Here is a 72,089-nt window from a genome sequence, read left to right as displayed (position 1 = left end):
CCTGATGTGCACAACTTTATATATACATTAGACTCACTCAGCTAAAGCATAAGAAATCTACTTTATATCTTTAACTTTAAAATTCATTCATAAAACACTGCACCATAAATGTTCATGAAATTACATACCTAATGAAAATAAGACTCATGCTATTTGAACATTCTAATTCCTCATATTTCCATTTATCGTTAATGGAACTTTCTTAAAATTAATGAGTTGTTCCTTTCTAAAGTGCAAGGTCTAGATTCATGCATTCGAGAATAAACACAATGTTCTCTCCTTAATTCTTAAAGTTAGTGCAATTTAAGAAGACTGTAGAATAAGTATGTACAGACATTATAAAAGTAGTGAATTCAATAGAAAAAGACCAAAACAAATTATAATAATTATTGCAATTAAACTCACAATTAACTTTAAACCTTAGATTCAAATAATGGTGAGGCACACCACGAGTTACCTAGCACAACATTAATATTCAATGGACAAAAACATTAATTTGCAAGTGGTACACGCAATGTAGTAATCAAATATTGATAATTAGTCATGTCAAACAATAAGTCTTTCTTTGGACTGACTTATTATTCACATGGAAAACCATATGGTTATCACATATTTATTTCCACAAGTATATTTGTAATTTTGGTCAAATAGTAATTTTTCTTTGGGCCGATCACTGTTTACATAAAACTGCAAACATACAATTGACTTGATATTTCATATCAATTGATAATGAAACTCTTGTCATAATAGTCAAACATTGATAACAACGCATGTCAAATAATAAATCATTCTTTGGACTGATTTATCATTCACATATGCAACTTTATAATTATCACATGTTTACCATCACATGTATGTATATAATCCGGCCAAATAATAATCTTCGTTTGGGCCGATTAATATAACGCATGAATAAATACACACTAATATTTGACAATTATTATGAAGGATCTACATAAGAGATATTACTTTGGTAACTTCTTTAATTAGTGCACTTAAATTGTCAAACAATTTTATAATACAAAAGTTACCCACAACATTTGAATTTGATTGAACACTTAATCAAAATGTCTTATTTATATTCAACATATAAATACGTAATTTGGAGATTATATTAACATGTTACGGAAGTAGTCTAATGGTAAGACTCTTTTCCGCCATAAAACATCGCCAGGTTCGAAATGATTGCAAAAGTAAATCCATTTAGGTTTTAACCACAACCTATGTGTTTCATAATTTTAACATGTATATCATCTACCATTGCAAACAATAACTGACAGCTAAAGATGTTGACAACTAAAAATATATTTAATGGTTTTGGTACGTTATATTCCAGAAGAATGGACCCAATGGATATAACATACGGGACCAGTGTTTTGAAACAGTGACACCCAACCAATTATACACTTGCAAACTAACGTTAATTGAATATCTTAAAAAAAATTAAATTCCAAAAAACAACCAGAAAGTGTTGAACTTGAGATGTGGTGGGTTAAATACAAATATCCAAACAGTGCACTAATAATCATTTGTTGCCACCTTTTGGCAACCAAACTTTATTGAACTCATTTCATAACATTTTCATTTCTAAAACATTGCAACGAATGGGTTTAGAACCCACTACCTTATTGTCTGAAACAGTCTGATTTAGGCATTTGAAAAGTCTTTCAATCATATAACATACTTTCATATTATGCTTGGGAAACACAACTTTTGCAAATATATAACAAAACTTCAACCATATGAAGTGCTATAACACTTCAACAAAACTTTAAAGCATTCACAAACAAGCTAGAAAAACACATATGAAATGGTATAAGACTTCAACCAATGGACAAAGGAGATACCACTATACTGCGAATTTTAAAGTAAGTATATGAAAAATGGCCATGGGTACTCAAAACTTAAGGCTTAATGAGCATTCCAAATTTGAACAACATGAAGAAATGTTTAACCACACCATATTGCAATGAATAAAGAGTGACAATTCATACCAAATTCACAAAATAAATATATGATAACTGAAAAGCTTATTTTCTAATGATATAACATGAAAGTGGCTCTGACACTAAATGTAGTAAAAATCTTTACTATAGACTTTATATATTGGCGGGAGATAGACTTTATATACTTAAAGATACATAATATATACTAAAGATGATGAACTCTATCATCGTATATTGACAATATCTTTCATGTCAAATCATCGAGAATAAATATACATAATTAGAGTGGAAGCATATCTTTTGTCCATGTCTTTTGTCCCTGTATACAAATGTCATCCCTTACCAATGTATTCATAGAGAATATGGTGAATAAATTTTATGTCATTCTCGTTATGTATTCATCAAGTCCATGTCTTTTGTCCCTGTATACAAATGTCATCCCTTACCATTGTATACAAATGCATGTTCATAGTAGAACATGTAGTTTCTTTGGCCTTCCAATTGTAAATCACCCTTAGCCTTAGTTTCTCCTCTAATGGGATGAAGATAATGATTTTGTATCTTGCATTGTGGTTCATCTTGTGTTATGATGTTGTGGTCACAAGTGGAGACCATAACTCATATTTATAAGACAAACATTTCCTTTCATTAAGGGTGATGCCTTTTCAGTTTTCATATTTTTTATTTCTTATTTTTTTCATCATAAAAATAGAAATAAGACTTTAGCTATCTACACAATAATTTTCATTGACAATTATGTCGCCATTAAGGGTGATGCCTTTTCAATTTTCTTATTTTTAATTTCTTATTTTTTTCCATCATAAAAATAAAAATAAGACTTTAGGTATCTACACAATAATTTTCATGACAATTATGTCTATAGTCATATACCTTACTTGAAGAAAATCACTTTAATTTGGTTATTTAAAATAATGACTCTAAACATATGTAAACATTACATATGTGACCCAAATTCCTTTGGGCGACTGCATTAAACAACAAAATAATTGAATACAATCTTGTCCATTGGTTTACTCAAAGTTAAAAAAAAAAATTCATATTTTGTTCCCATTTTTAAAGAAGATAATGTAATTGAATTGTGTTATTGGTAACATAGCGTTTTAACATTTGGTGTACTTTGTCTTCTGCACTATACATTAACTGCTTGGTTCTCATACCTTAGTTGTTTTGGTATCAATATTTTTCTTTTGGATTTTTGCCAAAGTTTTGCTTTGTTCTTGTTTTGTGTTTTTAATATTGACTTACTTTATCAAGCATTCTTTCTTGTAGCGCTTCCCCCTTCTAATCTTTTCCATTTCTCTCACCAAAGCAACCCTAAAGTCCCCATAATTCATCAAAACCGAATTACAATTTAAAAAGTTCAGACTTCAAGCGAAAACAATCCTTAAATCAAAGATAGTCCATTGAGGTTGTCATCAAGCGGTGATTTGCAATGGTGGCGCGGGTCAAAAATGAAGACTGGTGGAGGGTTTGAGTTTTTTATCTTTCTAGTGAATTGAGAGGTTTAGGGCTTCTGTTTTAAGAAAGAATAAGAGGGAAAAGATTGAATGTTGGATGCTGATGGTAGAGAAGCTGTTATCCGAAACGGTGGCGTAACGGGTGGCCGGACGATGGTGATGGAGGTTGACGACTACACTGTCGCTGCTTACTAGCTTAACGTTTTTCTCTATATATTTTTTGATCTGTTTCATCTTTAATACAGCCCTTCACTGTCTGGCACTTTGGGCGTTTGATTTTTATGGCCGTTCGGAACTCAACATATGAATAGAAGTGCTCTAACTTAAGAAAACACACACTAGTTAACATGCATTTCCTTAACCTTTTCATTCTTATCTCATTCTACGTTGAAACATTTTCAACCTACTTCTCTCTATTTCTTCTCATGATACTAGAGTGGGAGTAATCATATAGAGCTATATTAGTTATATCAGTAGTGTAATTCTAGAACAGAGTCTGATATAATGAACTTTGTTATTTCATCATGTGGCTGATAGTTCGTTTTCATAATTTTGTAAAGAAAACAGTAGTTAGTGACTCAAACCAATACTTTATCTATTTCATAAATCGTTTGAATTAGTTTTCAAGAACAACATATCCTAACTAGTTAATTTTCCTATGGGTGATGGGTGAGTCTGGCATTGCCCCTTAGTTTTATCACTTTTATGATAACTACAAATATATTGTAAAATTGGAGTGTGGAAACAAGAAATAGATTACATGTCTTAAGTGATATCTCATTCTCTATCTTGAATCAATTAGATTACTTTTTGTTTTTGAATATTTTATTTTATTCATATGAAAATACATGATTGATTGGTCTCTTGAAAACATATATACCAAAAGTTAAAAAAGGGCCCCCAATGAATTTGGTGGTTTTTGTTATTTGATTGCCAATAAGCACCTAATCATCCACCATCCAATCACTTCTCACATTCACATACACAAGCTTACAGCTTACAGCTTACAAGAATGGTAACATTTTTAAACCCATAAGATCAAAAATACAAATATACAATACCCCAAACCATTAATCACCACAATTTCGTCACCCCTTAACAACCACAAAGATTAAATTAAATTCAATAGAAAAAAAATAGTGACAAACCCAACCCCTAACTTCAAAAGGAAGAACACAACCAAGGGCATCATAGTCATTTCACGAAGGGAAAGAGGGATACCGTGCACAACGCCTAGACAAGGAAACCCTGCAATCATCTTTGGGACAAATAGTTGGGACGTAAGTGATTTCATCACAGCCGTCCGTTATATCCCTCTTGAAATCAATCAACGTCACAAACATCGCTATGAATAAAACCAAATGATTCAAAGCGTACCTTTGTCCCACACATTGGTGGGCCCCAGCTCCAAACGCTAGAAAGTTCCTTTTAAATATTTGATCCTCTTGTCTCTCCTCCGAAAACCGGTTCGGGTCGAACCGGTCCGGTTCAGTGAACCCTTGAAACGACGATTCCAAAACCGATGGAAACACAATAGCTCCCTTCGGAACTTTATATGACTCCGTCAACGGAAACTCCTCAGCTGCGATATGTGGGACCAGAGTCGCCGGAGGACGGTACCTAACAACTTCACGCGCCACCGTATGAGTATACTTCATCTCTCTCAATTGCTCCGCCGTAATCAGCTCGTCCGATTCCGGCAACCATATCCCGGCGACTTCCTCCCTCACCTTCGCGAGCACCTCCGGGTGAGAATCGAGCAGCGTTACCGCCCAAAGCAGCGATGAAGTTGAGGCATCCTGCGCCGCGAAGAGAAAATCGAACAAGTAACCGCCGATTTCAGCGTTAGATGAAAACGGCGGCGGAGATTCTCCTCCGGCGTAATTCGCTTCCGCCATCTCACGTAGCGTGTCCTGCATCCAGAAATCAATCAAACACGAAGGCTCTTCCCCTTTCTCCATCCTCAACTTGCTCATCTCCGTGCATGTAGCTAGGGTTCCGGAGAGACGATCCACCGCAAGCCTCGCGTTTCGAAACGCAGTTCCCGGAAAATCAAACGGTAGTTTCATTAAGCCCACGTTGAAAAGAAAATAATCACGTTCAAAACCTTCACGGGCTTTTAAGCCCAAGTACGGCCCCACGAAAACCGTCTGAGACGTATCTAAATTCATATCACGGGCCAATATTCTAATCGGAATCGGGCTTTTCTTCTGTTCTGACAATTTAACCCATGTTTTTAAATGATTGAGGATAATAATCTGCTGCAACGCGGTGTAAGTAGAGAGGGCTTTAGGGGTGAAATTAGGAGCAATCCGACGGCGGAGATTTTTATGATCTTGGCCCATCATGTAAATAAGGTTATGTTCACCGAAAAGTTTTTTTCCAAAGGGATGGCCCACAAGGTGAAACCCGTTGGGCCTGACATTAGAGAAAACTTTATGTGATAGTTCTGTGTCTCGGATGAAAACAATGAAGTTGCCAATGATGTAGTTTACTGAGAATCCTAGGTTGGTAGATTTAGCTATAGTAGATTGAAGGTCCCAGAATTTTGTTGGGTTTGTGACCAATGGGATTGCGTTGCCTAAGAAAGGAAACACTAAGGTTGGGCCTGGGATGAAGCGTTTTTTGATTAAGTATGAGATTTGTTCTAAGAGGATAAGGAAGAGGATGAAGGAGAACAAGTATGGGGTGAAGGAGAAGAGAGAGGAAATGAAAGTAGACATTTTTATTTGTTTTGGTAAGGTGAAGGATGTTTGGTTTGGAATGGAAAAATGGGTATGTGTGAATTTATCTAATGAATGGAAAGATTTTGTTATAATGTTTGAAACTTTAAAGACAACAGAGAAAAGGGTGTCTGAAAATCAGGTGGGAAACACAAAAATCAATAAAGGGGTCAAAAATGGTGAGTCTTCAAGATTTCAAGTCAAATTTGAGTTTTCATGGGGAATGGAAAGGGTAGTGTATATATTAGTGTGAACCGTGCAGTTTGAAGTAGATTGGTGGCAGAACAAGAAGCAAAAGTGGGTAAAGTATCACTTTAGTTTCTGACATTGTAGGGCCTTTAGTTTAGTTTTAAGAAAATTTCATCTCAGTTTCTTAATTTGATAGAGGTCATTTAAGTTTATTTTTAAGATTGATGGACATTCTAACTTGTTCACGGACTTCATATGTTTATAACAAAGACAACATTATTTTAATAAAATCGTGAGTTAAAAAATAAGGAGAATAAACCCCTATTATTATAACAAACAATGAACACGAAAGAGGTTGAGAATGGTTTTGTTAATTTTGGGCTTAGAATTTGTGATTTTTGCTTTACTTTAACCTAATGAATAATGAAGAGATGAATCAGATGATCAACTTGATTGGCAAGCTTTATGGATTGTTCTTTTCAAATTATTCTTGATTTTAAATGATTTGTCTTATAGTCCACGATATTTATTACTAGCTAAGTTATAATGTTCATCAACATGAACGATGAACATGAATGGCATTTCTCAAATTAAGGGACTAATCACTAAAGTATAGTTTGATTGAATAGAGGGAATAAAGTGAATTACTCCTACATAGTCACGTAATATATTAGAGCAATATCTCTCTATTTTTTTTCCAACTCGAATAAAATAAAACATAGAATGAGTTTCTCCATTTCTTCATTAAATTTTTTGGAGTGAACTCTTTAGTTTATTTCCTGAATTGTTCTGGTTTACTTAGATTTAACATGGTTGGACTAAAATTTTCACAATTTAATCTATGTTCAAGTTTAACCATGCACGGTCCAATCCGGTTCTATCTTCATATCATTCATTTTGAGTTATCCAAAAAATTAAATTTATATTGATGTATTCATACATTCGTGTGCATAAATAAATATGTGTTAACAATTTAAGATGTCTCTTTAAACACAAACATTGCAATCCATAATTTTTGTAATGTTTTATTAAAATACATTTTAAAAAATAATATTTTCATATTACTGAGCGGTAATGTTTTATTATACTAACTAGTGCTGATTCACCATGATAAAGCAATTACATAAGATGGGATTTTATTTACATCAAGTAAAATTATTTTCACTTTTACTTTGTTAATATTTTTTATAAAATGTAAACTATGTTGATCCACATATTGATTAATAAATATATATATCATCTATATTATTTTTCTCAAATTTATGATTTTTGAACATCAATATATATATAATCTAATAATTCCATTTTTAATATATTTGGAAATCATTATTTTTAATTTGAGCATTAGACTTTATAGTTGAACCTGATCACTTTTCAAGGCTTCTTTAGCCAGACACTTGTTCATGAGAGAAACAGATGTTATGCAGACAAATAGATGAACTCTTTTGCTGTTCCTCCACATTTTCTTCAATAAGACATATGTTCTTCAAATATTCGAATGCCCTTAAGACATATATATAAGTTAATGCAGATTATATTGATGAGGTTGCTTCTGAGTATCATTAATTTATGTTTCTTGTTAATTCATCTTTCTTATATTCTTTTGAGATATATTCATCATCATTTGCAGTAGATTCTCATTAGTCATAATCTATTGTAGAGAGAGATAGGTTTACTAAGTCCTTTGGAATCATGAGGATAAATGCTTTGGATATGTCAGATAAATTTTATCAGACCTAGGTGCTGATGCCAAATACTAAGATATATCCTTTCACCTATATTATTCTTCAATATGTAGATTGGATAGATTTATTTCTTGCTTTAACTAAATTTGACCTTTAATTTCTTAAACTCTTATATTCTTTTGATCATTCATCATTATTCATCAATATATATATATTGTTGTTATTTTCTTATTTTAAGTCTATATTTGCTATATATATTTAAAGAGTAAATATTTATTTCAGTCTTTCATGTTTTTTGCTTTACCAATTAATTTAACCTATATTTAAATTTGTTGGTACTATTTTAGATTTTTTAATTTTTGAGGGATCAAACCAATAATATTGAAATACATGAGGGACTTAAATGAATATTTACTCATATTTAAATTTTGAAGATAAGATTATTTCTTTTAGCTTATTTAAATATTAGATAGAGGTGAGGATGTTTAGGTTCTTGTCAATCTTCAAACCATCGAATATAAATATGCTTCTCATTTTTGTGATGCATGTTCTTCATACGAATAGATTCAGGCTTAACCATTTGTGATGCATGTTCTGCATAAATATTGAGTTTTTAATTAAAAATATTTAGATAAATTAATGTACGGAATCCAGCTTTTAGTGAAAAATAAGTTCAATATGATATTTAAGTGATGAATCTCTATAACTTATAAATAATCTTTGTTTTGAACATTACTTATATATTAAGTTCTATTATGATATTTTAATCATCATTGACACTTAACTAAAACTAATACAAATATATAATTTTTTGCACAAACAAATTATAAATATTATACTCTACCTATTAGCTGTCACATAGTGTGGAAATGGAAAATAAGCTAAGTTTTAAATAGCTAAACATGAGGTTGGGATACTAGTATATCATCTTATGAAATCAATCTATATATTATGATTGTAACATATGTTATTTAGAAGCCAATTATTAATAAACACTATCATTTTATCATAGATTTGATTATTATGGATGTCTTAAATTTTGAAAATTCCAATCCCACCATCTTTTTTTTTGCTTTCTAATATTGTTTCAATTCTTTCCTTATGAAATTACCAAAATTCCAAAGTTGATAGGATTGATAATTCTGTTTGTGTAGGATTTGTCCTCTTTCTAGAACACATATCTTTCCATTTCCATTGTGGGTTCTATACTTTTGGAAAAGTGATATTAAAAACTCATTGGTTCTTTCACATGCACATATACCAAAAGTCATGTATTATAATATATATAATTAGCATAATGTTCTTCTAAGATTCTTCAGGTAATTTTTCTTTTTTAGTAATAAGATGGGACGAAACATGTGCAAATAGGCTGGAAAGATAAGAGAATAAAAGAAAGTTTATCTTTTTCCCTAATTTAAAAAGTTAAATAAGGAAAAGGAATGAAAAAAAAGAATCAACAAGTTAAGAATAAATGAATGGCTTCAACATTCAAGGCAATAACACCCTCTTTTTATTATTTAAATTATGAAATTATAAATTATTTCGTGCTTGTAACTTGCCATTTGTTTTATTATATGTAACTCTATTCTCTTATTTCATTTGTGTTTTTTGCGTAGTTCGCAACAATTCTGAATAACTCGAGATAATTTTTACAGGTTGAATCATGACCAGGTCGTTTTCTTTAAGATGTTTCATGGTACTGCTAAAATTGTGCAAGAAGACTATCAATCACGTCGTCCGTAGGATAAAACAGTTCAATTCTCTATTATACAATTTCTTACTGCATCGTAAGAATCATTCTCGAATACACCTACAATATTGACTACCAATGACAGTTCTCGAATTCTCACAATATGGCTTCTCGTGTAAATTCTTTACACACAATACTGACTATCAGTGTCAGTTCTCGAAATCTCACTTTGGTTGTATGTGCTAATTCTTAAGTGCCATAGAAAGAAAGGGGGAGAAGGTTGCGAGAAATGCGTCGGCGGAGTATTAGGGGAAGAAAGAAAAGTTGAGAGGAAACGCCTTCAACTTGATGTGTGAGTTCTAATAAGGCGAAGAGACCTCTATTTATAGCGTGAGGCCTCCAACAGATCCCCCATCCCACAGCCCAAAACAGTGGCCAAAACTCAAACAGTCACAAGATCTGACGGCTAGAATCGTTGATCACACAGATCACAATCTCAAACCGAGATCCACTCATCCACGCTTCTCACTTTCCAACTGTGTTGACTACGTCAAACACGTGTGACATACGTGTATTGACTTGATAAACACACGGTCCACGCACACATAACCCAAAAATAATTAAAATTAAATAAATGTTTATTTAAATAGAATGTTGGGCCCGAACCCGACCCGACCAGACAGTGGCAGGGGTGGTGGTGGTGTGCGTGTTATGTTTGGAGGGGTTTTGTTTGTGTGAGTCCTCACCCACTCATAAAACTCATTGTACCCATTGGGGCATATCTCAATGATGAAACTTAAGGCTTACAAAATCTTCAAACTTTCATCCTCCAAAGATAAAATATGTGAAAATTAAATATAAAAAAACAACTAAAATATTCATATTAATTTTAATGTATACAATTAATTTTTCATCATAAATTTGATCTCAATTTCAATAAGTGAAGAATTTGTTTGAAGAGAAATTATAAGATAGGTGGTAGAATGAAAAGTAGAGAGAGCAATTTCATCTCAATTTTACACTTGTAATGAATTTTTTTAGAAAGAGTGATACATTGAAACCTGAAGAAAATTTAAAAGAGAAATCGAGAATGATTATTAATTATATGAGAAAAAGTGGTTAAGAGGATAGATTTATAAAAATATATATATATTATCTTATTTTTATAAAAGATAAAAAACTAAAATATCTAGTTTTGAAATAGAGTGATTATGTTGTTATACCAATTTTGGCCATATAATGAATAATAATATGTTACATTTTTCCTCTTAATTATGCTCCTTCTTTCATTTTCATTTTCTTTCCATCTCTTTTTTCCCTCATCATATCATCACATATACTCAATAAATGATGTGGCGTATACACTTTTTTATAATTTAATAACATAATATAGAGAAAAAAATAACAAGTTTGAGCCAGATCAAATAGATTCCCATATCAACAAAAATAAAATAAAAATATTCCCACAATCTCAATCGTCTGGTCACAACATGCTCATGCATCAACAATCCAAAGTGCATTATTAATTTATTATAAAATAATAAAATATTGTAATATTTAGTTTTGATCATGCAATTCATTCATTTGTATTACTTTTAATAAAAGTTAATATTGATTGATTAAAAATGAATGATTGATAATACAATAAAAATATAAAAACTCTTAAATTGTCGATATATCATGATTTTCACATAATAAAATACAAAATGGCCGACATATAATGAATGTATTTATAAAAAAGGAAAGCAAGTTATTAAAGAATAAAAAGGTGGTCCACGCCAGCGAGAGGCTGCTAGGCTTTCATTCTATTTAATTTTTCCTTAATTGATCCAAACTCCAACAACAATTACTTGTCAATGCACATTAATTATAATAATTTCCAATAATAAGAACAATTATTGGTGGTTATTGGGGCATATCTCAATGATGAAACTTAAGGCTTACAAAATCTTCAAACTTTCATCCTCCAAAGATAAAATATGTGAAAATTAAATATAAAAAAACAACTAAAATATTCATATTAATTTTAATGTATACAATTAATTTTTCATCATAAATTTGATCTCAATTTCAATAAGTGAAGAATTTGTTTGAAGAGAAATTATAAGATAGGTGGTAGAATGAAAAGTAGAGAGAGCAATTTCATCTCAATTTTACACTTGTAATGAATTTTTTTAGAAAGAGTGATACATTGAAACCTGAAGAAAATTTAAAAGAGAAATCGAGAATGATTATTAATTATATGAGAAAAAGTGGTTAAGAGGATAGATTTATAAAAATATATATATATTATCTTATTTTTATAAAAGATAAAAAACTAAAATATCTAGTTTTGAAATAGAGTGATTATGTTGTTATACCAATTTTGGCCATATAATGAATAATAATATGTTACATTTTTCCTCTTAATTATGCTCCTTCTTTCATTTTCATTTTCTTTCCATCTCTTTTTTCCCTCATCATATCATCACATATACTCAATAAATGATGTGGCGTATACACTTTTTTATAATTTAATAACATAATATAGAGAAAAAAATAACAAGTTTGAGCCAGATCAAATAGATTCCCATATCAACAAAAATAAAATAAAAATATTCCCACAATCTCAATCGTCTGGTCACAACATGCTCATGCATCAACAATCCAAAGTGCATTATTAATTTATTATAAAATAATAAAATATTGTAATATTTAGTTTTGATCATGCAATTCATTCATTTGTATTACTTTTAATAAAAGTTAATATTGATTGATTAAAAATGAATGATTGATAATACAATAAAAATATAAAAACTCTTAAATTGTCGATATATCATGATTTTCACATAATAAAATACAAAATGGCCGACATATAATGAATGTATTTATAAAAAAGGAAAGCAAGTTATTAAAGAATAAAAAGGTGGTCCACGCCAGCGAGAGGCTGCTAGGCTTTCATTCTATTTAATTTTTCCTTAATTGATCCAAACTCCAACAACAATTACTTGTCAATGCACATTAATTATAATAATTTCCAATAATAAGAACAATTATTGGTGGTTTGACTTTTATACTTTATTTAAGAGTAAAAGAAACGAAATGTTATATTGCAAGAGGAATAAAACACATTGGTGATTTGTGTTGTATGTACAAGTAAAGTGCAGTTGCATATTCAATTAATAATGCTAAAGGAAGTTACTTTAAATGTTTTAGTGCTATATCAATAAGATGTACTATAGTTGACATGCAAACAAGTTTTTATTTATTTCTAATGTTTATAAAAAAATTCTTAATACAAACAAAACTCATATCATAATTTGCGTGTCTAGATAATATTAGTTGTCCAGTAGATTAACATAATATTAAAAAATGTATGCATTGACACTATAAAAGTTTTATATGCTATTATTGAATTATTCACCATTCATGTTTAATTATATTTATTATTCAAAAAATTAATACAAATTAATGGTGGATGATAAAACAACTATATGTAATTTTTTATACTGATATTCCACCAAATTTGTTAGCGATTGTGATCCTCAAAATTGAACTTAATAAGTTATTTAATAAATATGTCAGATAACCATATGAGTAAATAGACTTATTCAACAAAAACTATAAAAAATTGGTACATTTTGTAGCATCAAATTTTGATTATTTAAATTTCACATATGGTGAATATGTGACTTCATTTTTTGGGAGATAACTATTTTATTAAATTAATTGATGAAAACATTGAATTAAGTGGAGGAAAAATTGTCTTCAGGAAATGGAATGAATCTCAAAGTCACCAAACTTTGAAGTTAGAGAATCAAAATTCATAAAAATTATCTCTTCCTAAGGATGTGGGTCCTAATTTGTAAGCAATCCTAAGCACTAATAGAGCTATGGTGTTTGTCTTATACTCGATGAGTTATAAGACGAGAAGTAGAGCTATTAAAATGGATCCAACATATTGAGTTCACCCAAAATAATTAGTAGGGTGACTCATAAATAAAACTTAAACTCAAATATTTTTGTCCTAACCTAACCCAAAAATTTATAAACCCGATAAGAGCAAGCTCATTATAGGTTGGGGCAACCCGTTTGCTTGACATGTTTAAGAATTACAATGTTGATGACTACTTATTTTTGTTAAGAATAAGATTGAAACTTTTTTATCATTTAGATTGCACTTTAGTTCTCCTATGTATGTATGTGTGCACTTCTAATTTCTATAAATCAATGTAACATGAAAAGTGATGAATATATAGTTTGGTATTTCTAAAAATAGAAACTTAGACCCCATGAGCCTTTGGGCTAGTTAAAGCCCAACCCAAACGGGTGGAACTAACCTTAACTATCAACTTTATATGTGATAAATATACAGTGTGGTATTTTATAAAGGACTAAACTTAGGTACAGTACTTTAGGTACTAATAGTACTGATATCCAATCATAGTAGGATATTTGTACAAAAAAATCCATCACAACATTAACTCAATTAACACTGATAAGTAATATTTAACCTTTATATCTCTCAATCTCCATTCCTTGTTGTTTCACATTCCTCTTTCTTTATTTGATAAACTTGACATATTCTAATGTTGTGCCAAATTGTTGCAGGATCATGGCTCTATCAGTCCAAACATTGCTTCAGAATGATCCTATGACATTTCATCAGGATGACCCCATGGTCTCACATTCTAGTCTAGTAGCATTGGGCAAATCGCATCAAGTTGGCTCAATCAAGATGGAAGGCATGGTGCATCAGAAGCCTAAGTCAGATTGTTTGATTATTGCACATCAGAATTCTTGGTCAGGGTGCTCAGATGTGGCACATCATACTTGGCTTGCGCATCAAAATTCTCGATCAGGGTGCTTGGACTTGGCATATCAGACTTGGCCAAGGAACTTGGCGCATCAGACTTGGCCAAGGAGCTTGGACTAAATGCATTAGGTCAAGGCCTCATCACGGTCACAAGGCACCAATTCTCTCGATCATTTTGGCCTATGTGACCAAGTCATTTGTTGGATCAAACAAATGGGCTTTGATCAGATTTGTGAGCATATGGTTGGTCAATGAATAAGTCAACCATTGTGGTGCAAACAAATTCATTCTATATAATTGTAACATTTTTAATATGGGAAATTATATTATTCTTAATTAGTTAATTAGTTTGTTAGTTTGGTTAAACACTTAGAATGTTATATATTTAATCATTCAAATATCATCTAATGAGAATTATCTTTTTTCGAGTTTCTCTTCCATCCCTACTTTTGGTTTACAATTCCTTTGTTTATGTGGGTATGAAATTTGTTTTTCTAAGATTATTCATTTCACATTGTTATTATATCTAGCTTAATAGTAACAAACTTTCATAGCAACGTGTTCCCCTTTCTTTGGGTTGAAACTTTTTACTTTTTTTCTCTTTCTGAGTTGTAGAACATGTGTTTCATGTGAACTTTATCACTGAATTTTAGGATTTGATTTCCATAAAAGGTCCAATTTCTATTCGTAGGATTGTGAGAATTTGTGTAGATTTTCACAAAATAAGTAGATAAGCTTAAACAATCAAGATTACAAAATAGGGGCTCTTTTGTAGGTTTTTTTAACTTATCAAGAAAAAAAACGTTTCTTGGGCATTTCCGGTTTGTGTTGTTGAGTTGTGATAATAATACAAGGAAATTTTAAGGACAAATATTGTCAACTTAAATCACTACAAACAAGATAAATCTTGTACATCTACAAATCCAATCACAAATTAGATTTTACAAAACGTAATCCAAACATCAATGTCATTTATGTGAGAGAGAAAAAGAAAGAAACAGTTATGTCATGAGCTCCTTGGCGGGTTTAAAAAAAAACCACTCGCACGGGTGAGGAAGAGGAATGTGAAGCAACGAGGAAGAGAGATTCAAGCGACTTAACAATGTTAATTGAGTTAATGGTGAGTTGCAACATTTTTTACAGGTGTCCTAATATGATTGAGGACCATTGTGACAGGTACATAAGGTACTTTATCTAAGTTTAGTCTTTTTATAAATCCCAAATTGACACCTCTACTCAAGATTAAACTCACCCAAACTTTGTACAAAGATAAAGTTATGCACTGAACATTTTAGTAAATCAACATTTATTATCACTTCTATCTAATTATTAAAATATAACCAATATTTCATTTTGAGAAAGTTTCCTTTATAACTTGTACATAATCCCTCTCGTCATGTAGAAGAACAATGGGGAAAATATCAGCTTGTTAACATCTATCACTATAACCCTTTTATTAGACTCTTCCTACGTCTGAAAATTGGCACAGTGCAAATCCATTTTAAGATTGTAGCCAATACTTCATTTTGAGAAAGTTTAGAGGAATTGCAATTTGCAACTCATTCATTGTTATTACTAGTGCAGTTTTCTGGACTGGGGTAACAAGAAAATGTACGCTTGAACTAGCATTTTACCAAAATAGAGCTTGAAAATTGCAGGTTACAACTCTACGGATTAAAAGCTTACAACTTTAGTCAAATCAAATTTCATTCATTTTAGAAGGATAGATGGAAAATAATGGTTATTGGGTAAATTGTTGTACATCCCAAAAAAGAATGATGTGGAGTTGTTTGCCTTTGCAAAATGAGGAACATAAGATGTTTGGGAAATCAATTGATGAGTTGAGATTAGAGAATGAAAGATATTCGGGGCAAGGTTTGAAGCAGGAAGGGATCAAGACTCAGGACATGTTAGCAATTCCAAGTTATAAATTATGGAACCCAGGGTTTAATAATCAAAGTATATTCAATTAGACCTAATAAACCAACACTAATAAAACTAATTGGATTGCTTTGGTTTGGTCTTTTAATGTTAATTAATGTGGGCAAAGCCGAATGAAGATGTATTGCTTGTTTCACTTTCATGTTTCAGGTGTATAAACGATAAAGCATGTACTCAAGATTCTAGAGCATACTTCAGAAGTGTTTGTAAACTTGGCAAGATATAGAGCTATGAATCAGCATGCAAAACTTTCGAAGGTCTTGACTACAATATCTAAATGAACCCAAGTCATTCTTTGACAATTCCTTAAAGAAATCCAATAAATTTTCGATATAGAAATCCAAATTAACTTAAATTTCAAGATGCCACAGTTCTGTATGGCACAAAAGTGAAACATAGTAGAGCTCCAGCAATACATTGCAGAAGTTTAAAGCCTTCTACCCCTTCTACCACTCTTTCTACGAGTGCTATCTGAAGGAATGGGAGTCACATCCTCTGAAAAATCAAGATATAGGCTAATTAACACCACACCAATGAAATCAGATATAAAACAAAAAATGAGAAATACAATGAATTAATGAACAAAGGACTATCTCTCCACCCTAAACAATGAACACAATGGTTAATGATACTCAGACACATGCATAACACAACAATAAGATGAGGCATAAGACAATTGAGTAAGAGATAATGGTGAATTACTAAGGATTTTTTAACAAAGGTAATTACCAATACGGCCAATTTTCATTCCTGAACGAGCAAGAGCACGAAGAGCAGACTGAGCTCCAGGACCAGGTGTTTTTGTCTTATTCCCACCAGTAGCACGGAGCTTGATATGGAGAGCAGTTATGCCCAGTTCCTGGTCCAAAATACTTTGAATCAGTACATGCATTTTGACAATTTTGCAGAAACATGTACCTACTTTACCACAACATTTTTACAGGCCCATTTTTCTAGAACAAGGAATCAAGTCCTAATTTAAGAAAAAATACAATTGACATTGGCGAGAAAGATAGATAACTTCTATCTAATACAAAAAGAATAACACAGCATAGTTGTCATGAAAGTTAAAAAGATTAAAAAAAGAACTATGTCAAGGAAATCTTAAGACCTTGCATCTGGTAGCAACATCCTGTGCTGCAAGCATAGCAGCATATGGAGATGACTCATCTCTGTCGGCTTTAACCTTCATTCCACCTGAATGTAGAAAGAAAGTCACATAAGAATACAATAGCAGTAAACATAAGGATACCATAAAGTAAAATTTTATACTGCCAGTGATGGTCTTCTCTGTACTTTGTCATAAAAAAAAAGGCGAGCTCAGTTCACTCACTAAGCTCAAAACATTGCGGGTATTTTGGATACCACAGCTCATACATAAAAAAAACCACAAAGAGGTACAGACTGTAATGAGGGTAAGTTAAAAGGAACAAAATAATGTTGATATATTAACTTTTGAAAATAGCAAATCGGTATAAATTGCAAATGGGTTATAACTTATAAATATCTATTATAAAAAAAGCAATGAAACTGTTATAGAAGTGACTATGTGCTATTGACCAAATAACAATCTAATATTTATTTACAAGATCCTGCGATGTTAAGAAGAACACTCATACCAGTGATACGGACAAGAGTTTCCCTCCCGGACAAATCAGTCACATGCTGCAATCATACAAATAATTCAATTATGGCCCGACTTCAGACAATGCTATTCCAAATGAAGACAATGTAGAAAGCTTCGCATGTACTCACAATGAAAGTGTCGTTAAATGATGCAAATATGCGAGCCACGCCGAAAACATGTTCCCCATCTCTCACAGCTGGACCGAGAGTCACGGTTTCTTCCTTTGGTTCCCTAACCTTTCTTCTCGACTACAGTAGATAAAACAACATCCTATTAGAACTAAATCCACCTTCCAAATCCAAAATATAACCAAATTCTCAAAAAGGATTGTATTTACAAGATCATTCAATTGTAAAATGAAAAATAGCAATAGTGCATCTAAGCTAGAGTAATATACTTTAACCATTGGCTTATACATACAAAATAGCAATCAAATGAATAAGATCTTAACAAAAGGATATCAACTTTTTTTTAATTGACAAAAACAGCATATATTTAGTTCAATCAGAAACCAAATAAAACTTTAACCAGCCCAAATTATCAATCTAAAATCTGAAAAATTTAAAACCACGAAATTTATGGTTTAACAACAAAGGATGAAATATCAAAAGTAGATTGAACATATGCGGGAGGAGAACTATGCGTACCATGGTTACAATGCAGATCTAGGGTTTCAGAACTTGGTAACTAGATGAAGCTTCAACGACCCTTGCAAAGTGAAAATGGAGGCACGGTTGTTAACTTCGATTTTTATATATATTAGGGTTTTGTAAAAGAACCGGAATTTGCGATGAGCCCCCTCAACCTTTTACATTTTCGATTTTGGCACTTAAATCTTGATTTTGCAATTATTCAATAAGTCATACAACGGGTAAGCATCAGTCGGGTTGGTACAAATAAGTTTTATCTCTTACCCGGCCCTAAAAGTTGAATGTTGTTTAGAATATTTTTTGAATCCAAACATAGACCTGAAGTTAATCTCACCCTAAATATTATTGGGTCAGCCTATGAACTCAAACTCGACCCTAAACTTGATTAAATATAATATACATATCTTTTCGGTAAAATTTTCTCCATATTATATAGTATTATGAATATTTAATTTGACATATGAAATTATATGTGTATATATTATTAATCATATATATATAATGAAGAAATTATATAATTAATGATATTTTCGACAAAAAGGATATCATTAATCAATACATAATTGAAACATACAAACATGATGAGAGTAAGTAAGCATGAGATGAATCTGAGCCGAGTAATGTTTGTCCTATCCTCGACTCTAATATTGATATGATCTAAATTTTAAACTCAAACTCGACTCTAGATCCGATGAAATCTGACCCTATTTGAATTTGATCATAATCAAACCAAATTGGGTGAGCATATAGGGTCGGTTCATGTTCATCCCTAAGTTATATTACATCTCCTTATAATAAATATACTACATAATTTTTGTCGTGTGGTAACCTAATTTGAATATATAAGCATCCACCTTATCTCAATATCACTTAAAATTCATTTTAATTGGGTTTGACTTTGGAATTTTTTTGTTTTCAAATATTAAGTTCGAGGCCGTGATTGATAGAGGTGATATGATACTCGACCTAAATCTGATTTATATAATAAATGTCAAATTGTAGAATAATCTAAAATATAAGTGACGTATATATAAAACTAAATAGTGAGGATATTCATTAAATGATAAGAGACGTGTTTCCGTTTGTGTTGGTATGAGTTTGGAAATATCTAAAACCCGATGAGGCAAAAATGATAATCATGTTTCAACCTCACAGCATAAAACTCTACTTTCAACCTCACAGTATCTCAGGTTTAGATTAAATAAACAAAAACTCTACTTAATCTACCCCTTTATCATTTATATTTGTTCTCATTTGTACAAAATATTTTTTAGTATAATCAATTATATCTCCTTACCACATGAATTAATTTTGTTTTGGTGCGTTATTGTGCTACCAATAAATATTGCTTTCAAAAATTGAAATTTGTACTTTTAATCTATTTGGCGATCGAGTGAAGCTTTAACGATTTTCTTCCCAATATCTATGAGTCTCTTCATAATGTGCTAAAATCATCTCTAGTACCAAAATGTGAAGACTAAATTTGTTTTATTGTTAATAATAATTTCGATCTAGAAATATTTTAAAATCTATACTATTAATTTTTTAAAGTCCACATATCGCAATCTTACCTGAACCTTTAGTATTGAAGAAAATCTATTTTCCTTCGTAATTTTTTTAATACAACTAAATGTATTCTTTTACTATTTTTGACAAGAAATTAATCTTTTTCCGGATTCATGGTTATCTCTTCCAAGTGTATAGAAGGATTATGTAGATTCAACCTTCTTAAAATGAATAGAAGGATTTACTTACCACGCAAGCAAACAAGACATCTAATAATTAACTGGAATGAAAACTAAAAATAACATGATTGTTGCCCTGATAATAATAGGTATTCTCAAAAACCAGAAAAAGTGTGTCAAACTCGGAGATTGAAATCAATTCCAATCATTCTCCGACAACACACCACCATGGCCGACGACGCCAAAAACAGAGGAAGTTACGACGCCGATCACCACCATAACCAACCTTATTATGGCACCTTTCAAGGCGTCGCCAACTACTATCCTCCTCATAACCCACCGCCCCATTCCGTTGTTGGTTACCCTCAGCCAATTCCACCGTCGCAACAACCACCTGCGTCTTATGATGCCCCCCACTATTATTACCAAGGCTACAACGCTCTTCCAGGTACCCACTTTTCTTTATTTATTGTTGTCTGAGGGTGCGCCTTGGCGTTTGACTTGTAACCTGGAGGTCATAGTTGAAATCTAAGGATGCGTATATCTACTCTCCCGAGAATCTTGCGCAATGAGTCACTTATTTATTTATTATTGATTATTATTATTCATACATTTTAATTTAACATCACAGGTTCTGGGTTGTCTCCCGATTTTGATTTTTGTTTGTTTATTTATTTTGGGGTAGTTGATGATATTAACTCTGCTTTTAAATAACTGTGGCTAAATTGAATTGGATTTGTGTTTTATGGGATGTAGAATTTAGAGCTTTAACATTTTCGGAACCATATATTCTGTCCCAAAGTTTGTATCAGTCTATGTACACATTGTTTCTCATTGGTCAATAAAGCAAAACAAGAATTAATTATTAACTTTATATTTCTGACAAATGAAATTGAAAGGATACATGAAGTCATATACATCTTGAGACAGATGATGTGCTCCTAACATTTTCATACATGATGTGTTTGTTGTTTAGAGCAATGCTAGCAAGAGGCTTTTTTATGTGGGGTCTGCAGCTTTTCTGAAGAAGATGTTGAAAGTAGTGTGTTGTTAGTATTGCTTGTGGTCTTTATTTGATCCGAGGAAGGGTTGGTTACCAAACTGTTATTGGTTTCGTTCAGATTTGAACCATTGAGGCAGCACTTTATTTACCGATTGAAGTCATTGAACTACTGTTCGTTTTATTTAATATGATATAGAACTTAGATTCGAGGGTGAGCCCCGGCATAACACTAGGGCTATTGTCCAAGTTCTAATACCAGAAATGACATCTCCACTTGCAGTTGTAAGTTTGTGTAAATTTATCCTCTCCCGATCTCACCTGTCGGGAGTCTCAAGTATTGAGCCGCCCTTATAAAATGGGGTTGCTTTTACAGTCAATAAGTAATTAATAAATGCTTCCCTATATATTATCTTTTTTGCCATCTTGAATTATATAATCTTTTTTGCTCCCCAATAGGCTATTGGCCTTGCCCATTGCCCCCTCCCTTGTGGTGGTTGTTCTCGGGTTTTAGTTTCAGCTGTTTGGTCAAGGTGATAGCTCTTGAAGTGTGTTTTCGTAGAATGATATTTACTTTGCAAAATAGAAGAAAAATAGTATCTCTTTATTACTGCGAGACAGAGCAGTGGCTGATACAAAAATTTATACTAGCCAATGTTAACTAATAGATCTGGAATGCTGACATAGTGACATCACTTATATTAAAGGGATGTTAATTTCTAAAGTCATTACCTTACGAATAAGTTTCAGCCACTATTTCTTTCTGCATTTTGAAGTTTTGTATAAGATGCACACAAAAAACTGATTATTTTGATGATCTTTCTCTATTGACAACCTTTTTGATATTTTCCAAGTTTATGCTGTTGCTGATGGAAGGCCTCTAAGAGAACATCGTCTTGCTTGCTGTGGACTTGGTTTGGGTTGGCTCTTGTGAGTTTGCTTATACTGAAACTGTTTTTATCCTTTCTTTCTGCCTTTTTCATTCAGTTTTTTTTTAAATGCAAAGGATAATACATACACTTGTTGCACTATCACTTCCCGCAATATAACAGTGCAATTTCATTTTTGTTTTTGACTTGCTTTTGGAATGTGGTTGGTGTGTGATAAAATATAACATAACTTTTTTAGATTGATATCCCCAATAGCATATGCTAATTTAGTTGTAATTTGCTGCAAAGCCTTCGAATTTGATTTTACTTACTGTTATTTGGGAGCCGTCCTTGTTTCCACTATCCTAAATGGTTGTCAGTAAACCATCTTAACATGATGTCTTGCAATTTCTTTTAAACTTCTAGATTAATGGATGATCTGTTCTATTTGAGTATAATACTCGGTTTGTGGATGAGCTGTTCTATCTTTGTATATCCGCAAAAGTTTTTCTCTCTCCATCTAAGTGATCGATATTTACCCAGTCTTAGAAAAGCTGTTAATTAAACTCTACACTTCCCCTCCTAAAGGTGGATGTTTAGCAACCTGTGGTCCCATCATAGTAGGCCATTAGGCATGGCTTTGCAATTATCAATACTGTTTTTTCTATTCAAGGTGTCCTTTTTTTGTAATTTGATTTCAAATATGGAACTGTACTTATAGCTATGTTTAGGTCGTAGAATATGTTATTAATAAGATTTTTGAGATAAGTAAACTCGTACAGTCGAGTTTACGATTCGAGTTTACCAAGGCTCTATCAATTTACTTGAACTCTTGAGTATGAGAACCGTGATTAAGTGTAATGATTCACTTGACAATGGAATGTATGTTAAAAACAAACTGAAGTGCTAAAGTTTTAAGAAGTTTTGCTATCATCATGAAAGGGTTTTAGATTAATCAGATACAAGGAGGAATTTTTTAGTTACAACGAGCAAACAGATTTAAAAAGGCCAGATTAAAATTGGAGGCCCATGATTGTGAATCTTCTTAACTGCCACCAGCGAAGTCTCTAAAGTAAGGAGTGATGATACTGTTGGAGGTTTAATCCTTCGATAAACCACCTGTCCCCCTCCCCAACCCAAGTGTTTGCAGCTCCAATGTAGTAAAAGATAAAGGAATAACCAGATTTGAATGCTTGGACTGGGAATTAGGTTCAAAAATGAACTATTGTCTAACGATTGTTTTAAATTAATTTTCTGTGGTGATATTTGATGATCTCACTTTAATTTTTATTGCCAGGTTTTTGAGTGGTTTCATTCTTGGTGGCGTTCCCTGGTACATCGGAACTTTCATTCTACTATGCATACAAATGGATTACCGAGAAAAGCCTGGATTAATTGCATGCACAGTTGCTGTAAGTGTTTTTCACATATGTGTGATAGTTGTTGCACTTTCAATCTCTTAAGTATCCATTACATGTATTTATGCTCTGTCTTTTCATGATACTTAGCATTATATAGATGATTGGCTGCCAAAATTCCATTTGCTCATCTGTTGGGTATCATGTGGATCTTGCAAGTTGCAAACTTATAATCACTCATCTGAATGGAAAGTGAGGCTTAAAAACTTCAAAATTCTTCTACAAGTGACTCCAGTGGAATACTTATCCTGAGCATGTACTTTCTAATTAATCTAAAGTATTGGCTTTGTCAGTTATTCAACCGGGACAAGTTCTCACTTAGTAGTGTGAGATATATATTATATTGCATGTAGTGGTGACTATAAAAGAGGAACAGAATCATTCATTATAAAAACTATGTTAGATGTATTAGGCTGTTAAGTAGACCAGTATAAACAATTATGATATCCTAATATTTAAAAATGCTCCATGCATGTCTTGCTATGCTTAGAACTTCCTTGCTGCAACTTATTCATGAGTGAGCACAGAAATGGACCCTTGCTACTAGGGTGTCAAATTAGTTCTCTACAGCTATAATAAGTCGTTATTCTCCTTTTGGTCAACTAAGTTGAATGTTTAAATTGGGCAACCAAGAAAATTAATGACGCAAATTTGCAGATGAAGTTTAGCAAGGTTCGAGTTGGATAACCTCACTGTTTTTTTTGCCCTTTGTCCTAGGGGGTGAGCCTTAGTGGAAAGTTGCTTGTCTTGTGACCTAGAGCTAGAGGTCATGGGTTCAAATCCCAGAAATAACCTCTTTGCTTGGGAGGGTAAAGTTACGTACATCTATCCTCCCCATACTCTACTAAGTGAGACCCTCATGCACTGTGCCGCTTTTGTCCTAGGATTTTTACTAAAACAACGATGGCATAAATAAGTGATCTTATTTCTTGAGACAATTCATTTCTGATGTTTGGTGCAATATTGAGCTGTTTGAGGGTACAATCTAATTGGTAGTATGTTTGTTGACTTCTAATATTCATGAGCTAGTTTGGTTGGAATTTTACTAAAACACTCATTTCATGAAAAAAAAACTAAAATGCAGCTTTTAGGAGAAGCCGAATTTTTCAGTCTCTCACAAAAACTTATGTTTAAAAAGTAGATTCAATATTTTTTAAAGCCTAAGCAAACAGTGCTCTGGCTGGCAGAGTAAGTTGTGCTTTATTTTATTGTATGCAATTATGAGCATTAATCAAACCCAGAAAGTTTCTTTTTGTTGTTCTGAATATTTTAAATCCACTAAAGTACTTTGTCAAAAGCATAGTTTGTATGTCCTTATTTTTCTTCTATTGATTAAATCTGAAGGGTTTTATTTTGCCATGCTCACTTTGATTATGTACTTGAATTTACAGTCCTTCATTGCTGCGATAGCTGTTACCTTTGGTGTCACACAACAAGATCATGATTGGTTAAGTTTTACTTGAAGCACAAATATTAGTTTTACATTTTGTCATGTACAATCTTGTGGAGCCTTTCTTCTTGTAATTCACACATTGGAACTCATGGAAAGCTACAATTTCACAATTGGCTGTGGTTATTGTAAATTGTCATTCAATTGCATTTTCTGCATGTTAGCAGAAGTTGACAAAGTTTGGAAACAAATAAGAGAAAATCTATTCTTTACTAAATTTCCAGGGCAATGCAAATTGCCAAGTTTATTGAAGAACATGTTTGGGTTGAATGGAATGAGTTTTGATGTAATAATGAGATAAAATAGAAGAGTAGCAATGAAATTGAATTGGGTGGAATAGGTTTTTGTATTTTTTGGGTAAAAGGCAGGTATTTTATATGGATTGATGGAAAATGTGTTCTTATGAATTAGAAATAGAAGTTTTCTAATACTTTGACATGGGGATTCATATAATAAAGTATCATCCTTTCAAGAAAATAACATAGTATTATCAATATTTAAACACCAATAATTTTTAAATAATGAACAATAAATTTTGGTCTTCTTTTGGGAAATTGGTGGATCATATGAATTGTGTTGTACATCTAGTATAGCCCTAAGAAGACATAATCCCATTAGGATATTTACAGAAAACAAAGATTTGCTTTATCTAAAATTATTTGTGCATTATTACAACAAGTAGAAATAGTTTTGAGAAAACAATAAATTTGAAAAATAAAATATATAGAATAGGAGAAGAAAAATTAAACATGTGTTAGGAATAAATAGAATACTAAAATCGATTTTTTGAAGTTAAGCTACTTTCACAAAATATCTTAAAAAACATTCTTTTTTATTTTAAAGTAACATTTTCTGCCTCTATATATATATATATATATATATGTAAATCACATGTTCTTTTAGGGAAATATAACGAGTTCAACATTTATACATTATCAATATATATATATATGATAGATGATATATTGACAATGCAATAAACATCTTATATTGTCGTTTCATTTATATTAAAACATTAATTTTAATATTTACATGATTTGCATTTGTCTCTACTTCAAAAAAATGTCATAAAAAAAATTGGAGTATAGGTTTGGGCTTTGAAATGACCCGGCCCAGAATGAAGAAGCCCAATTGCTAACGCAATTAGGGTTTCGTCTTACAAGATATATAACGAAAACCAAACACCTTCATTCGTTCTTCGCACAGCAACAAACCCAAAGAGAGAGTGTGAGCGTGTGAGTGTTCTCTCATTCCGAAATGGTTACATTCAAGGTAAAACAACTCATATTCCTTCAATTTCTTCTGTTATAGATTTCATTTTCTCCATTTTTTTATTTCAATTTCTGTGATGTAATGATGATTTCGCTTTTTGATTGCAGTATCACCAATACCAGGTTGTCGGTAGGGCTCTCCCTACTGAATCAGACCAGCACCCTAAGATTTACCGCATGAAGCTTTGGGCCACCAACGAGGTTCGCGCTAAGTCTAAGTTCTGGTAATTGCTCTTTCCTAAGTTTCTGTTTTTTGTTTTTAGATCTTTTTGATTTTTATAAAATGGTTTATATTTTGTGTGTTTGAATTGTTTTATTGTTTTTGATTAGGTACTTTTTGAGGAAGCTGAAGAAGGTTAAGAAGAGCAATGGTCAGGTCCTTGCTATCAATGAGGTAAAATCTCACTTAGTTTTTATTTTATTTGCTTTGATATTTTGATTTGATCCGAATGAAATGTTTTAATGGATTAATTACTGTGGTGTAATGTTATGTTTGTCAAAATGTAGGATTTGATATTTTTGTCTAATTGTGCAGAGTTATTTTACTGTTTGTTCATGTCATAGAAATGTCTCTTCACTGGTCCTCTGTTGATAATGCTTGATTGCTTGCAATGAATATTGAGGGGCATATATAGTTACTGCCAAGAGTTCTTGTTTGTAGTAACAGTATAAAAACATTAATGTTTTACCACTTGTCATCAATCTGTAGTGCTCAAGCATTGCATATTTTTTGTGCATTATTTTACTGACTTCGGGTCGCCTCAGTTTAAGATTAAAAGCTTGTTTTATTGTATAATGCATATAACTTTTGGTTGGCATAATGATAAAGTTGTTACTTAATGACCACGAGGTTACATATTCAAATACTGGAAATAACCTCTCCCGTTGCTGCGGTAAGGCTGCATACTTCTCTTCCTAGAACACACTAAATGGGAGCCTTGTGAACAGGGCCACCCTTTTTATAACTTCCGCTTGTCCATATTAGTGTTTGAGCCATGTTTAGCAACATGCATCCCTGTTACTCTTTAAATGGACTTGTAATTATTTAAAAGTACTTGGAACTATATCCAATTGCAATTGCTATGGGTTTGTAGTGAACATTTGATTTTTTAGGGTTTATGATTATCAGAATGAATTGTTGCATTTATATAATTTTATTAATGTGAGGTATCTAATTTCACAGATTTTCGAGAAGAACCCAACTAAGATTAAGAACTATGGAATTTGGTTGAGGTATCAGAGTAGGACTGGCTACCACAACATGTACAAGGAGTACCGTGACACCACTCTAAATGGTGCAGTGGAGGCTATGTACAATGAGATGGCTTCCCGCCATCGTGTCCGGTTCCCTTGCATTCAAATTATCAAGACTGCAACCATCGCGGCCAAGCTTTGCAAAAGAGAGAGCACCAAGCAATTCCATAACTCCAAAATCAAGTTCCCATTGGTGTACAAGAAGATTAGGCCACCAACAAGGAAGCTGAAGACCACATACAAGGCAAAGAAACCCAACTTGTTTATGTAAGGTGGTTGCTGAATTAGTTACCATTACTAGAGTATCTCTATCAGCCTGTTTTGGTAGAAATATTTCTTTTGCCTCCTGATATTGTTTTGAGGATTTTAGACCATTGTGGTTGCGTTTGAATGTTTGTTTCTGTTGGATATGCTATTGACATTTTTTTATAATCGAGTAGAATGGATGAAATTTATATTCCTGTCAATTTAGAGTCAATTGCTTGAAACTTATAGTTATAGTAATGATTCTGTCCCAGCTTTGCTATGCGGGCTTATAATAAAAGTGTAATGCTATTGCCCCAACAATTAAGCAGCAAATCCTTTTTTATGTCAGTTGTGGTGAAATTCTTGTAGTTTACCCATTTAAACCATCAAGTTTTTTCCCCGGTGTAAAACATAGATTACCTACCAACCTCTTCAATAAACCGTAGAAGCACTATCCAATACAAGTTTTACTAACAAAGACTAGGAACAACATCAAAAATACAAGATCATATATTCAAATCTAAAAATCTTGTTTTTCTAGCTCATTAGCAACACTATTACCTTCCTGGAAGATGTGGTTGCAAAAATCACTTGTTGGAAAGTAGACATAAGAGTGTGGATTTGGGTCACCTACATCTCTGAAGGATGGTGGCTGGGACAGACTGTGCCTAGCAGCTGAACACTACACACTGAATCTGTCTCAACACAATCCTTTTGAAAGCCTCAGTTAGAATCCCTCAGTTCATCCTGAACCATTGAACACAAGCATAAACGATTAGCATAAGAAAAAAGAAATCATTTTGATCTTCAAAAAATGAGTGGCATTTTCGTTTGTAGCCTAGTATTGAAGACACCAATATTTGCTGTCATAATTCTTATGTTTATGTGTTTGAATGATTTTTCTTATGTGAGACATGAAGGAACATAATTATATACATATATGAGATGAATTTATTTATTCCAAGAGTAAGTTATAAAAATTTATTCCACATCTTAGTTATCTATTCTATGAAAATCTAATGATTAGTCATCTATTCTATGAAAATCTAATGATTCATTTGATTTAAATTAATTAGTAGATCTGTTTTATATTCTCTAAATTAGAGACAATGCTAGTTGGTTAGAAAATCATCTGATGAATGCCCAACTACAAATTTATTTGGCAATAGAAATCTAGTTTGAATGGAAATCATAGGAAATAGAACTAAAAAAATAAAGTACAAACCCTGTGCAGATGTACCAATTACAATTTCTACTATAAAAAGCATAAATAAATCAAGAGCAATCTGGTATTAAAAGATCAAATTAAACACTTTCTGGTATACATGCTAAACATATTATTTCCTTATACTGATTAGATTAATTTTTTTGGACACTTCACCTTGCAATTCCAATATAGCTTAATACATCTATAATACATAACCAACTTCCTCCCATGACAAAAGACAAACTTGTCCAATAACACCCTTTCACGACATTGAAACACCTTAATGAAGCTTACAATAATAATAATGTAAACTCAAGAACAACATATTAGTAGATTTGTTGCAAAAGTGGAATATTTGCATCCCATTTCATGGACACAAAATATCCTATTTTTGTATCATCCTATGAAAGAGTCATACACATAATAATAGATGTCAATTTAGCAACTAGCAAATGTTGAATTAGTCTTCAGTCTAACCCCACCTTTTTAAAGACGCTTGCCTTCATGCTCATGTGGACTTGCCTTCTAAAACGGCTATAATAAATTAAGTGTCCCTTAGAGAAACAAACCTCTTTCCCTACTATAATTTCATCCCCAATCTTCTTAATTGAGAAATAGTTTATGTACTTATTTTGTTATTTTGATATATTAGAGTCCAAATATTCAAAAGAAAGCAAAGGTTTTGCATTTACATGCTTTTATTGTAAGCATGCTAACGTAAATTTAATAACATAGAATCATATTGGTCTCCGTAATTGTTGCATCATCCTAGCTAGAAAAATGGTATCTTTTTTGTGTGGATAAAACTAAGGATATTTATCATCTTATGAGTAATGAACTAATCATTTTGGGATGTGTGACCATCACTCTAATAAGTATAATTGTCATTTTTATGAATCAAACATTTGATATTTTGATCTATCTGATAATCCTTGATAAAAAATGGTATCTTTGTAGGGAAACAGACATCATGGCCCAACTATATATGTTGCTCTAACATAAACATATTACCGACATTTATGTCGCTATGTGTGCTTTGCTACAACACTTAAAAAGATTAGTAATAATAGAGAATCGTGATGGGTGACATTCGTGGCCATAGAAGCAAGCATAATTTACACTCGTTCACCCGTTCAACCAAGCATCTCTATTGGCTGTACCATGTTATTTTGTTTCATTACTTACAACCATTCAACCATAATAATTATGCCATATGCTTTATGGTTTGGTGTGGTGTTTTAAGATACGATAGACATAATTGGATAAGTGGAAGAATAAGCGTATGATCAAATATGAGCATTACAAACATGACAAGCTCTTGTGTTGTTAAATGTTTAATGTGCATTATATAAAGATGATATTGTTGTGCTGACAACAATGATAGTAGTATGGTAGTGGTCATAGTAGTGTTGTTGGATGAGGATTGAGTGGTATTATAAAATCGGCTAAGACCTATTACTTCCACTATGAATCGATTACGAGTGTAATATATATCATTGTCATTGTAAAAAATTTATACATAATTAATATATCATATATCATTCATTAGTATTACTTTTTTAAAGAATCGATAATAATAAAACATGAATAGTAGATAATGCAATGACAATCTATGTCACTCATATATACTTCAATGAAAAACAGGTCCCCTTAAAAGTAAACAACCTTTTAAGACAAAGAGGATAAAAAATCAGATAAGAGAATATATAACATTTTCTTCCACATGTTCAATTAACTTATAATAATAATTTAAGAGACTACACCATCTATTTTAATTTTTTGATGTTTAAGATTATATATAACATTTTAATAAGTGAATAAATAATATAAAAGTTGAATATAATTTGACTAAAATAACATTATTTAATACATATTGAAAAAAGTATAAATGTGATAAAATGATAATAAATAATGATATAATTAAATAGTAAAATATAAATGTTGATTGAGATACTAAAACATTAAGATATCAATAACATAAAACATTTCAAAACATCATCTTTTTGTTGTTGAAATTGGATATAGTTCAACAAAATGTGAACTTTCATTTCATAGATTTTTTTCTAATGTTTATCATATTATACATTTTACTTTACAAAAATAATAATACATTTAATTTATTATTTTAAGCAAGATTTTTCTTATATGCAACATTTAAATTTATTCTAATATACATATTTATCGATACACATAAATTTTATAAACAAATCAATTACATATGACAATTTATTTTTTTGATAAATTAAATTATATATTGAAGTACATAGCAACCGTTGCACATAAGTTGAACTAAGTCATGGGAAAAAACTAAATCAAATAACAGGATGATATTAAATAATAAACTACAGAAATATTCACTAATTTTCTATAAAAGTATTGTACTATATTGTTTTGCACGAATAAAATGAATTATTGGCTTTTTGTTTTCCAAAAATTGTTATTTTTTACTAGTTTATACTTTTCTTCTCGCTTTATTCATTCAACTATTATTTTTCTCCATAATAATCTGAATAATAGTATAATTAATAAATAAGTTAATATTATCTCAAAATTTAACAATGATAGTTAAATAGAAATTAGTTTTATTAAAAAATGCACTTATAACTTATAAGAGAACGAAAGTTAATTTAAATAAAAATAATAATAAGTCCATTTACTTTAAGTAAAAGGACAATTCTGTCGGCATATTCAGTAAACAACACATGTTGAAATTCAAGGGCATTTGAGTCTTTCCAAGCCTTTTCCCTCTAACCTAACAGGTAGGACTAACTTGTTGGTTATCTTACCCATTATCAAACTAAGTACATCTTCTGTCTTATAATTTATGTCTCAATTTGTGAGATGGAAAGTTACGATCCCACCCCTCCTCCCCAGGGGCAGTTAAAATCAGCTTCTCGTAGATTTCAATTTTAGATTTTCTTATAATTTTTATCTTTTTAAAGAAAGCAGAGAATTAAGAGCTGCAACAAATATATTGATTATAATTGAACTTTTTTTATGTATAAAATACCTTTTATTTCTTTATGTGCATTAATTTCCTTTTATAATTAGTATTTATGTACTCACAATACAATAAGTATTGTCATATGACTCTATGCCTTTGTTTGGAAGGACAAAGTTAAAGAATAAAGAAAAGATAGAGAAGCTTAAGATAAATGAAAAATTTATTTCATTTGGTTGAGAGAAGAAAGATGAGAGAAAGAAAAGACGGGTGGACCCATAATTTTTTTTTCTCTTGGCTTATGAGGAGAAAGTGAGAAGAGAAATAAAAGTTTTATCCTAAAAGGGATCTATTGTCCCAAATGGTGTCTCAAACCATATCAATTGAAAATGTTAATTAAATTTATAATAAAATTTATTTTTAATTAATAATAAAATAACATTTTTTCGTCTCTTCTCTTTATTTTTTTAAACATTTTTGTAATTTGAATCATAACATCATTACTCTCTTCTCATTTCTATCCAACTAAAATACTTATTTTTATTTATCTTCTATCATTCTCCTCTTATACTAAACATCATAAAAATCTAGTCTATTTCTTCTCTTTGTATTTCTCACATATTTCTCTCTTCTTATGTTCTCTTGTTAAACAAATAAACCTAATATTACTAAAAAAAATTATATGTATATATTCAATAATATCATGTGTATTACTTATATCTAATGATTAATGACTATTAAATACTAGTGTGTTGATAGACACTTTATGTCTGTCGATCCGCATTCTTATTTTATGATATTAAGTATTAAATTTATATTTTTTATTTTAGAGAATTAAAATGTTTTTGTTGGATATATTTCATGTTATAATTTTTGTATTTATTATAATATCCAACTTAAAGTAAGATGTATTAATTACAATTATCTATGATTACATGATTTTACTTTAGATATAAAAAATATTAAGGGTAAAATAGAAAATAGAATCATGATAATAATTATTTCAAGTTTTGCATTTATATATAGTATAGAATAGAAGTATATATATAAATGAATGATGTGTATATACTATTAACTAATAACTTTAGATGACCCTTGTATTCTTTTTTTTCTCTATTATTACATTATTAGTTGATTATCCATTATAAATACTAGTGTATACAACCACTTTGTGTCTGACGGTGAATATTGTGTGATACTACATATTCAATTTTTATATATTTCATTTTTTGAATTAAAATGTATTTGTTGTGTTTGGTATACTTTATATTATATTTTTGTGTGTTTATGATAATGTTTAATTTAAGATGAGATATGTGGTTAATTAATGTATTGGTGGTAGTTGCTTAGGATTATATAGTTTTTTTTGTCAAAATTAAATAATATTAAGGACAATATAGGAAATGAAAATTACACAATGAGAGAAGTTATTTTAAGTTTTGACTTTATATATATACTAGTGGTGACAGACACTTCGTGTCTGCTAGTACAAATTCATACTTTTATGATGTCACAAAATTTGTATATTTTATTTTGGATAAATAGAATATTTCTTTTGTATTGAATATAATTTATATTATATTTTTTATTGGAGATATTTTATATTATAATATTTTTTTATTATAATGCTAGAGAGATGGTTAATAGGTTGATGATGCTTAATTAAAAAGTTTAAGGGTAAAGTAGGAAAGTGAAATTACACCGTAGTAGTTATTTCATGTTTTTCCTTTATATATTGTATAGATATATAGTATATATAGTATAAATGTTAATCATTATTAAATAAAAATAATGTATATGAGTATATAATAATGTACCAGCAAACTTTATATATACATATTAAATTTCTTATGTAAATTGATGACAAAATTTATAATACTTAATGTGTTATTATTTATAATTTGTCACTTAATTTTTAAATTTTTAATTTAATATATATTTTTAAGCTAATCACATTAAATGATATATATATATATAATGACATACTTTTTGAGACAATTCTCATAAATAAATGATGAAATTGAAAAGAAAATATATTTAATACTCTGCCAAACTTCTAAATGAGACAAAGATTTAGTAACTCCTTTTATTTATAAGAAAAGTGGGAGAAATAAATTTGAATTAAAAAAGCTTTAAATGTGGTTGATAATTAATGAATATTTTATTATTTTTTATTAACCCACCCCTCTTGTCTCTTGATAATAACTTACAATATTTTTTAATTACATAAGTGGAAGATGAAACTGACGATGACTTTATTTTTTATAACTTTGACCACTTTATAACTTAATTGAGTCTATGTCTTTCTCTTTTATTATATTTTAATTGATTAAATACAAAATTAGACAACCCAAATCCAAAAATCCAACACCTCCTTCACTTAGATACTCAATTAATGGAGATAATATATTTATGGTAAAAATGTAAATATGAGTGAAATATTTATTCATTCTAAGTGTTAAATTTTATACACATTTACTCCTTTATTGGTATATTTTTTTGTTTGAAAAATTCAATATCAATTAAACATAAATAATAAATAATATAACAAAACATTGTATAATTAAAAAAAAAGTTAATAAAAGCAACTAAAGAGACCAATAAAAGAAACACCTTTTATGAAGAGTAAAGATGAAAGACAAAAAATCAATGAAACTAGAAAGAGAAACTAGTGAGAGAAACAAAAAGACCCACCAAGCTTAGTAGTACAAGAAAAGAAACTAGTAGCAACAGTTTTTGTGTTTTCTGTGAGAAAAGAAGAAGAGAAAAAAAAAGCCTCATTTTATCTCTCTACTTTCTCTCTCTAAAATCTCCATTTGATCGAACCATCTCATTGTTCCACCGGTTCAATGGAGAGCTTTGCGAGGTCCACTGAAGGCTCTGGCTCTGATCCGTCGCTGGAATGGACCGGACACGGTGGTGAAACCGGTCTAGAAGGTAATTTATCTTTTTCTGCACTCTGCATTTTTCTAAAAATCGTTACTTTTATAGGCAAAGGCTTTGGTTTTATGATTTTGATTTTGTGGGTTTTGTTAAATGTTGCTTTTTGTGAAGTGGGTTTGATCTTGATTTTAAAAAAATGCAGGGTCTATGTGGCAATTGGGATTAGGTGGTGGTGGTGGCGGCCGTGAGGAATCGTATCCGCTACGCCCCGGTGAGGCTGATTGTATGTACTATTTGAGGACTGGCGTCTGTGGCTATGGTTCACATTGTCGATTCAACCATCCTTCTGACCGCGGCGCGGTAAATTCATGTCTAGATTTTGTCCATTGAAGAGGTTTTGTGATCATTTTGGTTCGATCTTGCCTATATAGAGTGGATAATCAGTGTTGAGCTTGATGAATCAGAAGGATTTTCATTACTGGGGTTGCATTGATTCAAGTCATTGATTGATTTGAACTTTACTTAATTAACTGAAATTACTATGATTGCATTCGACACTCTCATTTAATGTTTCTTAATTTGAAGATATCTATGTATGCTGCATAGGTTATTGGAGCTGCAAAGACCGGGGAGTTTCCGGAACGAGTAGGCCAGCCTGTGTGCCAGGTGCTTTATATGGTTCTGCTTGTGTTGAATTAATACTATGTGCACACATATCAAAAGTCTTTCTTTGACAAATATTAGTTTAATAATTTAATTATTTGGGATTGCACACTATCAAAATAATGTGTTCAATGATCATCTATATATGTCGAGGATTGTGTGAGCGTATCTTTCTGTTTGGATTGTCTTCAAAGCCTGTGACTTTACTTTTGTATTGATTATATTTTCCTATACTGAATCAAATGCAGTATTATATGAGGACAGGATCATGCAAATTTGGTACATCCTGCAAGTACCACCATCCTAAGGAGGGAGGAGGCACTGCTAACCCTGTCTCGCTAAATTATTATGGATATCCATTGCGACCGGTCTGTATTGCTTTATATGACTGCATGAAATTATGCATGTTTTGTGAATGTTAGGTCTAATTTTCTAATCATGGCAATAGTTTTGCTCCAAATTTGAATTTTTATAAACAATAACAGGGTGAGAAAGAGTGCTCCTACTATGTGAAAACGGGACAATGCAAGTTTGGTTCAACTTGCAAATTCCATCATCCACAGCCTGCTGATGTCCACATTGCACCACCACCACTGCCAGTTCCCCAAGTTTCACATTTATCTGTGCCTGTGCCTTCACCATTATATCCAACTGTGCAGCCTCCATCTGATCATATATCACAACAACTTAGTGTACTGGTTGCAAGGCCACCTCTGCTTCCTGGCTCATATGTCCAGAGCCCCTATGGCCCTATGGTACTGTCCCCTGCCATGGTCCCGTATTCAGGTTGGGCTCCGTATCAGGTAGGTTAATCATTTCTCTTTGCCTGATTAGTTAAGTCACATGACATATGTGCATTCATCGAAATTGTTGACAGTTGAGCTCTTGGTGTAGGCTACTGCGACAAGCCCTGTACTTCCTTCAAGTACTCCATCTAATGTTGGTTCGGCACAGTTGTATGGGATAACCCAGCTAGCTTCACCAGCAGGTGCTTATCCTGGGCCTTATCAGCCTTCAGGTTCCAAAATTGGTCCTTCAAGCAATAGTCAAAAGGAGCACTCACTTCCTGAAAGGCCCGACCAACCAGAATGTCAGCATTACTTGAGAACAGGGGAGTGCAAATTTGGTTCATCTTGTAGGTACCACCATCCACCAGACATGAATGCACCAAAAACGACCATGACCCTCAGTCCTGCGGGACTTCCTTCGCGCCCGGTAATGATTGCTTCTCAGCTTCTTTGAACTGTTTGCTCTTCATATTGGGTTATGAATTATATATCTATGATCCACCCCCTCTTCCACCCAATAGAAAAAAGTTTTTGTTGTTGTTGTTGATTCATCTCCCTCTCCAACAACACAATTTAGTAGTTTCCAGTGATTAAAATAGCTAATTTTTTAGGCTTAACCAAGTTAACTTATCATTAATTTGCAATAGCTTTATGTAGGATTTGAAATGTGCTTTACTGAAACTCGGGATAAGTTTTCAATTCATCAATGAAACAAAAAGAGTAGGAGCCATCCTTCCTGTTATTGTGCTTTGATTATTATTCTAAGCTAACACTCCATTCGGATAGTCATATTCATTTTAAGTTTCCATCCTGTTCTTTTTTTAGCTGTATGTTGTGTTAAATATTTACTTCTGATCACTTTTACTGTACCCAAGTGCTGTTAGTAAGCTCCTCTTCAAAATCTTTCAGCGTTGATTTGTTCTCGGCCAGAGGAGGGAGTGCAAGGAATATTGTTTACTATAAATAGTTGAAACTTGTTATGTCTCTTTTTAAGTTTGTAAGATAATAATACTAGATCTGGAACATAATACAGACTTGTAATTGATGTTATGATTTTATGCTGTATTTGAATGATGACTAGTTTCTTATGCATAGTTACTAGGGAATTCTCACATTAATTTATTGAACATGAAGAGCATTTTCCTCCAATGTGCTCCGTAAACCTGTGTTTGGATAAAAAGCATTTAAAAAATCTGGAGAATTTAAAATACAGAGAATTCGAACTATTATTCATTGGGGTGTCATCACCAGCGGTGATTTGGCATTAAGGAGCATGGACTACACCATGGATATTGAATGTTTTAATTTAATGCAATCAAGGATCATGGAGATCAAAGTTGCATGATAACATTGGCGCTGATTCTATTATTGTTATTTTGAACCTTATAGAAGTATTAGTAGTAGTAGTAGTAGTAGAAATTGTGATGATAAACATGAATTTTTTAATTCAACAATCTTTCAAAATTTGAGAATTTCTCTGTACTCTTTTACGATTCACTATGGAGAAGAAGATGTTGTCTGAAGTAAAGCTGGAGGTGCATGATAGAAAAAAGTTTAAATTTTTAAAAAATTCCACCTCTGTATCTGTTATTTCTAATTCCCTATTATTTTCCCCGGAGATACCCAAACAAAGCGTTTCAATGTATACCATTTTAAGTTCTCTCAAATTATGTTACCCTCGTGAAACACCTTATCCGAACAGACCTTAAGGTTATTTCATGAGTCCTGCATATTATAGTTGGACTTGCCATGAATAGTCAGTTTTTGTATTTCATGTTAATCCTATTTGGACTGCACATAATCTTTTCCCACATATATGGAAGTTTATTTCATATGTTTTTTCATAGGCAATTTTTTAAATTTTATTTCATACATGTAAGTTTTATCTAATAGCCCTAGAGAAATCTTTTTGTAAAATAAGTTAAATCACCATAAAAGAGAAAAGGAAATGAAAAGAAAGATCTTTGTCTATCCTTCATACGAATTATGAAATATATTTCCTCTTTTAGTAGCTTGCCCGTAGATTTAAATTTATGACCTCGTGCGTTAACATGCTATTGATTACTGAAAATGATCTTACGTTGCATATTTTTCCTGTTTCAATAGCATTTCAAGATGTAGTTTGTATGTTATTGAATTTATAGAGTATCTTATTTATATGCAAACTGAGAAGTTGCTACTTGAAATCAGAACTATACTGAATATCTCATTCACTAACTAATTTTTCCAAAATGCCAAACCATAGTAATGATTGTATGTGACATACATAGCTCGACGACTTATGAAGTCGATGATCAGAAATAATATGTGGACCCTTGTTAGAAGATATTAGGTTAAGGTAATAATAGTCTTACTAGCAGTTAGCTTGGACTTGCACTAGAAACTCTAGTACTTGACCTAATTATCAGTATAAATGGGTGCATTAGGTTGTTGTATTATTGTGTAGCAAAAAAAAACAGTAGAGTATAACTTGCGAACCCCAAACTAAAAATATCAAATCCTTGAGCATTTAAGCCAAAAATGATTTGGTGTGGAATTGAGTGGATGATCAACATAATGATCATAATTAAATTTATTCTTTATATATCTGTTAGGGACCGAACCCTTTAATAGAAAATACTCAGACAATGCAGACTTCCTCCCAATTACACTTGAAAACAGGGGAAAAAAACCAACAAGAAAATGATTATGCAGAGAACAGAACCCCTACTCAATACCCTAAGCCTAAACCAATTCTCGATAGTTTGTAGCCTCCAAGACCTCCAAATATATTCCAGAATTGCCTCCACTATTCAAATTCTACCAGTTGTCCATTCTTATAACTAACTCATCATTTGGTTGCACTTGGTTTATTGCTCTGAAGCATATGTACTTCAAATGGTGACCTATCGGTTGCCGAGCATCATTATGCATGGGCTGTTGGGTACTCATGGGTACACGGCATGTATCAATTTTTTACTATCTTATTTTAATTAAGCACGCAGATTTAATACTGGTTAGTTACACCTAGGTTCGGATAGTTCCAAAACTATGTCGTTTTGCGGTAGGAACGTAGGGTTTTTTCCTTTTTTGTTCCCAGCCTCACCATGATGTTGAATCTATGCGGCACTTAATTAATCTCTTATCCATACATCTCACAGCCGGTTTTGGGCATCAACCTCTCATCCCATGACACTTACGTCCTCCATTGGTATCTTTGCTATATTTCTTCATTAAAGAAGTTTATCCTTAAACTTTCTATTAGAATACATTGAATGGTGAGGATTTGGAGCAAGTCTTTTAAACTTATTCTCGGATTCAATGGGCCCCAGCAATATATACCCATGTTGAATCATGTGCCCGTACTTGGTACTATCTTTGTACCCTGATACATAGTTTTGTCGTATTCACCCCACCTGCGTGGGGTGCCCAACATTCATAATATGGGGCCTTTGAGAGTATTTAATTGGCATGGGCCTACCAATATCATTTTTGCAAACAAGATATGTGGCTGGTTTGGAGCTTGGTAAAAAAATTTCACTCTCTTTGATGAATCTTGCATTATGCCTATGAAGGTGTGCTCTTTTCTCCTTACCATATTTAGAGGTTTTGGTTAAAGACAGTAATATTTTGTGGCAGTATGCATTTTTTGCTCTTATTTGGTGTATATGGCTAGAAAGGCACATAATTGTTTAGAGATTCTTTCTCCTCTTTAGGACTTGTTTGGGAAGGGTACTTTTTTGGCATCTCTGTGATGCTCTGCCCATAGGATTTTTTCTGGGCTTTCTATCCTTACAAAGGGATTGGCATGCTTTGATGCATCGCTCTACCTCCTAGCATAGTGGTTCCCCTTTCTTTTTGTTCTGTGCCAGGATTTCTTATCCTCTCCCCTTGTACTATTCTACTCTCTTCTAATGAAATTTCTTTATTTTTCAAAAAGAAGGTTCAAACTTTCTTGTTTGTGCATTTGGTTTGTACTGATATGCAGATGCCGAATGTCAGAGTCGGAGTTTTGTCTTCTATTTTGCAGTAATGCATAGATTTAAAAATATATATGGTTTTAGAATATATCTTAACTTGTAAACTGTAACCATATTTGGATTTTAAAACAAATACAGCATTATCGACTTGGTTCGTCTGGTTCTTTTATTCCTATCCTTAACATTTCTAGATATTATCGCTGGTCTTATTTAATGGATTTTCTCATGAGAAAAATAAGTTCTGTGGTGTCTTTGGTTATCTATAAGTAATTAACTAAGGGAATTGCAATGATTAGATTTTTCTCCTCTCTCTTACAAAAGATCCATTTTATTAGACTTAAGGTAATCTGTTTTTCTTTCACTAGTGTTGGCATTTCTGTAGCTAACTTTAGTATGAGCTATCTCATGATTGTCCTCAAAATGGATATAAAAGTAAAGGATATTTAGCTATGAATAAATTAGGCTAAGTTACATAACCAAATGTCCTAAGAGATATTATACACTATAGATAACATTGTTGTGAATGACGCGAGGAGAAAACAGATGGTTGCAGGGCTGATTTGTAACATTTCATGTTTGTTTTTTCTTAAATACAATTATCAGTCTGTTACATACTGAAATACATTTATTTTAGTTGATTTTACTCTTGTATTGTAGTGCTGATACTTAAAGAGCATCCTTTGAGATGAGTAGATTTAATACTTAAGTTGCCACTTATGCTTCCTATAGTTAGCCAATTAGATTGGTTGGACATGCCATTTAGGAAATTCAAATGATTTTGGGATGATTGGGTTGATAAGAAAATCCCTTGGTATGCAATTGAGGTAATAGTAGTTGTACTGCTATAATTTGTTATCGGCAAACTGAAAAATGGAAATAGAATAGTGTATTATTTATGAAGATAGCGTGTTACCGAAGAGAAAGCATCTGTAACTCCCCATGGCAGAGCTTGCGACAAGGTATATCCCTTGCCTAATTCTAACAGAATGCAAAACCGATTGCCCCTGTTCAGCTCTTCCCTCCCACTAAAAGGAGCTACACATAGCATACTTTTTCTTATTTCTTTTGTATAAATTCCAAACCCAAGGCGACATAATTCTTGCATAAACTGCTATTTGGGCCATTATAGAGAACATGCCTTGAAGTTACTGCTGGCAATCAAATTGACCTATTTGATAGCTCAAGTTACTGGTTCAAAGCTTGACTATGTTTATTTAATGTTTAAATTGAGCTTGTGTTCAATTGCCTATTTATACCTTATTTGATATGATTATTGAAGAAGTGAAGAAAACCGCCGAGCTTATAAAGCTCAAGCTTAGCCTAGATTCTAAGCTTGAAAAGCTTGGTTTGAGTTTGAATTGGATACTTCATATGTAAGCTGAACACTGGGTCTTTGAACTTGATTCAACTTATTTCTATCATATATCCTAGGTTAATACGGCCTACTCCTAGTAAGTTCTTTTAGTTTTCCTGCATACAACTTAGTGGTTGTTTGGTGTACCCTTTGAGTTGGTATTCAGAGGGGTGCAGTAGGGAGAGTGGTATGATGTATTAATGGCCATGTTGTTGAAATTGGCAGAACATCTCGTACTTAAAATACACACATTTAAACATCATTGCACTTAGTCTTAAGAGTGGTTATGATGAATGGCAGGGACTAAAACTGAAGTCTCTAAACGAATCAAATTAGGGATAATTCAGCCACGGCCTCCTTACATTTTCCCTTGTAGCCAACATCTGGTTAGGAATTATATTCTATGTAGATCAGTCTAGTTTATTGTCAAAAATTTTACTTGACAGTGATCTATAATCTTGTTTGGGCATTAGGAAATGTGTTGTTAGATCATTTTGATGGTCATTTTTGACAAATGTGTTGAAGGGCAAAAGTGTTTTCATATGCTTGGATCATGGATATTGGAGTGTTACATCCTTGACCATGATTTTAGAGGGTACACATCTATTGTTCCATAGTTTGTGCCACTCCATGTGGCATGAGCTTGTGATTGGTCAGAAAAAATATATTTAAGTTAAAATTTAATTATTAAATATTTTTCTGACCAATCACAAGCCCATGGCACATGGAGTGACACAAACTGTGGGACAGCAGATTTGCTCCCGATTTTAGATTAGGAGTGCTTCCAGTTTTCCTTATTATAGAGTGCTTCCTCATTTTATTGAATGTGGCTATTTCCAAACATTATAAACTTACTAGTCCTTCCTGGTATAACATTTATTTTTGGACTATGGTTCAAGGAAACTATCCTAATATATTTAAAAAATTTCTATCACTTAATTTTTTTAATTACTGGCATTTGACACTGGTAGGTTTGTCTATTAAGTTGAAATGTTTTCAGAATTATTTGTTCCACGGCCTTCCTAATTGTCAAGCATCTAATGTTTGTGTTTGATATTCAGGGGGCACCTCCTTGCACTCATTATGCGCAACGTGGAGTTTGTAAGTTTGGCCCTGCATGCAAATTTGATCATCCTATTGCATCACTGAGTTATAGTCCATCTGCTTCTTCCCTGGCTGACATGCCGGTTGCACTCTATCCTGTGGCTTCATCAATTGGTACACTTGCTCTGTCATCTTCATCATTGGAGTTGCGGCCTGACCTTCCCCCAGGATCCAACAATGAGGCTGATTCAGTCAGAGTGTCTTCGTCAATAAGCACATTGACCGGGTCAGTCGGCTTCACTTTGTCAACCGGTGAACCTGTTTCTCAACCAAACACCCAACCATCTTCTCAGAGTTCCAATCCTATAGCTGCTACAACTACCACAACAAGCGGCAATGTCTCTCCCACCTCAAGCTAAGCAATGTGAATGCAAACCTCATCATTGCTCCTTTTTATCTCAATTCTTCACTGGACATGATTATTCAAGGAGGTCCGCAAATAGGTTTTATTTTTCAATTACCCGCGTTCCACTTTCAGGTGTAGCACACGTCCCACGAATTATCTTTATGTTCATAGAATCTTTTCTTGGCCATCCCTTTGATCTTGAATAAACCATGGCCAACCTTCAGGATTTTAGTCATCCCATACAGCTACCTTGCTTTTGAATAACTCCAATGGAATCTGCAACTCCATTATGCACATGTCCATCCACATCTACATTTTTTGGAGTCTGTTGTTCTTTATTTATCCAGACCATATTTTCATTGACCTTATTTCTCTGTCTCTTCAGCCGAACCCTCTTCGAATTTGGGTACAGTCTTCCAATTCTTCTTGGAAATTCCTGTTCTGTAATTTTCCCAACCTGTTTGTATCTTGGGTTCACATTGCTATCTTATATGGTTTTGGATACAAAGTGATGTTGTGACAATGAAAAGCTTGACTTGGTACTTAAATTTATTACAGAATACACATATATGAATGATACATTTGAATGTGTAATAACCTTTTTTCCCTCTCCATCTATGCCTGTTTATTAGATTTGATCAAGCTTTGATGTAAGATCAGGTAGTGCGTGTAAGATTATCTTCACTTACAATCCAATTTCCCTTCCCTAAAGTTTCAATGCAGTTAAAATAGTAGTTTCACTATTTCAACTATGTTCTGGCAATTCTTTAATCAACCAGGGAGGTTTTGCACTGATATAAATGGATTATTCGGTTTCAAACTGCAATTACTCAGTACATTCTTCTGAGAATGGAATTGAGCAATGAATTTGTCCGCCGATTACTCTCATTCGAAGGCGTTTGGCTTACACCCTCTTGAGTACCCTCGTTGTCTTTTCAAGGATCTTACATGTATTTTTTGACCTCATAGTATTTTGTTGTAGTTGGTTTTTTCTCTCCTTATGAACATGAAAGTCTTCAAGACATATTTTTAAGAAAAGTTAATTATTCAAGTGCAACATATGCTCCTTTTGCCTATTCAAACTAGAGCTTGAGAATGATTCCATGTTCTTTAGGACCTTGAAGTATTGGGTATTGTTCATTGTTGGTATTTATACTTATCCTCTTTCTATATAAACACTTTAAATGTTCTCTAGCATTGAAGATTCTTTCGATTACACAACTTATCCATACACAAAAGAGCGTCATCAACCACCAGAGTCATTCTACTAACTAACTCACTTCACTGGATCAACCATATCATTCTTACCTCCAAATATTTTGGTATACATTTGTTGTCCCACAATGAGTGTTACTCCATGTACCATGGACTTGTGATCGGTCAGAAAAATATTCAATAATTAAATTTTAACTTAAATATATTTTTTCTGACTAATCAAAAGCCCATGACACAAAGTATGAGACAACAAATGTGCTCCTCAAATTTTTAACACACTTACAGGACTCCTAATTTTTTTTTTGAAGGAAAGAACAAAAATTATGATTTCATTTTTTTCATAATGATTTTATATTTAGTCAACCATATATAAATTCATAATTAATCATATATATGAAATGATAAATAAATGATTCAATTGGTATATTAGAAATTAACGTTCAATTTATCAAATATGATAAAACTAAGTTGTTCAATTGTATTGTACAAGTGACATTGTTGTACACAATTTTAATCATAAACTTTTTTATTATTAAGTAGGTGTAAAAATTAGTGTGAAAATACAGCTTGAAAAGAATAAAAAAAGGGATAAGTAGTGGACCTTTTTCCAATATCTTAGAAACCAAAAGAACTCACATCATGTGTGTAATTTAGTAATCAATCAACACACAAGAAAAAGAAGAAAAAGTGCATGCAATGCAAGTACACAATGGCCAAGTCTAAGGTACCCTTAATAATAAAGGTACCTTAGAAAGGTGATGGTGAGTATCCCAAGTCAATATCCCCAAAGGGAGGAGGAAATGATGGAGAGCATGAAGAAACAGTCTCATAGCTTGGACTTTCACTGATAGGACACAATGCACCCATGCAGTACTCATCTTCAAACCTTAATGGTTTATTAAATATAGATGAAAGTTCACTAGAATTACAATCCCATGATTGTTGATTATCCAATAATCCTTGACTAGGTTCATTTTGGTAAGAAGAACCTTCAAAGTTAGAAACTTGCATTGTTGTTTGCATGCTTAAGGCTTCTTGAGAAAATGCATTGTTGTCAAAATATGACTGACCCTGCATGGTTTTTGTGTTAATATAGCTACCCTTTTGGTCACTTGAAACAGGTCTTAAACAACTATCAGGAACTATGCATTCCAAATAGCCAGAGTTATTATTAGAATCATTGGAGAAGAAAAAGTTATCATCCTTAGCTGAAGCAAATGCAGTTTCAGTTTCATTACACATAGCATTATTGTTGAAGTTGGAAGTATTTTGAGTGTTTGTTATAAACTGTGGAGTTGGTAAAAGAGATTGAACTTGCATAGGAGTAATGAGATTATGAAAACTGGTGCTATTATTGTGAGAGTAAATGAAATTTGTTCTTGCTTGGCTACCTTTGATGGAGAATGCAGCTCTATCATAAGCAAGTGCAGCTTCTTCAGCAGTATCAAATGTTCCAAGCCAATGTCTTTCTTTAGTTGTAGGGTCTCTAATTTCAGCAGCATATCTACCCCAAGGGCGTTTCCTTACACCAAGAAACCTACCTGGTTCTTGTTGTTTTCTTCTGCCTCTTCTTTCACTACAAGGTGATGATGTGTTATGCTGAAGAAAAAATGAGTTCATTTGGGTTTGGTTAGTGTATCCTTTGGGGGAAGTATTTGAGGTTCTAGAAGTGGACATAGATAAGAAATGGTGAGAAATTTGGTGTTGGAAGAGGTGAGAAAATGTAAGAAAGATAGATAGTGGTAAGTGCGGGGAGTTTAGAAATGTTAAGGGCTTGAAGGTTATGGACTTGTGAAGTTGTGAGAAGTCTTTTAAAGAATCTCAATTTATAATGGTGAGAAAGAAAAGCACATTTTGCAGATTTATTCTTTGGACAAACTTTGATATTTGTAGGACAACTTTGTATATAAAGTTTGACAACTTTCTTTTTGAGAAATAAATAACAATAGGTGGAAATTGTAGGGTCTTCTTTCTTTTTTCAATAAGAAGTTGTCAAATTTTAATGTATAAAATTGTTGTACAAATAAGAAAAGTTGTTCCTTAGAATATTATTCTCACATTTCTACCTAGTTTTAAAATCTTATCCAATGACATTAAAATGTTTTTTTCTTATGTATCTTAGTAATAAGAAAATTGACAGATATAATAAGGTAATTACATTAGTTTTGAAGCTCAGTGAATAATCTAAAATTTAATGAGTCAATTATTGCACAAGCTTTATGTAAAGGTATTGGGATTTGATAAGGATTTGAAAAAATTGAATCATTATGCATATCAGTTCACTAGTAAATGCCAAGGTGGTAAAAAAACAACTAGGAATCTACCTTCTAAACTAATTTGTGAACACACACATACTTGTTGTGCTACACACAAAAATGAACCCATAAAGTATTATTGTTTTTGTTTCTTATATACATAATGAAATATGCCTTGATTTTTCAGGTAGGCCTAGTAGAAATTGACCTCAAAACTTTGGGTTTTGAGAAAATACTCTTAGTGCCATTTTTGTGAACTTCCTCATTCTCTCTGTCCAATAAAAAAATATTATTAAATTAAAAAGAGAAATTCTAAATATACAAAATAATATTTTTATATTTAATAAAGAAAATTGATTGGCAAGAGACATGTGGGACACAATCATTTTCCTACACATGATCCCTATTCACTTTTGTGGAGAATGAAGATCACCTGTCTCAAAATGACGGTGTCTCCCTGTCTCTAGCCAATAAAAATTTAGTGAATAATATAAAATAATATTTTTTATTTTTATAACTTTTAAATATCATTTTCTAATTGGATAGTGACATGAATGGAGACAGCTGATCATGTTCCTTCCCTGGATGGGAATGTAGATCACATGTCTCATTTAATTTGTATCTCATCCAATTAAAAATTGACACTTAATTAAAAGAAAAATTATAAAAGCATAACTAACATTTCTATATTATTTTTTGGAATTTGATTGATTAGGGACATAAAAATATATATTTTTGGGACATGTGATTGATAGTATAAATGAAATTAATATTATTATGCTGGAATCAATGCAAGGGAAGACCATAAAAGGAAAAAACAAGTGCATTGTTTTGTCTGCATACTCCTAGAGAGTCTCAAACCTTTGAATTTGGAGGTTCACTTATCTTAGCATGCCATTCACCAGTTACATATAATATGCACATGTGAATCCTCTTATACAAAATAATCAACCAACTATATCATAAGCTCTTGTTTGCTTCATGATTTTCAAAGGGAGCAGTTAAAATTATCTCTGACTTCATACAAAATTATCCCAAGAATAAGAAATTGTATGAATCTTTGTCATGTGTCAAATAGAAATTGGAAACAGCCCTACACTAGAAAGAGAAAAAAAAAGCAGGTTATCTTTTGAAAGTCTCATTAGTGGGCGGCCTAGTGCACGAAGCTCCTACTTAGTGGAGTCTGAGAAGGGCAGATAAATACAACCTTATCCTGCAAGTGAAGAGTTTGTTTCGAGGATTTGAATATGTGATATCATGGCGACTAAGCAACAACCTTACCATTACCCAACATATAATAATTCAAATGCCCTGTTCAATAATGAAATTAATAGTGTCCAACAACAACTCAATCTAAAACTTCAGGTTATTTTTCGTTCTGAACGTGTAAGATTAGATTTTCCATTAACTATCTCACTCATGATGTATGATTTCCAGCAGAGTTCAATTTAATTTAAAACTATAACATTTTTGTTTTGGACCTTGCTGTTGGAAATGGAAACTTATAGTATTCAGTTTATAGTAACTGTGTCATAGCTTAATATTGTTGGAAAATAAAAGGATTTCCACGTCTAGAAGAAATGAGCAAAGCAACAAAGATATAAGTGGATCAACTTGTGGTTAGCTGCATGGTTCGTTTCACAGTAATTTTCCCTCATTGTATAATTCAACATAGTATCTAGAGCATAGTTAATTAGTTACATTGCACCAGTTATGGTATGATTTGTCACTTTTTTATGTTATTACTATTAAACTTGTTTATGCCAAACATGGTACGTGGTATATGGAAATTGAGATAACATTGCAAACATTTTTCAGACCGAAGATAAAAGAAGTGTAATCAATCAAAAAGAAATTGAGGTGCACTAAACCACCCCACAAAATAAAAAGCTATATATAGTGGGTCACCCTTTCATTATTTCACAGCTTCTTACAATATAATTTTGCTATCTTTAATTAGCCTGCAATGACATTGTACTATGTAGCATTGGAAATAACATGTCACAAATCATATCAAATGGGTCAAGCAGTTTAGTTTGTTGGTTGTAGCATATTTCCTGGTACAAATAAAGTTTCCCTTTATAAATAGTTAATGATTTGTATTTTATAAGAATAGATTGGGTATTAATTGATTATAGGACCATTGACTCTTCCACTTAAGATTTCAAACAGCCGAAAGATAGAAATATATGTTAGCTCCATTTGGACCCCATGTGAAAAGGTAACATTAGGATATAAGGCTTAATTAAATACTTATTTAATATATTTTAAAAATGCTATAGACTAATTTTATAAGTTCAAATAAATTCTTTCATACACTCTCTTGATATAGAAATAAATAAATAATCATCATGTGTGTAGATCAGTCAATAAGAAAATTTTCTAACTTAACCAGAGGTGTTGAGTTCGAGTCTATGATAATATGTTACTTGATATAAATTACAATGATATTGATTATGGATTGTGTTGTCGTTAAAGTGATCTTATATTGCTCAGACATGATTGTCTTTCCATGACTAAACAATTATGAAAAATACATATACTAAAATATTAAAGATAATGAACATGGAATCTTCTTCAAGCCATTCTAATATTTCATAAGCGACCATCCTTTAGATGTTTTCTCAATACTGATATTTTATTTTATTTTGGGGTCTATGTTTAGAGCAATCATAATGTTGTTCTTAATGGAATAAGAACATTCTTACTTTGTCCATTGTGTCGCTCTTATTTTTTATTTTTGTTCTTATATAAGAAATATTATTGATTGTTCTTAGCCAATGAAAAGTGAGGAGAGAGGGAATATTGTAGGAGAAAATAAAAGTAATGAGACCCAAATAAAAATGTTGTTTGCATGAGAATTATAATAAACTATAAAAAAATATATGTAAGTGTAATAAATTACCATTGTATAGGCTCTTAGTGACGAACTTTATGGTCAAAAAAGATTTTTGCACATTCTCCAAAACTGGCTGAACCTTTTTGTTTATTAGCTTATTAGTGATAAAGGGTCGTCCAGGATTCAGGGAAAAAGTATATAACTATGCATACTTGGACTTTGACGGAAAATAGATTAATGAAATTCAACTGTTTAAGTGACAAATGTTTTAGTAAGCAACTTTTGGTGCTTCACCTTGTATCTGTTCAAATGCACACTTGTGTCCTCCTACTTTGCAACCAAAGTGCACTGTACAAGCTGGTCTTCTTCCCTTTTTCATTCTCTTTATTTGGTTAATGTTCCTAAAAGTGTGTTGTTTCTGAGTTTATGACCTACCACTCAGAAAGAATAAAGATTAGTCAAGGCACAAGGCTCTCCCCTTTCTTTACTACTACTTTTATTACATTTCTTTTGATGTTAAGAAATGATGGATATATTTGATATAATTTCACTATAATAATCTTATTTAAACCCACATTAGAAACTACATTGAAGACAAATTTAGAAATAAGGGGTGAGAAAAGGAAATAATAGATAAGGGTATGGTTGGAAAATGAAGTATAAATATGTTCTAAACTTCTAAAAATCAAATTATTTTGAAAAAAAAATGAATGAATTAAAAATTCAAAATATATGAAAGAAAGAGTATTATTTATAGAGTGAGATCTACTTACTCCAAAAGGAAGTTTTTTTATACTTACTCCTCGTCCTAACTATTAATTCTAGGGATATCTAATGGTTTAGATTTATTCATGTTGTGCAATGACTCATATCTCTAGATAACAGCAATACAAGTTATGGGCTTGGGCTGATGTAAATGGGTTGGGGTAGAGGGCTATATATATTGATGTTATGTAAACCTATTATAACAATGAGAAGAATAGTAAAACACTAATCCTTATTCTCTAATAATATATAGTGGTAGCCGCTCAACGCTCCCGGGGACGTAGGCACAATTGGCCGAACCTCGTTACCAAATCTCTTGTGTTATTCTCTTGTCTCTATACTCTTTACTATTTGATTGTTCGCTTGTTCCCAACAATTGGTATCAGATGGCTCTTAACCCAGGTGCCAAATTCGAGGTGGGGAAGTTCGATGGAACTGGTAATTTCGGATTGTGGCAAAGGAGGGTTAAGGATGTGTTGGCTCAACAAGGTCTATCAAAGGCGCTGCATGAGAATAAACCAGAGGGTATGGATCAACTGGATTGGGAAGAGTTGAAGGAGAAGCCTGCGGAAACCATAAGGCTTTGTCTATCAGATGAGATGATGTATCATGTTATGGATCTGATGTCACCAACAGAGGTATGAGAGACATTAGAGAAACGGTTCATGTTTCCTAGAACACACTAAATGGGAGCCTTGTGAACAGGGCCACCCTTTTTATAACTTCCGCTTGTCCATATTAGTGTTTGAGCCATGTTTAGCAACATGCATCCCTGTTACTCTTTAAATGGACTTGTAATTATTTAAAAGTACTTGGAACTATATCCAATTGCAATTGCTATGGGTTTGTAGTGAACATTTGATTTTTTAGGGTTTATGATTATCAGAATGAATTGTTGCATTTATATAATTTTATTAATGTGAGGTATCTAATTTCACAGATTTTCGAGAAGAACCCAACTAAGATTAAGAACTATGGAATTTGGTTGAGGTACCAGAGTAGGACTGGCTACCACAACATGTACAAGGAGTACCGTGACACCACTCTAAATGGTGCAGTGGAGGCTATGTACAATGAGATGGCTTCCCGCCATCGTGTCCGGTTCCCTTGCATTCAAATTATCAAGACTGCAACCATCGCGGCCAAGCTTTGCAAAAGAGAGAGCACCAAGCAATTCCATAACTCCAAAATCAAGTTCCCATTGGTGTACAAGAAGATTAGGCCACCAACAAGGAAGCTGAAGACCACATACAAGGCAAAGAAACCCAACTTGTTTATGTAAGGTGGTTGCTGAATTAGTTACCATTACTAGAGTATCTCTATCAGCCTGTTTTGGTAGAAATATTTCTTTTGCCTCCTGATATTGTTTTGAGGATTTTAGACCATTGTGGTTGCGTTTGAATGTTTGTTTCTGTTGGATATGCTATTGACATTTTTTTATAATCGAGTAGAATGGATGAAATTTATATTCCTGTCAATTTAGAGTCAATTGCTTGAAACTTATAGTTATAGTAATGATTCTGTCCCAGCTTTGCTATGCGGGCTTATAATAAAAGTGTAATGCTATTGCCCCAACAATTAAGCAGCAAATCCTTTTTTATGTCAGTTGTGGTGAAATTCTTGTAGTTTACCCATTTAAACCATCAAGTTTTTTCCCCGGTGTAAAACATAGATTACCTACCAACCTCTTCAATAAACCGTAGAAGCACTATCCAATACAAGTTTTACTAACAAAGACTAGGAACAACATCAAAAATACAAGATCATATATTCAAATCTAAAAATCTTGTTTTTCTAGCTCATTAGCAACACTATTACCTTCCTGGAAGATGTGGTTGCAAAAATCACTTGTTGGAAAGTAGACATAAGAGTGTGGATTTGGGTCACCTACATCTCTGAAGGATGGTGGCTGGGACAGACTGTGCCTAGCAGCTGAACACTACACACTGAATCTGTCTCAACACAATCCTTTTGAAAGCCTCAGTTAGAATCCCTCAGTTCATCCTGAACCATTGAACACAAGCATAAACGATTAGCATAAGAAAAAAGAAATCATTTTGATCTTCAAAAAATGAGTGGCATTTTCGTTTGTAGCCTAGTATTGAAGACACCAATATTTGCTGTCATAATTCTTATGTTTATGTGTTTGAATGATTTTTCTTATGTGAGACATGAAGGAACATAATTATATACATATATGAGATGAATTTATTTATTCCAAGAGTAAGTTATAAAAATTTATTCCACATCTTAGTTATCTATTCTATGAAAATCTAATGATTAGTCATCTATTCTATGAAAATCTAATGATTCATTTGATTTAAATTAATTAGTAGATCTGTTTTATATTCTCTAAATTAGAGACAATGCTAGTTGGTTAGAAAATCATCTGATGAATGCCCAACTACAAATTTATTTGGCAATAGAAATCTAGTTTGAATGGAAATCATAGGAAATAGAACTAAAAAAATAAAGTACAAACCCTGTGCAGATGTACCAATTACAATTTCTACTATAAAAAGCATAAATAAATCAAGAGCAATCTGGTATTAAAAGATCAAATTAAACACTTTCTGGTATACATGCTAAACATATTATTTCCTTATACTGATTAGATTAATTTTTTTGGACACTTCACCTTGCAATTCCAATATAGCTTAATACATCTATAATACATAACCAACTTCCTCCCATGACAAAAGACAAACTTGTCCAATAACACCCTTTCACGACATTGAAACACCTTAATGAAGCTTACAATAATAATAATGTAAACTCAAGAACAACATATTAGTAGATTTGTTGCAAAAGTGGAATATTTGCATCCCATTTCATGGACACAAAATATCCTATTTTTGTATCATCCTATGAAAGAGTCATACACATAATAATAGATGTCAATTTAGCAACTAGCAAATGTTGAATTAGTCTTCAGTCTAACCCCACCTTTTTAAAGACGCTTGCCTTCATGCTCATGTGGACTTGCCTTCTAAAACGGCTATAATAAATTAAGTGTCCCTTAGAGAAACAAACCTCTTTCCCTACTATAATTTCATCCCCAATCTTCTTAATTGAGAAATAGTTTATGTACTTATTTTGTTATTTTGATATATTAGAGTCCAAATATTCAAAAGAAAGCAAAGGTTTTGCATTTACATGCTTTTATTGTAAGCATGCTAACGTAAATTTAATAACATAGAATCATATTGGTCTCCGTAATTGTTGCATCATCCTAGCTAGAAAAATGGTATCTTTTTTGTGTGGATAAAACTAAGGATATTTATCATCTTATGAGTAATGAACTAATCATTTTGGGATGTGTGACCATCACTCTAATAAGTATAATTGTCATTTTTATGAATCAAACATTTGATATTTTGATCTATCTGATAATCCTTGATAAAAAATGGTATCTTTGTAGGGAAACAGACATCATGGCCCAACTATATATGTTGCTCTAACATAAACATATTACCGACATTTATGTCGCTATGTGTGCTTTGCTACAACACTTAAAAAGATTAGTAATAATAGAGAATCGTGATGGGTGACATTCGTGGCCATAGAAGCAAGCATAATTTACACTCGTTCACCCGTTCAACCAAGCATCTCTATTGGCTGTACCATGTTATTTTGTTTCATTACTTACAACCATTCAACCATAATAATTATGCCATATGCTTTATGGTTTGGTGTGGTGTTTTAAGATACGATAGACATAATTGGATAAGTGGAAGAATAAGCGTATGATCAAATATGAGCATTACAAACATGACAAGCTCTTGTGTTGTTAAATGTTTAATGTGCATTATATAAAGATGATATTGTTGTGCTGACAACAATGATAGTAGTATGGTAGTGGTCATAGTAGTGTTGTTGGATGAGGATTGAGTGGTATTATAAAATCGGCTAAGACCTATTACTTCCACTATGAATCGATTACGAGTGTAATATATATCATTGTCATTGTAAAAAATTTATACATAATTAATATATCATATATCATTCATTAGTATTACTTTTTTAAAGAATCGATAATAATAAAACATGAATAGTAGATAATGCAATGACAATCTATGTCACTCATATATACTTCAATGAAAAACAGGTCCCCTTAAAAGTAAACAACCTTTTAAGACAAAGAGGATAAAAAATCAGATAAGAGAATATATAACATTTTCTTCCACATGTTCAATTAACTTATAATAATAATTTAAGAGACTACACCATCTATTTTAATTTTTTGATGTTTAAGATTATATATAACATTTTAATAAGTGAATAAATAATATAAAAGTTGAATATAATTTGACTAAAATAACATTATTTAATACATATTGAAAAAAGTATAAATGTGATAAAATGATAATAAATAATGATATAATTAAATAGTAAAATATAAATGTTGATTGAGATACTAAAACATTAAGATATCAATAACATAAAACATTTCAAAACATCATCTTTTTGTTGTTGAAATTGGATATAGTTCAACAAAATGTGAACTTTCATTTCATAGATTTTTTTCTAATGTTTATCATATTATACATTTTACTTTACAAAAATAATAATACATTTAATTTATTATTTTAAGCAAGATTTTTCTTATATGCAACATTTAAATTTATTCTAATATACATATTTATCGATACACATAAATTTTATAAACAAATCAATTACATATGACAATTTATTTTTTTGATAAATTAAATTATATATTGAAGTACATAGCAACCGTTGCACATAAGTTGAACTAAGTCATGGGAAAAAACTAAATCAAATAACAGGATGATATTAAATAATAAACTACAGAAATATTCACTAATTTTCTATAAAAGTATTGTACTATATTGTTTTGCACGAATAAAATGAATTATTGGCTTTTTGTTTTCCAAAAATTGTTATTTTTTACTAGTTTATACTTTTCTTCTCGCTTTATTCATTCAACTATTATTTTTCTCCATAATAATCTGAATAATAGTATAATTAATAAATAAGTTAATATTATCTCAAAATTTAACAATGATAGTTAAATAGAAATTAGTTTTATTAAAAAATGCACTTATAACTTATAAGAGAACGAAAGTTAATTTAAATAAAAATAATAATAAGTCCATTTACTTTAAGTAAAAGGACAATTCTGTCGGCATATTCAGTAAACAACACATGTTGAAATTCAAGGGCATTTGAGTCTTTCCAAGCCTTTTCCCTCTAACCTAACAGGTAGGACTAACTTGTTGGTTATCTTACCCATTATCAAACTAAGTACATCTTCTGTCTTATAATTTATGTCTCAATTTGTGAGATGGAAAGTTACGATCCCACCCCTCCTCCCCAGGGGCAGTTAAAATCAGCTTCTCGTAGATTTCAATTTTAGATTTTCTTATAATTTTTATCTTTTTAAAGAAAGCAGAGAATTAAGAGCTGCAACAAATATATTGATTATAATTGAACTTTTTTTATGTATAAAATACCTTTTATTTCTTTATGTGCATTAATTTCCTTTTATAATTAGTATTTATGTACTCACAATACAATAAGTATTGTCATATGACTCTATGCCTTTGTTTGGAAGGACAAAGTTAAAGAATAAAGAAAAGATAGAGAAGCTTAAGATAAATGAAAAATTTATTTCATTTGGTTGAGAGAAGAAAGATGAGAGAAAGAAAAGACGGGTGGACCCATAATTTTTTTTTCTCTTGGCTTATGAGGAGAAAGTGAGAAGAGAAATAAAAGTTTTATCCTAAAAGGGATCTATTGTCCCAAATGGTGTCTCAAACCATATCAATTGAAAATGTTAATTAAATTTATAATAAAATTTATTTTTAATTAATAATAAAATAACATTTTTTCGTCTCTTCTCTTTATTTTTTTAAACATTTTTGTAATTTGAATCATAACATCATTACTCTCTTCTCATTTCTATCCAACTAAAATACTTATTTTTATTTATCTTCTATCATTCTCCTCTTATACTAAACATCATAAAAATCTAGTCTATTTCTTCTCTTTGTATTTCTCACATATTTCTCTCTTCTTATGTTCTCTTGTTAAACAAATAAACCTAATATTACTAAAAAAAATTATATGTATATATTCAATAATATCATGTGTATTACTTATATCTAATGATTAATGACTATTAAATACTAGTGTGTTGATAGACACTTTATGTCTGTCGATCCGCATTCTTATTTTATGATATTAAGTATTAAATTTATATTTTTTATTTTAGAGAATTAAAATGTTTTTGTTGGATATATTTCATGTTATAATTTTTGTATTTATTATAATATCCAACTTAAAGTAAGATGTATTAATTACAATTATCTATGATTACATGATTTTACTTTAGATATAAAAAATATTAAGGGTAAAATAGAAAATAGAATCATGATAATAATTATTTCAAGTTTTGCATTTATATATAGTATAGAATAGAAGTATATATATAAATGAATGATGTGTATATACTATTAACTAATAACTTTAGATGACCCTTGTATTCTTTTTTTTCTCTATTATTACATTATTAGTTGATTATCCATTATAAATACTAGTGTATACAACCACTTTGTGTCTGACGGTGAATATTGTGTGATACTACATATTCAATTTTTATATATTTCATTTTTTGAATTAAAATGTATTTGTTGTGTTTGGTATACTTTATATTATATTTTTGTGTGTTTATGATAATGTTTAATTTAAGATGAGATATGTGGTTAATTAATGTATTGGTGGTAGTTGCTTAGGATTATATAGTTTTTTTTGTCAAAATTAAATAATATTAAGGACAATATAGGAAATGAAAATTACACAATGAGAGAAGTTATTTTAAGTTTTGACTTTATATATATACTAGTGGTGACAGACACTTCGTGTCTGCTAGTACAAATTCATACTTTTATGATGTCACAAAATTTGTATATTTTATTTTGGATAAATAGAATATTTCTTTTGTATTGAATATAATTTATATTATATTTTTTATTGGAGATATTTTATATTATAATATTTTTTTATTATAATGCTAGAGAGATGGTTAATAGGTTGATGATGCTTAATTAAAAAGTTTAAGGGTAAAGTAGGAAAGTGAAATTACACCGTAGTAGTTATTTCATGTTTTTCCTTTATATATTGTATAGATATATAGTATATATAGTATAAATGTTAATCATTATTAAATAAAAATAATGTATATGAGTATATAATAATGTACCAGCAAACTTTATATATACATATTAAATTTCTTATGTAAATTGATGACAAAATTTATAATACTTAATGTGTTATTATTTATAATTTGTCACTTAATTTTTAAATTTTTAATTTAATATATATTTTTAAGCTAATCACATTAAATGATATATATATATATAATGACATACTTTTTGAGACAATTCTCATAAATAAATGATGAAATTGAAAAGAAAATATATTTAATACTCTGCCAAACTTCTAAATGAGACAAAGATTTAGTAACTCCTTTTATTTATAAGAAAAGTGGGAGAAATAAATTTGAATTAAAAAAGCTTTAAATGTGGTTGATAATTAATGAATATTTTATTATTTTTTATTAACCCACCCCTCTTGTCTCTTGATAATAACTTACAATATTTTTTAATTACATAAGTGGAAGATGAAACTGACGATGACTTTATTTTTTATAACTTTGACCACTTTATAACTTAATTGAGTCTATGTCTTTCTCTTTTATTATATTTTAATTGATTAAATACAAAATTAGACAACCCAAATCCAAAAATCCAACACCTCCTTCACTTAGATACTCAATTAATGGAGATAATATATTTATGGTAAAAATGTAAATATGAGTGAAATATTTATTCATTCTAAGTGTTAAATTTTATACACATTTACTCCTTTATTGGTATATTTTTTTGTTTGAAAAATTCAATATCAATTAAACATAAATAATAAATAATATAACAAAACATTGTATAATTAAAAAAAAAGTTAATAAAAGCAACTAAAGAGACCAATAAAAGAAACACCTTTTATGAAGAGTAAAGATGAAAGACAAAAAATCAATGAAACTAGAAAGAGAAACTAGTGAGAGAAACAAAAAGACCCACCAAGCTTAGTAGTACAAGAAAAGAAACTAGTAGCAACAGTTTTTGTGTTTTCTGTGAGAAAAGAAGAAGAGAAAAAAAAAGCCTCATTTTATCTCTCTACTTTCTCTCTCTAAAATCTCCATTTGATCGAACCATCTCATTGTTCCACCGGTTCAATGGAGAGCTTTGCGAGGTCCACTGAAGGCTCTGGCTCTGATCCGTCGCTGGAATGGACCGGACACGGTGGTGAAACCGGTCTAGAAGGTAATTTATCTTTTTCTGCACTCTGCATTTTTCTAAAAATCGTTACTTTTATAGGCAAAGGCTTTGGTTTTATGATTTTGATTTTGTGGGTTTTGTTAAATGTTGCTTTTTGTGAAGTGGGTTTGATCTTGATTTTAAAAAAATGCAGGGTCTATGTGGCAATTGGGATTAGGTGGTGGTGGTGGCGGCCGTGAGGAATCGTATCCGCTACGCCCCGGTGAGGCTGATTGTATGTACTATTTGAGGACTGGCGTCTGTGGCTATGGTTCACATTGTCGATTCAACCATCCTTCTGACCGCGGCGCGGTAAATTCATGTCTAGATTTTGTCCATTGAAGAGGTTTTGTGATCATTTTGGTTCGATCTTGCCTATATAGAGTGGATAATCAGTGTTGAGCTTGATGAATCAGAAGGATTTTCATTACTGGGGTTGCATTGATTCAAGTCATTGATTGATTTGAACTTTACTTAATTAACTGAAATTACTATGATTGCATTCGACACTCTCATTTAATGTTTCTTAATTTGAAGATATCTATGTATGCTGCATAGGTTATTGGAGCTGCAAAGACCGGGGAGTTTCCGGAACGAGTAGGCCAGCCTGTGTGCCAGGTGCTTTATATGGTTCTGCTTGTGTTGAATTAATACTATGTGCACACATATCAAAAGTCTTTCTTTGACAAATATTAGTTTAATAATTTAATTATTTGGGATTGCACACTATCAAAATAATGTGTTCAATGATCATCTATATATGTCGAGGATTGTGTGAGCGTATCTTTCTGTTTGGATTGTCTTCAAAGCCTGTGACTTTACTTTTGTATTGATTATATTTTCCTATACTGAATCAAATGCAGTATTATATGAGGACAGGATCATGCAAATTTGGTACATCCTGCAAGTACCACCATCCTAAGGAGGGAGGAGGCACTGCTAACCCTGTCTCGCTAAATTATTATGGATATCCATTGCGACCGGTCTGTATTGCTTTATATGACTGCATGAAATTATGCATGTTTTGTGAATGTTAGGTCTAATTTTCTAATCATGGCAATAGTTTTGCTCCAAATTTGAATTTTTATAAACAATAACAGGGTGAGAAAGAGTGCTCCTACTATGTGAAAACGGGACAATGCAAGTTTGGTTCAACTTGCAAATTCCATCATCCACAGCCTGCTGATGTCCACATTGCACCACCACCACTGCCAGTTCCCCAAGTTTCACATTTATCTGTGCCTGTGCCTTCACCATTATATCCAACTGTGCAGCCTCCATCTGATCATATATCACAACAACTTAGTGTACTGGTTGCAAGGCCACCTCTGCTTCCTGGCTCATATGTCCAGAGCCCCTATGGCCCTATGGTACTGTCCCCTGCCATGGTCCCGTATTCAGGTTGGGCTCCGTATCAGGTAGGTTAATCATTTCTCTTTGCCTGATTAGTTAAGTCACATGACATATGTGCATTCATCGAAATTGTTGACAGTTGAGCTCTTGGTGTAGGCTACTGCGACAAGCCCTGTACTTCCTTCAAGTACTCCATCTAATGTTGGTTCGGCACAGTTGTATGGGATAACCCAGCTAGCTTCACCAGCAGGTGCTTATCCTGGGCCTTATCAGCCTTCAGGTTCCAAAATTGGTCCTTCAAGCAATAGTCAAAAGGAGCACTCACTTCCTGAAAGGCCCGACCAACCAGAATGTCAGCATTACTTGAGAACAGGGGAGTGCAAATTTGGTTCATCTTGTAGGTACCACCATCCACCAGACATGAATGCACCAAAAACGACCATGACCCTCAGTCCTGCGGGACTTCCTTCGCGCCCGGTAATGATTGCTTCTCAGCTTCTTTGAACTGTTTGCTCTTCATATTGGGTTATGAATTATATATCTATGATCCACCCCCTCTTCCACCCAATAGAAAAAAGTTTTTGTTGTTGTTGTTGATTCATCTCCCTCTCCAACAACACAATTTAGTAGTTTCCAGTGATTAAAATAGCTAATTTTTTAGGCTTAACCAAGTTAACTTATCATTAATTTGCAATAGCTTTATGTAGGATTTGAAATGTGCTTTACTGAAACTCGGGATAAGTTTTCAATTCATCAATGAAACAAAAAGAGTAGGAGCCATCCTTCCTGTTATTGTGCTTTGATTATTATTCTAAGCTAACACTCCATTCGGATAGTCATATTCATTTTAAGTTTCCATCCTGTTCTTTTTTTAGCTGTATGTTGTGTTAAATATTTACTTCTGATCACTTTTACTGTACCCAAGTGCTGTTAGTAAGCTCCTCTTCAAAATCTTTCAGCGTTGATTTGTTCTCGGCCAGAGGAGGGAGTGCAAGGAATATTGTTTACTATAAATAGTTGAAACTTGTTATGTCTCTTTTTAAGTTTGTAAGATAATAATACTAGATCTGGAACATAATACAGACTTGTAATTGATGTTATGATTTTATGCTGTATTTGAATGATGACTAGTTTCTTATGCATAGTTACTAGGGAATTCTCACATTAATTTATTGAACATGAAGAGCATTTTCCTCCAATGTGCTCCGTAAACCTGTGTTTGGATAAAAAGCATTTAAAAAATCTGGAGAATTTAAAATACAGAGAATTCGAACTATTATTCATTGGGGTGTCATCACCAGCGGTGATTTGGCATTAAGGAGCATGGACTACACCATGGATATTGAATGTTTTAATTTAATGCAATCAAGGATCATGGAGATCAAAGTTGCATGATAACATTGGCGCTGATTCTATTATTGTTATTTTGAACCTTATAGAAGTATTAGTAGTAGTAGTAGTAGTAGAAATTGTGATGATAAACATGAATTTTTTAATTCAACAATCTTTCAAAATTTGAGAATTTCTCTGTACTCTTTTACGATTCACTATGGAGAAGAAGATGTTGTCTGAAGTAAAGCTGGAGGTGCATGATAGAAAAAAGTTTAAATTTTTAAAAAATTCCACCTCTGTATCTGTTATTTCTAATTCCCTATTATTTTCCCCGGAGATACCCAAACAAAGCGTTTCAATGTATACCATTTTAAGTTCTCTCAAATTATGTTACCCTCGTGAAACACCTTATCCGAACAGACCTTAAGGTTATTTCATGAGTCCTGCATATTATAGTTGGACTTGCCATGAATAGTCAGTTTTTGTATTTCATGTTAATCCTATTTGGACTGCACATAATCTTTTCCCACATATATGGAAGTTTATTTCATATGTTTTTTCATAGGCAATTTTTTAAATTTTATTTCATACATGTAAGTTTTATCTAATAGCCCTAGAGAAATCTTTTTGTAAAATAAGTTAAATCACCATAAAAGAGAAAAGGAAATGAAAAGAAAGATCTTTGTCTATCCTTCATACGAATTATGAAATATATTTCCTCTTTTAGTAGCTTGCCCGTAGATTTAAATTTATGACCTCGTGCGTTAACATGCTATTGATTACTGAAAATGATCTTACGTTGCATATTTTTCCTGTTTCAATAGCATTTCAAGATGTAGTTTGTATGTTATTGAATTTATAGAGTATCTTATTTATATGCAAACTGAGAAGTTGCTACTTGAAATCAGAACTATACTGAATATCTCATTCACTAACTAATTTTTCCAAAATGCCAAACCATAGTAATGATTGTATGTGACATACATAGCTCGACGACTTATGAAGTCGATGATCAGAAATAATATGTGGACCCTTGTTAGAAGATATTAGGTTAAGGTAATAATAGTCTTACTAGCAGTTAGCTTGGACTTGCACTAGAAACTCTAGTACTTGACCTAATTATCAGTATAAATGGGTGCATTAGGTTGTTGTATTATTGTGTAGCAAAAAAAAACAGTAGAGTATAACTTGCGAACCCCAAACTAAAAATATCAAATCCTTGAGCATTTAAGCCAAAAATGATTTGGTGTGGAATTGAGTGGATGATCAACATAATGATCATAATTAAATTTATTCTTTATATATCTGTTAGGGACCGAACCCTTTAATAGAAAATACTCAGACAATGCAGACTTCCTCCCAATTACACTTGAAAACAGGGGAAAAAAACCAACAAGAAAATGATTATGCAGAGAACAGAACCCCTACTCAATACCCTAAGCCTAAACCAATTCTCGATAGTTTGTAGCCTCCAAGACCTCCAAATATATTCCAGAATTGCCTCCACTATTCAAATTCTACCAGTTGTCCATTCTTATAACTAACTCATCATTTGGTTGCACTTGGTTTATTGCTCTGAAGCATATGTACTTCAAATGGTGACCTATCGGTTGCCGAGCATCATTATGCATGGGCTGTTGGGTACTCATGGGTACACGGCATGTATCAATTTTTTACTATCTTATTTTAATTAAGCACGCAGATTTAATACTGGTTAGTTACACCTAGGTTCGGATAGTTCCAAAACTATGTCGTTTTGCGGTAGGAACGTAGGGTTTTTTCCTTTTTTGTTCCCAGCCTCACCATGATGTTGAATCTATGCGGCACTTAATTAATCTCTTATCCATACATCTCACAGCCGGTTTTGGGCATCAACCTCTCATCCCATGACACTTACGTCCTCCATTGGTATCTTTGCTATATTTCTTCATTAAAGAAGTTTATCCTTAAACTTTCTATTAGAATACATTGAATGGTGAGGATTTGGAGCAAGTCTTTTAAACTTATTCTCGGATTCAATGGGCCCCAGCAATATATACCCATGTTGAATCATGTGCCCGTACTTGGTACTATCTTTGTACCCTGATACATAGTTTTGTCGTATTCACCCCACCTGCGTGGGGTGCCCAACATTCATAATATGGGGCCTTTGAGAGTATTTAATTGGCATGGGCCTACCAATATCATTTTTGCAAACAAGATATGTGGCTGGTTTGGAGCTTGGTAAAAAAATTTCACTCTCTTTGATGAATCTTGCATTATGCCTATGAAGGTGTGCTCTTTTCTCCTTACCATATTTAGAGGTTTTGGTTAAAGACAGTAATATTTTGTGGCAGTATGCATTTTTTGCTCTTATTTGGTGTATATGGCTAGAAAGGCACATAATTGTTTAGAGATTCTTTCTCCTCTTTAGGACTTGTTTGGGAAGGGTACTTTTTTGGCATCTCTGTGATGCTCTGCCCATAGGATTTTTTCTGGGCTTTCTATCCTTACAAAGGGATTGGCATGCTTTGATGCATCGCTCTACCTCCTAGCATAGTGGTTCCCCTTTCTTTTTGTTCTGTGCCAGGATTTCTTATCCTCTCCCCTTGTACTATTCTACTCTCTTCTAATGAAATTTCTTTATTTTTCAAAAAGAAGGTTCAAACTTTCTTGTTTGTGCATTTGGTTTGTACTGATATGCAGATGCCGAATGTCAGAGTCGGAGTTTTGTCTTCTATTTTGCAGTAATGCATAGATTTAAAAATATATATGGTTTTAGAATATATCTTAACTTGTAAACTGTAACCATATTTGGATTTTAAAACAAATACAGCATTATCGACTTGGTTCGTCTGGTTCTTTTATTCCTATCCTTAACATTTCTAGATATTATCGCTGGTCTTATTTAATGGATTTTCTCATGAGAAAAATAAGTTCTGTGGTGTCTTTGGTTATCTATAAGTAATTAACTAAGGGAATTGCAATGATTAGATTTTTCTCCTCTCTCTTACAAAAGATCCATTTTATTAGACTTAAGGTAATCTGTTTTTCTTTCACTAGTGTTGGCATTTCTGTAGCTAACTTTAGTATGAGCTATCTCATGATTGTCCTCAAAATGGATATAAAAGTAAAGGATATTTAGCTATGAATAAATTAGGCTAAGTTACATAACCAAATGTCCTAAGAGATATTATACACTATAGATAACATTGTTGTGAATGACGCGAGGAGAAAACAGATGGTTGCAGGGCTGATTTGTAACATTTCATGTTTGTTTTTTCTTAAATACAATTATCAGTCTGTTACATACTGAAATACATTTATTTTAGTTGATTTTACTCTTGTATTGTAGTGCTGATACTTAAAGAGCATCCTTTGAGATGAGTAGATTTAATACTTAAGTTGCCACTTATGCTTCCTATAGTTAGCCAATTAGATTGGTTGGACATGCCATTTAGGAAATTCAAATGATTTTGGGATGATTGGGTTGATAAGAAAATCCCTTGGTATGCAATTGAGGTAATAGTAGTTGTACTGCTATAATTTGTTATCGGCAAACTGAAAAATGGAAATAGAATAGTGTATTATTTATGAAGATAGCGTGTTACCGAAGAGAAAGCATCTGTAACTCCCCATGGCAGAGCTTGCGACAAGGTATATCCCTTGCCTAATTCTAACAGAATGCAAAACCGATTGCCCCTGTTCAGCTCTTCCCTCCCACTAAAAGGAGCTACACATAGCATACTTTTTCTTATTTCTTTTGTATAAATTCCAAACCCAAGGCGACATAATTCTTGCATAAACTGCTATTTGGGCCATTATAGAGAACATGCCTTGAAGTTACTGCTGGCAATCAAATTGACCTATTTGATAGCTCAAGTTACTGGTTCAAAGCTTGACTATGTTTATTTAATGTTTAAATTGAGCTTGTGTTCAATTGCCTATTTATACCTTATTTGATATGATTATTGAAGAAGTGAAGAAAACCGCCGAGCTTATAAAGCTCAAGCTTAGCCTAGATTCTAAGCTTGAAAAGCTTGGTTTGAGTTTGAATTGGATACTTCATATGTAAGCTGAACACTGGGTCTTTGAACTTGATTCAACTTATTTCTATCATATATCCTAGGTTAATACGGCCTACTCCTAGTAAGTTCTTTTAGTTTTCCTGCATACAACTTAGTGGTTGTTTGGTGTACCCTTTGAGTTGGTATTCAGAGGGGTGCAGTAGGGAGAGTGGTATGATGTATTAATGGCCATGTTGTTGAAATTGGCAGAACATCTCGTACTTAAAATACACACATTTAAACATCATTGCACTTAGTCTTAAGAGTGGTTATGATGAATGGCAGGGACTAAAACTGAAGTCTCTAAACGAATCAAATTAGGGATAATTCAGCCACGGCCTCCTTACATTTTCCCTTGTAGCCAACATCTGGTTAGGAATTATATTCTATGTAGATCAGTCTAGTTTATTGTCAAAAATTTTACTTGACAGTGATCTATAATCTTGTTTGGGCATTAGGAAATGTGTTGTTAGATCATTTTGATGGTCATTTTTGACAAATGTGTTGAAGGGCAAAAGTGTTTTCATATGCTTGGATCATGGATATTGGAGTGTTACATCCTTGACCATGATTTTAGAGGGTACACATCTATTGTTCCATAGTTTGTGCCACTCCATGTGGCATGAGCTTGTGATTGGTCAGAAAAAATATATTTAAGTTAAAATTTAATTATTAAATATTTTTCTGACCAATCACAAGCCCATGGCACATGGAGTGACACAAACTGTGGGACAGCAGATTTGCTCCCGATTTTAGATTAGGAGTGCTTCCAGTTTTCCTTATTATAGAGTGCTTCCTCATTTTATTGAATGTGGCTATTTCCAAACATTATAAACTTACTAGTCCTTCCTGGTATAACATTTATTTTTGGACTATGGTTCAAGGAAACTATCCTAATATATTTAAAAAATTTCTATCACTTAATTTTTTTAATTACTGGCATTTGACACTGGTAGGTTTGTCTATTAAGTTGAAATGTTTTCAGAATTATTTGTTCCACGGCCTTCCTAATTGTCAAGCATCTAATGTTTGTGTTTGATATTCAGGGGGCACCTCCTTGCACTCATTATGCGCAACGTGGAGTTTGTAAGTTTGGCCCTGCATGCAAATTTGATCATCCTATTGCATCACTGAGTTATAGTCCATCTGCTTCTTCCCTGGCTGACATGCCGGTTGCACTCTATCCTGTGGCTTCATCAATTGGTACACTTGCTCTGTCATCTTCATCATTGGAGTTGCGGCCTGACCTTCCCCCAGGATCCAACAATGAGGCTGATTCAGTCAGAGTGTCTTCGTCAATAAGCACATTGACCGGGTCAGTCGGCTTCACTTTGTCAACCGGTGAACCTGTTTCTCAACCAAACACCCAACCATCTTCTCAGAGTTCCAATCCTATAGCTGCTACAACTACCACAACAAGCGGCAATGTCTCTCCCACCTCAAGCTAAGCAATGTGAATGCAAACCTCATCATTGCTCCTTTTTATCTCAATTCTTCACTGGACATGATTATTCAAGGAGGTCCGCAAATAGGTTTTATTTTTCAATTACCCGCGTTCCACTTTCAGGTGTAGCACACGTCCCACGAATTATCTTTATGTTCATAGAATCTTTTCTTGGCCATCCCTTTGATCTTGAATAAACCATGGCCAACCTTCAGGATTTTAGTCATCCCATACAGCTACCTTGCTTTTGAATAACTCCAATGGAATCTGCAACTCCATTATGCACATGTCCATCCACATCTACATTTTTTGGAGTCTGTTGTTCTTTATTTATCCAGACCATATTTTCATTGACCTTATTTCTCTGTCTCTTCAGCCGAACCCTCTTCGAATTTGGGTACAGTCTTCCAATTCTTCTTGGAAATTCCTGTTCTGTAATTTTCCCAACCTGTTTGTATCTTGGGTTCACATTGCTATCTTATATGGTTTTGGATACAAAGTGATGTTGTGACAATGAAAAGCTTGACTTGGTACTTAAATTTATTACAGAATACACATATATGAATGATACATTTGAATGTGTAATAACCTTTTTTCCCTCTCCATCTATGCCTGTTTATTAGATTTGATCAAGCTTTGATGTAAGATCAGGTAGTGCGTGTAAGATTATCTTCACTTACAATCCAATTTCCCTTCCCTAAAGTTTCAATGCAGTTAAAATAGTAGTTTCACTATTTCAACTATGTTCTGGCAATTCTTTAATCAACCAGGGAGGTTTTGCACTGATATAAATGGATTATTCGGTTTCAAACTGCAATTACTCAGTACATTCTTCTGAGAATGGAATTGAGCAATGAATTTGTCCGCCGATTACTCTCATTCGAAGGCGTTTGGCTTACACCCTCTTGAGTACCCTCGTTGTCTTTTCAAGGATCTTACATGTATTTTTTGACCTCATAGTATTTTGTTGTAGTTGGTTTTTTCTCTCCTTATGAACATGAAAGTCTTCAAGACATATTTTTAAGAAAAGTTAATTATTCAAGTGCAACATATGCTCCTTTTGCCTATTCAAACTAGAGCTTGAGAATGATTCCATGTTCTTTAGGACCTTGAAGTATTGGGTATTGTTCATTGTTGGTATTTATACTTATCCTCTTTCTATATAAACACTTTAAATGTTCTCTAGCATTGAAGATTCTTTCGATTACACAACTTATCCATACACAAAAGAGCGTCATCAACCACCAGAGTCATTCTACTAACTAACTCACTTCACTGGATCAACCATATCATTCTTACCTCCAAATATTTTGGTATACATTTGTTGTCCCACAATGAGTGTTACTCCATGTACCATGGACTTGTGATCGGTCAGAAAAATATTCAATAATTAAATTTTAACTTAAATATATTTTTTCTGACTAATCAAAAGCCCATGACACAAAGTATGAGACAACAAATGTGCTCCTCAAATTTTTAACACACTTACAGGACTCCTAATTTTTTTTTTGAAGGAAAGAACAAAAATTATGATTTCATTTTTTTCATAATGATTTTATATTTAGTCAACCATATATAAATTCATAATTAATCATATATATGAAATGATAAATAAATGATTCAATTGGTATATTAGAAATTAACGTTCAATTTATCAAATATGATAAAACTAAGTTGTTCAATTGTATTGTACAAGTGACATTGTTGTACACAATTTTAATCATAAACTTTTTTATTATTAAGTAGGTGTAAAAATTAGTGTGAAAATACAGCTTGAAAAGAATAAAAAAAGGGATAAGTAGTGGACCTTTTTCCAATATCTTAGAAACCAAAAGAACTCACATCATGTGTGTAATTTAGTAATCAATCAACACACAAGAAAAAGAAGAAAAAGTGCATGCAATGCAAGTACACAATGGCCAAGTCTAAGGTACCCTTAATAATAAAGGTACCTTAGAAAGGTGATGGTGAGTATCCCAAGTCAATATCCCCAAAGGGAGGAGGAAATGATGGAGAGCATGAAGAAACAGTCTCATAGCTTGGACTTTCACTGATAGGACACAATGCACCCATGCAGTACTCATCTTCAAACCTTAATGGTTTATTAAATATAGATGAAAGTTCACTAGAATTACAATCCCATGATTGTTGATTATCCAATAATCCTTGACTAGGTTCATTTTGGTAAGAAGAACCTTCAAAGTTAGAAACTTGCATTGTTGTTTGCATGCTTAAGGCTTCTTGAGAAAATGCATTGTTGTCAAAATATGACTGACCCTGCATGGTTTTTGTGTTAATATAGCTACCCTTTTGGTCACTTGAAACAGGTCTTAAACAACTATCAGGAACTATGCATTCCAAATAGCCAGAGTTATTATTAGAATCATTGGAGAAGAAAAAGTTATCATCCTTAGCTGAAGCAAATGCAGTTTCAGTTTCATTACACATAGCATTATTGTTGAAGTTGGAAGTATTTTGAGTGTTTGTTATAAACTGTGGAGTTGGTAAAAGAGATTGAACTTGCATAGGAGTAATGAGATTATGAAAACTGGTGCTATTATTGTGAGAGTAAATGAAATTTGTTCTTGCTTGGCTACCTTTGATGGAGAATGCAGCTCTATCATAAGCAAGTGCAGCTTCTTCAGCAGTATCAAATGTTCCAAGCCAATGTCTTTCTTTAGTTGTAGGGTCTCTAATTTCAGCAGCATATCTACCCCAAGGGCGTTTCCTTACACCAAGAAACCTACCTGGTTCTTGTTGTTTTCTTCTGCCTCTTCTTTCACTACAAGGTGATGATGTGTTATGCTGAAGAAAAAATGAGTTCATTTGGGTTTGGTTAGTGTATCCTTTGGGGGAAGTATTTGAGGTTCTAGAAGTGGACATAGATAAGAAATGGTGAGAAATTTGGTGTTGGAAGAGGTGAGAAAATGTAAGAAAGATAGATAGTGGTAAGTGCGGGGAGTTTAGAAATGTTAAGGGCTTGAAGGTTATGGACTTGTGAAGTTGTGAGAAGTCTTTTAAAGAATCTCAATTTATAATGGTGAGAAAGAAAAGCACATTTTGCAGATTTATTCTTTGGACAAACTTTGATATTTGTAGGACAACTTTGTATATAAAGTTTGACAACTTTCTTTTTGAGAAATAAATAACAATAGGTGGAAATTGTAGGGTCTTCTTTCTTTTTTCAATAAGAAGTTGTCAAATTTTAATGTATAAAATTGTTGTACAAATAAGAAAAGTTGTTCCTTAGAATATTATTCTCACATTTCTACCTAGTTTTAAAATCTTATCCAATGACATTAAAATGTTTTTTTCTTATGTATCTTAGTAATAAGAAAATTGACAGATATAATAAGGTAATTACATTAGTTTTGAAGCTCAGTGAATAATCTAAAATTTAATGAGTCAATTATTGCACAAGCTTTATGTAAAGGTATTGGGATTTGATAAGGATTTGAAAAAATTGAATCATTATGCATATCAGTTCACTAGTAAATGCCAAGGTGGTAAAAAAACAACTAGGAATCTACCTTCTAAACTAATTTGTGAACACACACATACTTGTTGTGCTACACACAAAAATGAACCCATAAAGTATTATTGTTTTTGTTTCTTATATACATAATGAAATATGCCTTGATTTTTCAGGTAGGCCTAGTAGAAATTGACCTCAAAACTTTGGGTTTTGAGAAAATACTCTTAGTGCCATTTTTGTGAACTTCCTCATTCTCTCTGTCCAATAAAAAAATATTATTAAATTAAAAAGAGAAATTCTAAATATACAAAATAATATTTTTATATTTAATAAAGAAAATTGATTGGCAAGAGACATGTGGGACACAATCATTTTCCTACACATGATCCCTATTCACTTTTGTGGAGAATGAAGATCACCTGTCTCAAAATGACGGTGTCTCCCTGTCTCTAGCCAATAAAAATTTAGTGAATAATATAAAATAATATTTTTTATTTTTATAACTTTTAAATATCATTTTCTAATTGGATAGTGACATGAATGGAGACAGCTGATCATGTTCCTTCCCTGGATGGGAATGTAGATCACATGTCTCATTTAATTTGTATCTCATCCAATTAAAAATTGACACTTAATTAAAAGAAAAATTATAAAAGCATAACTAACATTTCTATATTATTTTTTGGAATTTGATTGATTAGGGACATAAAAATATATATTTTTGGGACATGTGATTGATAGTATAAATGAAATTAATATTATTATGCTGGAATCAATGCAAGGGAAGACCATAAAAGGAAAAAACAAGTGCATTGTTTTGTCTGCATACTCCTAGAGAGTCTCAAACCTTTGAATTTGGAGGTTCACTTATCTTAGCATGCCATTCACCAGTTACATATAATATGCACATGTGAATCCTCTTATACAAAATAATCAACCAACTATATCATAAGCTCTTGTTTGCTTCATGATTTTCAAAGGGAGCAGTTAAAATTATCTCTGACTTCATACAAAATTATCCCAAGAATAAGAAATTGTATGAATCTTTGTCATGTGTCAAATAGAAATTGGAAACAGCCCTACACTAGAAAGAGAAAAAAAAAGCAGGTTATCTTTTGAAAGTCTCATTAGTGGGCGGCCTAGTGCACGAAGCTCCTACTTAGTGGAGTCTGAGAAGGGCAGATAAATACAACCTTATCCTGCAAGTGAAGAGTTTGTTTCGAGGATTTGAATATGTGATATCATGGCGACTAAGCAACAACCTTACCATTACCCAACATATAATAATTCAAATGCCCTGTTCAATAATGAAATTAATAGTGTCCAACAACAACTCAATCTAAAACTTCAGGTTATTTTTCGTTCTGAACGTGTAAGATTAGATTTTCCATTAACTATCTCACTCATGATGTATGATTTCCAGCAGAGTTCAATTTAATTTAAAACTATAACATTTTTGTTTTGGACCTTGCTGTTGGAAATGGAAACTTATAGTATTCAGTTTATAGTAACTGTGTCATAGCTTAATATTGTTGGAAAATAAAAGGATTTCCACGTCTAGAAGAAATGAGCAAAGCAACAAAGATATAAGTGGATCAACTTGTGGTTAGCTGCATGGTTCGTTTCACAGTAATTTTCCCTCATTGTATAATTCAACATAGTATCTAGAGCATAGTTAATTAGTTACATTGCACCAGTTATGGTATGATTTGTCACTTTTTTATGTTATTACTATTAAACTTGTTTATGCCAAACATGGTACGTGGTATATGGAAATTGAGATAACATTGCAAACATTTTTCAGACCGAAGATAAAAGAAGTGTAATCAATCAAAAAGAAATTGAGGTGCACTAAACCACCCCACAA

The 72,089-nt window shown here is 32.1% G+C and overlaps 8 protein-coding genes across 13 annotated transcripts; 4 read left to right on the top strand and 4 right to left on the bottom strand.

The window, feature by feature from the left end:
- LOC109328906 (cytochrome P450 710A11-like) lies at positions 4,317-6,230 on the bottom strand. Its single transcript, XM_019562547.1, has 2 exons — positions 4,455-6,230; positions 4,317-4,420 (listed from the first exon to the last, which is right to left on the bottom strand). The coding sequence occupies exon 1, from the start codon at positions 6,145-6,147 to the stop codon at positions 4,624-4,626; it is 1,524 nt and encodes a 507-aa protein (XP_019418092.1). The 5' UTR covers positions 6,148-6,230; the 3' UTR covers positions 4,317-4,420; positions 4,455-4,623.
- Positions 16,652-18,858, bottom strand: LOC109329734 (40S ribosomal protein S14). The gene is made up of 6 exons (XM_019563501.1): positions 18,722-18,858; positions 18,203-18,322; positions 18,067-18,112; positions 17,559-17,644; positions 17,177-17,306; positions 16,652-16,942 (listed from the first exon to the last, which is right to left on the bottom strand). Exons 1-6 carry the CDS (start codon positions 18,722-18,724, stop codon positions 16,875-16,877), a joined length of 453 nt encoding a protein of 150 aa, XP_019419046.1. The 5' UTR covers positions 18,725-18,858; the 3' UTR covers positions 16,652-16,874.
- On the top strand, positions 20,566-28,160 carry LOC109329733 (60S ribosomal protein L18a). Of its 2 annotated transcripts, XM_019563500.1 has the most exons (6): positions 20,566-20,857; positions 22,264-22,339; positions 23,576-23,690; positions 26,526-26,641; positions 26,748-26,811; positions 27,601-28,160. In XM_019563500.1, the coding sequence occupies exons 1-6, from the start codon at positions 20,638-20,640 to the stop codon at positions 27,940-27,942; spliced, it is 933 nt and encodes a 310-aa protein (XP_019419045.1). In that variant the 5' UTR covers positions 20,566-20,637; the 3' UTR covers positions 27,943-28,160. The 2 variants fall into 2 exon arrangements, with proteins under 2 accessions (XP_019419045.1, XP_019419044.1); XM_019563499.1 differs by lacking the exons at positions 20,566-20,857; positions 22,264-22,339; positions 23,576-23,690 and adding an exon at positions 26,307-26,418 and having other exon boundaries at positions 27,601-28,135.
- On the top strand, positions 34,720-43,750 carry LOC109329730 (zinc finger CCCH domain-containing protein 34-like). 3 transcript variants are annotated; one of them, XR_002105578.1, is made up of 8 exons: positions 34,720-35,002; positions 35,151-35,308; positions 35,555-35,614; positions 35,860-35,979; positions 36,097-36,414; positions 36,506-36,826; positions 42,013-42,098; positions 42,774-42,841. XR_002105578.1 is itself a non-coding variant. In XM_019563496.1 (7 exons), the coding sequence occupies exons 1-7, from the start codon at positions 34,915-34,917 to the stop codon at positions 43,173-43,175; spliced, it is 1,467 nt and encodes a 488-aa protein (XP_019419041.1). In that variant the 5' UTR covers positions 34,720-34,914; the 3' UTR covers positions 43,176-43,750. The 3 variants fall into 3 exon arrangements, 2 of the variants coding, with proteins under 2 accessions (XP_019419041.1, XP_019419042.1); XM_019563496.1 differs by lacking the exon at positions 42,013-42,098 and having other exon boundaries at positions 42,774-43,750; XM_019563497.1 differs by lacking the exons at positions 42,013-42,098; positions 42,774-42,841 and adding an exon at positions 37,309-40,313 and having other exon boundaries at positions 34,721-35,002.
- Positions 45,018-46,054, bottom strand: LOC109329731 (ethylene-responsive transcription factor ERF086-like). The gene has a single exon (XM_019563498.1). The coding sequence runs from the start codon at positions 46,052-46,054 to the stop codon at positions 45,125-45,127; it is 930 nt and encodes a 309-aa protein (XP_019419043.1). The 3' UTR covers positions 45,018-45,124.
- On the top strand, positions 47,890-51,518 carry LOC109329213 (60S ribosomal protein L18a-2-like). Its single transcript, XM_019562882.1, has 2 exons — positions 47,890-47,997; positions 51,177-51,518. The coding sequence occupies exons 1-2, from the start codon at positions 47,890-47,892 to the stop codon at positions 51,516-51,518; spliced, it is 450 nt and encodes a 149-aa protein (XP_019418427.1).
- On the top strand, positions 58,296-67,326 carry LOC109330225 (zinc finger CCCH domain-containing protein 34-like). 3 transcript variants are annotated; one of them, XR_002105645.1, is made up of 8 exons: positions 58,296-58,578; positions 58,727-58,884; positions 59,131-59,190; positions 59,436-59,555; positions 59,673-59,990; positions 60,082-60,402; positions 65,589-65,674; positions 66,350-66,417. XR_002105645.1 is itself a non-coding variant. In XM_019564324.1 (7 exons), the coding sequence occupies exons 1-7, from the start codon at positions 58,491-58,493 to the stop codon at positions 66,749-66,751; spliced, it is 1,467 nt and encodes a 488-aa protein (XP_019419869.1). In that variant the 5' UTR covers positions 58,296-58,490; the 3' UTR covers positions 66,752-67,326. The 3 variants fall into 3 exon arrangements, 2 of the variants coding, with proteins under 2 accessions (XP_019419869.1, XP_019419870.1); XM_019564324.1 differs by lacking the exon at positions 65,589-65,674 and having other exon boundaries at positions 66,350-67,326; XM_019564325.1 differs by lacking the exons at positions 65,589-65,674; positions 66,350-66,417 and adding an exon at positions 60,885-63,889 and having other exon boundaries at positions 58,297-58,578.
- Positions 68,604-69,630, bottom strand: LOC109329580 (ethylene-responsive transcription factor ERF086-like). Its single transcript, XM_019563270.1, has one exon. The coding sequence runs from the start codon at positions 69,628-69,630 to the stop codon at positions 68,701-68,703; it is 930 nt and encodes a 309-aa protein (XP_019418815.1). The 3' UTR covers positions 68,604-68,700.

This window comes from Lupinus angustifolius, chromosome LG16, assembly GCF_001865875.1.
Source record: "Lupinus angustifolius cultivar Tanjil chromosome LG16, LupAngTanjil_v1.0, whole genome shotgun sequence".
Classification (NCBI taxonomy): Eukaryota; Viridiplantae; Streptophyta; class Magnoliopsida; order Fabales; family Fabaceae; genus Lupinus; species Lupinus angustifolius.
This window is presented reverse-complemented; position numbering and strand designations above follow the sequence as displayed.

Bases quoted from the DNA above. Each gene is read 5' to 3' on its own strand.
- LOC109329580 (XM_019563270.1), bottom strand. From the start codon at position 69,630: ATGTCCACTTCTAGAACCTCAAATACTTCCCCCAAAGGATACACTAAC.
- LOC109329734 (XM_019563501.1), bottom strand. The intron at 18,113-18,202 runs GTGAGTACATGC...GTATGATTGCAG, and splicing joins CATTTAACGACACTTTCATT to CATGTGACTGATTTGTCCGG. The intron at 17,645-18,066 runs GTATGAGTGTTC...TTCTACATTCAG, and splicing joins AACTCTTGTCCGTATCACTG to GTGGAATGAAGGTTAAAGCC.
- LOC109329731 (XM_019563498.1), bottom strand. From the start codon at position 46,054: ATGTCCACTTCTAGAACCTCAAATACTTCCCCCAAAGGATACACTAAC.
- LOC109329213 (XM_019562882.1), top strand. From the start codon at position 47,890: ATGGCGACTAAGCAACAACCTTACCATTACCCAACATATAATAATTCA. The intron at 47,998-51,176 runs GTTATTTTTCGT...CTAATTTCACAG, and splicing joins AACTCAATCTAAAACTTCAG to ATTTTCGAGAAGAACCCAAC.
- LOC109329730 (XM_019563496.1), top strand. From the start codon at position 34,915: ATGGAGAGCTTTGCGAGGTCCACTGAAGGCTCTGGCTCTGATCCGTCG. The intron at 35,003-35,150 runs GTAATTTATCTT...AAAAAAATGCAG, and splicing joins TGGTGAAACCGGTCTAGAAG to GGTCTATGTGGCAATTGGGA. The intron at 36,827-42,773 runs GTAATGATTGCT...TTTGATATTCAG, and splicing joins CGGGACTTCCTTCGCGCCCG to GGGGCACCTCCTTGCACTCA.
- LOC109329733 (XM_019563500.1), top strand. From the start codon at position 20,638: ATGGCCGACGACGCCAAAAACAGAGGAAGTTACGACGCCGATCACCAC. The intron at 20,858-22,263 runs GTACCCACTTTT...ATATTTTCCAAG, and splicing joins AGGCTACAACGCTCTTCCAG to TTTATGCTGTTGCTGATGGA. The intron at 22,340-23,575 runs GTGAGTTTGCTT...TTTTATTGCCAG, and splicing joins CTTGGTTTGGGTTGGCTCTT to GTTTTTGAGTGGTTTCATTC.
- LOC109330225 (XM_019564324.1), top strand. From the start codon at position 58,491: ATGGAGAGCTTTGCGAGGTCCACTGAAGGCTCTGGCTCTGATCCGTCG. The intron at 58,579-58,726 runs GTAATTTATCTT...AAAAAAATGCAG, and splicing joins TGGTGAAACCGGTCTAGAAG to GGTCTATGTGGCAATTGGGA. The intron at 60,403-66,349 runs GTAATGATTGCT...TTTGATATTCAG, and splicing joins CGGGACTTCCTTCGCGCCCG to GGGGCACCTCCTTGCACTCA.
- LOC109328906 (XM_019562547.1), bottom strand. From the start codon at position 6,147: ATGTCTACTTTCATTTCCTCTCTCTTCTCCTTCACCCCATACTTGTTC.